General features: G+C 36.3%; 1 protein-coding gene across 7 annotated transcripts; it reads left to right on the forward strand.

Moving 5' to 3' along the window:
* Positions 1-17,540: 17,540 nt before the first annotated feature.
* On the forward strand, positions 17,541-44,589 carry LOC106881157 (uncharacterized). 7 transcript variants are annotated; one of them, XM_089355901.1, is made up of 6 exons: positions 17,541-17,678; positions 33,943-34,037; positions 38,000-38,045; positions 41,430-41,468; positions 42,409-42,657; positions 44,121-44,589. In XM_089355901.1, the coding sequence occupies exons 3-6, from the start codon at positions 38,003-38,005 to the stop codon at positions 44,231-44,233; spliced, it is 444 nt and encodes a 147-aa protein (XP_089212027.1). In that variant the 5' UTR covers positions 17,541-17,678; positions 33,943-34,037; positions 38,000-38,002; the 3' UTR covers positions 44,234-44,589. The 7 variants fall into 7 exon arrangements, with proteins under 7 accessions (XP_089212027.1, XP_014786929.1, XP_052825108.1 ...); XM_014931443.3 differs by having other exon boundaries at positions 33,943-34,033; XM_052969148.2 differs by lacking the exon at positions 17,541-17,678 and adding an exon at positions 33,612-33,857 and having other exon boundaries at positions 33,943-34,033.
* Positions 44,590-72,089: the final 27,500 nt, after the last annotated feature.

Raw genomic sequence — 72,089 nt, forward strand, 5'->3', positions numbered from 1 at the left:
ACTTACCTCTATTCTTTCCTAACATTTTATACAACAGCACATTTTAATTTTGTTCCTTGAAACCCTTTTTAAAGTTCTCTATAATTAACAATCTAAACATTATGAAAAATAATTACAATTATCTAGATAATACTTTTCCCTCCTGGTATGGTTCACACATCTGATGACAGATTTTTCTCTTTGAAGAAAAACCATAAGTATGTAGGCATGGTATGATGGACCTGGAGATTATTAGAGAATGAAAGGGACAACTTAATATTACTCATTTTCAAGAAACCTTCAAGATTTATAGTCTTTTTATTGTTATATTGTTTTTTAAAAAAATACTTTATTTTATCCAACCCTTTTTTTTTTTCTTTTTTTTTGCCAGTGAGAAAATTCTTTGCATTTCGTTTATTTTGGCATAGTCTTTTTTAATGTAATAGTTCACAAAATTAATAAACAAATCTTGCCAATCTATACAATTGGATTTCATTTCAATATCTGTTTAGTACTTTAAAGAAATGAGTTTCCTATAAGTTATTCATCATAAATAAAGTTGTTTGACACTTGCAGCTTAGATTTTTAAGAGCATCCTTACATGTATTAATTAATTTTTTTCAATCAAATTACATTTAGTAAGCAATTAAAGGGAATCAAAAAAATGTCTTAATACAAATTTTTCCCACAAGTTTGTGACAACCCTACTATTTGAAAAAATTTAGATTGTTGAAAGACAAAATGTGTTGAGAGAGATAATATAAGTTAAAGCTCTCCTTTTTTTTTTTTTTTTATATAATTCTCCCATGGTAATTATAATTTAATAAATGTTCTCACAGTCATGTTATGTTATGAAATTTCAAATAAAAAAATATTTCAGTTTATGTATCAATATTTTTATCTTTTTTTCTCTGAAGGAAGAAATTTTCAAGTACTCTAAAGAAGTATATATAATTTTATATCTGTTTATATATGTATTACTAAATTTTTCACCTTAAATTCTTGAATGATATTTAATATTTTCACATTCTCTTTTTCTGTCACAAGTTTTCATTTTGCATATTATTAGTTGAATAATCTTTTTTTCTTTTAATTTTTGCATTTAAAGATATATGTTGTAAATTACTTTTAGTTAAATTTCAGTTCTGGCTGCTTATTTCTTAAAAAATTATTTACAAAATCTTTTATTAGAATGAATTATAAATCAGCCATAACTTTGCAGTGCTGGTTATATATTTGTTTCAAAGTACTTTGAGAAACATAGTACAAACAGGTCTGCTGGCTTAAGTATGTCCTGGAGCAATATAATTTTTGTTTTGAACCAAAAATGTAAGAGTATATTAATTAACATGTCATAAGAGCTCAGTTTGGACCTATTTTATGAGTTTGACATCTTGTCTTCTTGGTACCATATTTATTCCTTCTTATGAGGTTAACCAATCTTTTTAAGGTGACATGTATTACACTGTCTTTTATTTTAAAATGATACATTACACCGTAATATATATAAGTCCTGTTTCAGTATTATGTTTTACACATGATTTATTTGTGCATTACTATTTGTTTCACATTTTTTTCTAAGAGGCACAAATTTTAAGTACACAAGTGTATTATAATACATTTAAAACATATTGTGTTGAATATAGCTTGGAACAAAATTATTCACACCATTGATTTAAGTTTTGATTATCAAAGATGTATTTTTTACAGCTTTAAACATAGTCTCTAATTTGTTCAATTTATAAAGGCAGTTTTGCTGTCTACTGCCTGCATCTGGTTTATGACTTTCACCCACTAGATGTTATCTTTATTAATTGAAAAATTGCATGCCTGTATTTATAACCTTAATATCAAAGCTATAAACACATCTTTGGTAATTGTAAATAATTTTGTTTCAAAGCTTTCTCTTCTTATATATGTCATTTCTTTAGCTAGGCACAAAGGTGAATTTGGGGGTTTAGCCGAGTTTATAGTCTGTTGAGTTTATTGTAATTTACTACTGGTTCTTATTTTGACTTTGGAGTGATTACTAAAGTTGAAGGTTTTTAAATTTGGAATCGAAAAGAAATTTAATATTGTAAAGCACTTAGTTTGGTGCATGATTATCTCGATCATATCCATTAAATTTTACACATATACATATTACTTTTAATATGGCTTTATTTTTTACCCATAGCGCCAATGATAAGTTCCTAGCAAGGTGAGACTGTGACAATACTGATATTTGGTTGAAACGATTTTGCTTCAACTTATATTACTGATACTCTTAGAAGAGACAGGACCTCGCAACTTCTTATTTCTTATAAATGGCCTTTGTGCCTTCTGTAAAAGCCAACCAATCTTAAATCTTATTGCGTTATCTTCATTAAAATAACTATAGTAGAAAGTCATACAGAAAATGCTTTGTTTTCAATGAGACAGCTCATAACTAAACTCTCTTGCCACACATTCCACATTAAAATAAAAAGATATTACCAGTGAAATTCTTTCACTCAAAAGTTGGTTTCAAGTTTTCATAGAATTTATTCTTCTCTGCTTGCATGGATTCTAATAATGGATTTGGTAACAAATGATTTCCGTCTGTCTAAATTCTTTTTTTAACATTTGATTTGTAGCTCACTGGAGCTCAAAATAAGGCTGGGTGACTTAATATTTCATTTCTATAGTGTCAATAAAAATAAATACAGGAAGCAACTCAGTTTCTATCTATTAAAATTGATCCTGTGCCTTGTCAAAGTAAATTAATGTTATCAGACTTGTTGGCGGTAAGGGAGTTTATTTAAACAATAATTTTCTAAATACAATATCAAATCATTTGACATTTATCCAGATTTGAGTATACCACATGTAACACGTTATTGAAATTAACTTTTCTTAGGTCATTAATTGCCACTGAAATCTTCATGTTGTGTATTGATGACATGTAAGCATGGTAGATAGAATTCCTCTCTGCAAGCCTGATATTAGTCAGAAATCACAGGAATAAGAGATTAAGGAATGAAAAAACTCCACTAGGAATCAAACAAATATTGCAGACTTAGTATACAAGGTGTTTACAATTATTCTGCAGTGTTTGCCTAATTGTTATAGAATCAATAATTTTACTAGTTAATCTCCAGTTTCTTGAAAGCTTTCAAAAGTTTGTGAAGAAAAAAAACTTAAGTCCTTAAGTTTTTTCTTTCTTTAATTAGAAGTTATTTAAAAAAAAAAAGCCTGTGAGAACTATCTTATTGTGGTTATTGCCAGTTAAAAAGCTATTCTTTGTTATATAAATTGTATTTCACAAAAATTTCAACACTTTATTGTATGTATGCTTTCAATGGTGTTTGGTTATATATAAGCAGTAAACACTGAAACTGTTTTTTATTTTTCTTCCTGTGAGAAAATTGTAGTTTTTTCCCCCTCTTTTTGATGCTGTAATGCAAATCTTTCAAATGTACACATTTTAAAACAAAGAAAATAAACTTGCAAATTTATTTTTTCTAAAACATACATTTTTCACTTTTACATTATTTCATTTAGTAGTGGTGGTGGTGGTGATGGTACAAAATTCAAATGTTTAAAATTACTGCATACTTTAATCATTTGGAATGTGTTGGCATATTCAATGGTATTTAATTAGTATTCCTTTGATACATTTTTCTCTCTTACTAGTGGTAGGTACATGAGAACTGACAATTTCATTAATGATCAAAATCATGACCTGAAATGCCAGTCATATCCTCTCCTTGGAAATTTGAGTTTTAGAGATTCTCAAAACATTCTCCAATGGCAACTTGACAGTTTTGTTTCCTTCAAAAGTAGATACATAATTATTGTACATACTCTCCCTAGTCTTGGTCTGGTGATCCCACTTAACCTAGAAAAAAAGGTGGCAAGCTGGCAGAGTCATTAGCACACTGGACAGAATGATTCTGCTACGGTTGACTTTGTCTTTTATTATTTTGAGGTTGATAAAATAAGTACTAGCATTGGAGTTGATTTAATCAACTACTCCCACCTTCCACTAAAATTTCAGGCCTTGTGCCTATAGTAGAAAGGATTATTATATGGCAAAAACTGCATTCTAAAGATTGGCCTTTCTGATTCAGAAACTAGTTCAGCCTAAAATAACTGTTGACTTCTATAAAAGCACAAGAAAAATCCACATTGTAATACTTCTCTCATATCCAGGACAATGCTACTGCTATACAAAACATCCAAGGCTGCATCAAAAGAATATAATTTATAGATATAAGCAAATATTGTATTTACATACTCGTATATATAATGGATATCTATTTTATTGAAACTAACGAATGAAAGGTCAATTCACTTAGACAGGAATCTAAATAGTTTACTTAATTCAACACTTTAATGTTTTGCTTATTTTTTTCTACCTATGCTGATAGTGAAGGTGAAGTATTTTAGTTTGAGAAGTAATGGTTGAGTACTCTCCCTTGGGTTCTAGAACAGGAAAATTCCTAATTACATTTTCTGTAATTGTTTATTTTGCATTTCTTCAGATTTCTTTTCCTCTTTAAATGGAATTTTGACCGGGTTTTATTACTAATCGTTCAATTATTTCCATAGTCACTACCTATACACTAGCTTAGCATGATATCTGCAATTCACTTTTTTTGTTAAAATCTAATATGTCTGCTTTATTATATGAGTTTAAAATGCTTCTACATTTGCTGAAAAACAAAACAGATATTTAATTTTTTGAATACCTTCAAATATTAGAAGTTAAGCAATTTTTCAAGTCCTTTTGGCTGTTGCAATATCTATTTTCCTTATTAGTTACTTGCTAATGACAAACAATAAGGTTTTCTGGTCAACCTAAAGTCATAACATTCACACAGCTGTTTCATTTCATATTCAAATCACATTTAAATCTACAAATTTTTGCTAATGAGTCAATACTATATCAGTTGTTATCTAGAAACAGATGAGCCCATATTTAGTAAACCCATGATCAAAAGGCATTCTAACTTTTTTCAGACATAGTATATCTAAGATTACATTATCCGATGTGTCCCATTTTTAGAATGGTTAGGTGTGATTTGTAGGAGATTTGGCTGTTATTTTACCAAGTTTAAAAACTCCAATCTATAACTCTGCATTTCAGCAGTTGGCTTAATTCAGAAGAAATAAAATAGCAAAATATTGGATAATGTTTGTGCTTTGAGAGAGAACACCGAACATTACAGTCAGATACTTTCATCTCTCTGCATTAATATATTTAATTCTTTGTTTTGTAATTAATCACCTATGGGCAACAAGCAACTAGAACCCTCAAAGTCATTATAAATGTTAGGCCTTGCAATCACTGATGATCTTTTCTGACAATCTTACATTCATAACATATCAAAATCTCTGAAGACTAGCCTTCCTCATTGGGTCCAGAAGGGTCTTCAGTTCTGAACAGTGGCTGAATTTTTATAAATCCCACGAAAGACTCTACAACAAAATACTGTTCTACAACTTGGCTAGTGTTGCAGATACTTGAACTTTTCTGAACATATCCAAAAAAAAATCTATCCGATTGATTGAAGATGAGTCGTACACCAACACAATTCAACTACTCATCCAGACACACTGTTTCCTAACTCTACCCCTTCTACAGCTACTTAAATGCTGTCTACTTTTCACAATTATATACCCAACTCATCTATTTCATCTCTCATGTTTCATTCCCAGAACAGTAACCCTCTTGATGAATTCCCTTTCTGCAGTCATCAACTTATAGATGTAAGAGCTTAAGTCTAATATTAGCTACATCAGTCTAACTGGTCTAAGAGTATTTATAAAATTACTTTAAAAATAAGTTTGTACAATGGATAACCATGGTAATTGGTCAGAAATGCATGATAATGAGTATGCTTTTTGTATCTTATCAATCTGTCCACCAAACTTTTACATATATTTTCATAGTCATTTCAATGCTGAAAAGTAGGTACCAATGTCACTGGAAGGTTTATCCCATATGATCTCAGCCATGTAGAACATTATTAAATATGTTCACCTCTTTAACAGAATTTGATATTTACTCGTAGCATGTGCGAAGTCTATAGTCAACAGCTTTAGTTCTTAACCTGAAATTCCGAACCACTATATTGTATATGTATTCATGTAGGATCTCCATTGAATAATGTTGTTCATGCATCTGCACATGTGTATGCAGACCTGAGCATGATATTTTGAGGAAGACAACAGCTGCCCATACATGCAAGTTTGTGTTCTACTTGCCATTCATGCTTATCCAAGGAAAAAGGCTGTTGACTTGGACTTGATACAGCCTGACACCCATGTCATTACAAACTGTCAGAATGCAAAGAGCAGAGGCAGACACTGTAAAGCATCTTGCCCAAACCTCTAACAGTTTTACAAATACAATAACTAAAATAGCAACAGCATGGCCACATGGTTAGGGTTGTTTAAGATGCTGGCTTTGTAACCATATTGCTCTGGGTTCTGCATTTGATCTCTATATGGATTTACTAGCTCCAACTACTTGCTGTATATTGAATTTTGTCATTAAAACCACTAAGTGTCATAATAAATACTAGGTGATTTATTGAATGAGGTTATATCTAAAGAATTGTTTGACGGTTGCAAAAAAAATGTTTTGACAAAGTTTCCTAAGAATGATGGATGGAATGATTGCAATTGATTTCGATGTACTGTATTTTGTTCCTGAAGTTTCTTTAAGGGTAAATTGTGCTATTTTCAAAGATTAAAGTGATGTATAGGATGTTTAAAGTGCTATTATTGTTTTAACTAAGTTTATGAATGCTTTCCTTAATCTCATTGCAAGAAATATATATACATGTGTACGTGTCCAGAAATCATATTCAATATGTTTTGCTGTAAAATATAACAAATGGATAAACTAGAGGAGCTTCAATACTTTCAACTACTGCAATTTCTGTGCTTTATCCAAAGGTTACATTTTTACAGGGACACTGCATAATATGTGTACACACTTATGTATATTAGTGTATGTTTGTGTATATATGTCTACAATGTGACACTGGTGATGATTTAGAAGTACATATATATTATCATTATGTGTGTGTGGTATTGCTGAAAAATAATTGTAACCTTAATAATAATAATGAAAAATTCTAATTTATATGCTCCCTTCCTTCCCATTGTTGAGTATCCATGAAGGCTTTACAAGACTGAAGGAAATTGTAATTGTAATCTATGCTACAACCTGTACCTGTAACTGCTTACACCAAGCTTAAGGACCCATTGCCTTTAGGCAAGAGACCATTAAAATCTTTCCGAGTGCTGAAAACATCCCCAACAACTTGCCTCCAAAGCATCTCAGGTTCACAAGCATGGAGCTGCCACAATCAATGTCGGCATAATGAAAGGTAGGTCTGGTGAGATTGTTGAAATGCTTGAGTGGAGGTGTGTGCAAGAGGTATGATGGAAAGAAGACTCAGCAAGATGGCTCATGGGCAAGAGACATAGATACAAGTTCTGGGTGGAAAGCAATGATGGGTTAGGTGGTGTAGGTATTCTTTTGGCAGAGAAATGGGTGGATAAGGTGATTGAGGTAGTCAGGTTGTGTGATAGGATTATTATGCTAATATTAGTCCTGTTTAATGTAACAATGTCATTTATTCCTGCATACACACCACATGTCAGACTTGCAGATATTCAGAAGGACCATTTCTATAAATCCCTTCAGCAGGTGAGACTTCAATGGTCATGTTGGAAAAGAATGTGTTGGTTTTCATGGCATGTATGGAGGTTATGGGTTTGGATCCAGAATCGAGGAGGGAACAAGACTGCTGGAATTTTGGGATGCAAATGACTTAATGGTATGCAACACCAACTTCAGGAAACCTACCAGCCATCTGATCACCCATCAATCTGGTGGGCACACGAGCCAGATGGACTACATCCTCACCAGAAACAGAGACAGGCATATTCTCAATGCAAAGTCTTTCCCAGGTGAAGAATGTACAACTCATCATAGGTTAGAGGTTAATGACTTTGGACTAAAGCTTGAAGGATGCTGAGACACGAACCAATATGGGAAAGGAGGCTCTGGAAGCTTAAATGGACACAGATATAGAGATATCCTTAACCCCTTGCAGACGGATTTAGTACTGACAGTCTGTGCTGTATACAAGTATTAGGCTGTTCAGGGTGGTATATTTGAAAACACAGTGCCACACAGAGCAAGACATGGCACTGCTCACACACAGTGTTTCAATGTGGTCAGTACCACTTCCCATCTGCAAGGGGTTAATGAAGCCTTTGATGAAGAGGTAGAGATAGAGACATATGGCAGAGGACAACTGGAAGTTCTTATGGGACAATCAACTAAGGGGAAACAAAACAAATTTGTGGTTGAAGCAAAGCTTCCGCCAGACCAAAGGTGACATAGTGGTGGAACAGTGAGGTAGACAGGGCTTTAAAAGAGAAGAGAAGGGCCTGGAAGAGTGGGGATTGTAGAGAACCATAGCCTAAAGAGAAACTAGATGTCAGGTATATCTAGCAAGGGCAGAAGTAGAAAGGAAGAGATTTGCCTAAGTCTTACAGCATGAAGATCAGAGACTTGCAGTGTTCTGGATGCCAGATAGTCTGTTAGAGAGAATCAAGAGAGAAGTGTGTACGGACAGATAATGGTATGCTTGCTCTTAGTGATCCTGAAAAGGAACACATGCAAGAACTACTATGAGACTATTAAATGTAGAGAATGAACCCAACAGAGGGACCAGCTATCCTAGTTGACAGCAGCATGATAGATAGGCAATTAAAGATATGAAGACAAGGAAGGCCTCTGGCCCATCAGGAGTCACTACCGAGATGCTCAAGATATCGGGTTGAATTGGATACAGTATAGTCATCTGTATAGTTAATCAGGAAGATGTAATCTCTAGTGACTGTTGCAGCAGCATTATAGTCAGCTGCTACAAGGACAAGACAGATGCCTTAGATAGAAGTAATTATAGAGGTATCAAATTGCTAGACCAAGTGATGAAAGATGTGGAGAGAGTTATAAGCCCAATTAATTAGGAACAGAATTAGACAAGATGAAATGTAGTTCAGCTTTGCATCGCGAAGAAGCACCACTGATGCTATTTTCATAGTCAAGCAACTGCAAGAGAAGTATTTAGTTAAGAACAAGTTGTTGTACTTGGCATCTGTTGATCTAGAGAAAGCCTTCAACTGAGTATCCTGCTCTGTAATATGGTGGTCCCTGAGGAAGCAAGGGATAGATGAATAGCTTGTGAAAGCAGTACAGGCCATGTACAGGGGTGCTGTTAATAAAGTAAGAGTTGGCCATGGGTACACTGATGATAGTAGTGATGGTAGGTGTACAAGGTTGGTCCTCAGCCCCTCCTATTTATCATTGTCCTCCAGGCCACAAGAGAGGAATTTAAGACTAGAAGCCCATGAGAATTCCTATATGTTGCTGATCTTGCCCTCATAGCAGTATCTCTAATAGAATTAGAAAAGAAATTCCAGATGTGGAAACAGAACCTGGAATCTAAGGGTCTTAAAGTAAACTTAGCAAAGACCAAGGTCCTAGTCACCAAGAAATTAAACAGGACCCTTCACCCATCAGGTAAGTGACCCTGCTCCATATGTAGGATGGGTGTAGGCAGAAATTCCATCTGGTGTACCCAGTGCAAGCTATGGACACACAAGAGGTGCAGTGAAATAGTTGGAAGATTAACAGAGAAGATGTAAGGGAACCATAAAGACCACAAATACACAAGAAACTGATTTCCTTAAATGTCCTGGTGGATCTCTGGAAGTTGTAGATAATTTTTGCTATCTAGGTGACCTAATTAGCAGTAGAGGAGCTTGTACAGAAAGTGTAACTGCTAGAATAAAAATAGGATGGAGAATGTTCAGAGAGCTTTTACCTCTTTGGCAACCAAAGGTCTCTCTCACTCTGAGTGAAGGAAAGATTATATGAACTGCGATGCTGCATGGTAGTGAAATGTGGGCCCTGAATGCAGAGGACATGCAAAGATTAGAAAGGAATGAAGCTGGTATGCTCTACTAGATGCGTGATGTCAGTGTGCATGTGTGACAGAGCATTGGTGTATTGAGGGAGAGGTTGGGAACAAGAGGAATTATATGCAGTGTGCAAGAGAGAAGACTGCACTGGTTTGGTCATGTGAAGCATATGGATGAGGACAGTTACATAAAGAAGTGCTGATCACTTAAAGTAGAGGTAAGTTATGGACAAGGGAGACTCAAGAATACATAGGATGAAGTTTTGAAGGTCGATCTCAAAACGCTGAACTTTGCAGAGGAGATGACAAAGGACCAAGATAATTGAGGTCCGAAAACCAAGATGCTACATTAAAGTGTTGGTGTGGGTGCTGGTGCCATGTAAAAAGCACTGGTGCCACATAAAAAGCACTCAGTATACTGTGGAGTGGTTGGCATTGGGAAGGGTATCCAGCCAAAGAAACCAAGTCAAAACAGACTATGGAATCTGGTGCAGCCTCTGGCTTTACCAGTTCCTGTCAAGCTGTCGAACCCATGTCAGCATGGAAAAAGGACATTCAATGTTGATGACAATGATTATTCATAACCATGCTGTGTTGCATGTTTGACTTAGTATTTTGATGGCTTAGATACAATTATGCCACAGCAGTTAGACTGTAAGACATCTACATTACCCTAGGAGGATATGTCTTGTTTTTATGTTTTATTGTGTAGAAATGATCAAAGCCTTGAAGGCACTTCAAGACCGGTCAGATAATTACAGTTGATGTTCAGTTTGAAAATTTGTATATCAAGGACTTCAAAAGAGACATTTCAATTGCCTGACATTATGGAAGAGAAGAAAGTGGGGTAGAGAGTAGGATTAATATAAGGAAAGAGATGGGGGTAGGGGTTAAAAGGATTGGGTTAGCACCTAACAAATTAAGTAGAGGCTGTTGTAGAAGTGATTGAATAGGCTGAATGAGAAGGCAATGTATCTGTAGGCCAGAGGTTGCCGTGAGTTGATGCAAGGGCCTTTGCTAATCAAGTGGATGGTATGCAGACTTAAGTATTTCCCGAGAGAAGAATACTAGAATTTATGGTTGCTTTTTGAAGATTTAAAAAGAATTGTGATGTTTATATCTTCTCTATGTTACGAAATTATAAGATGGGATTGGACCATTGAGAATTCAGTGCCGTTACCATGGGTAGAGAGCAACAACAACTGATTGCAGCCAACATCATTGAATTAGGCAACATTAACCCATGGAGAAACATAAAAATGGCCAACTTTATAAGGCCACTCAGTTGACCAGTATTTTCTGGATAAAAAGAAATCCTAAGAATTCAGTTTTTGAGAATGAGAAAGAATACTGACCACAAACAGGATTCGAGTAAAAAAAAACAGTCAGCAGTCAAAAATGTCACATGCAACTTAGAAATCTATTGCTTCAGATATACTATAACTGCACTTGGATAAGAACCATGCTATATGTTAAAACATGCAGCTATGAATTTGCACGAAGTACATTCTGTTCTCCACTGTCTGGACATTTCTTGTATGCTTGTCCATTACATTGCAGAATCTTGTGCATGTGTGTTGAGAGATAAATAGATACAAGCTAGATACCAGACTGATCCTTTTGATTAATTTAATAATTTTCAGCCTTGTGAACATTTAAACCTCTAGAGCAGGGGTTCTCAACTGGTATCCATATGGCCCTTTGAGGTCCATAGAGTTTGTTGTTAAAATTTATGTGCAATATACAAAATGTATATATATTTTTTATACAATTCCTAATGTTTATTTATAAAAATACAGTGAGATTTCTTTTTATTACACATCAAACGACTATGGGGGCCCAGTACTGTAAAATAGGAATCAAAGAATACTGGCAAAAAAAGGCTGAGAATCACTGCTCTAGAATGTCATTTTAAACTCTGGTGGTGGCTACAGTGTAAGTGGGTGAAGTCAGTACTGTTTCTCTACATTTATTATTGGTCTTGCAACAATATTGATGTTGGTTGCAAGTGTAATCTGTGTTTATTTTCAGACAAGTTATTCCTTATTGAATGCTTGTTGGAATGATGTACTTTAACAAAAAGTACTTACAATATGTCAACAATGTGCAAATATAGTAAACATAAAAATATTTATATGTTTGTAATAGCTATATTTGCCAGCTTTATCATAGATGTCAAAATGGAAATTGAAATTATAAGACTACAATTTCAAATCTTAGTATTGCTTCAATACTTAAAGCAAGCAAGCTGGCAGAATCATTTGTATGCTGGACAAGATGCTTAGCAACATTTCTTCTGGCTTTATGTATTGAGTTCAAATTCTACAAAGGTCAGCTTTTATCCTTTCAAAGTTAATAAAATACATGCTAGTTGAACACTGGCATCAATGTAATCTACTAGTTCCTTCTCCTAAATTTCAGGCCTTGTGCCTTTAGTAGAAAGAATATTTCTTCAATATTCAATGTAGTTTATATAGCTTTATTGCAGAATATCTGAGAAAACAATGAAACTAAAATGTATTCAATAGTGGCAGTATTAGCATTGTACTTTCACAAGATTTTCAATTCCAAACTCTTTTCCATGGCAAGTGCAAGAATTAGTCTTCAGATTCTTCCTCGTTTTGAATTGAAGACAATTTCAAATCTATTTTGTATAGTATTAAATATTCTTTTATTCTGGTGTCGTATAAATGTTATTTCTATACAGAATGATATATTTGTCCTTGAAAAAAAAAATGTTTTTAAATTATACAATAAAAAAACAAAAACACACGACGCTCCTTTAGAAACGCACCTCTCCAAGAAAATGAAATGCAATTTTAAAAAGTTATGAAAATGGAAAATATATACAAAATAAATGATGTATGCAAAAAAAGAAAAAGAAAAAAAGAAAGATTCATCTATTAGTTTATACTAAAATATAAAACAGAAACGGGCACCCGTGGAATATAAACATATCGGACGATACAAGGGGCGGTAATTTACTTTTACCAGTCGGGTATTATTAATGATGCGAAGAGCCCGACAATATCGTTTGCAAATTCTTGATTGTTTTTAATCAGATTTTTTTTTACTGTACACACTCGTTAGGGTTAGGTGGTGTGCAACTCGCATTACCGTCGCCCATTTTATGATGTAATATACGACAGAAATAAAATAGAGTAAATATGTTTAAGACGTATGCAAGTTTTGTAATTTTTATTTTCAGTTTACAGAGAAAATAAATTATACATCATATAATTACTATTAGGCCCCTCTTATCATTAATAATACCTGATTAGTAAAAGCAAATTACCGCCCCTTGTATCGTCCTGTTTTCGGTTTGTTTTATTTTTTAGTATAAAATATTTTTAAATGGATGAATCTTTCTAATTTTTTGCATACTTCATTTATTTTGTATATATTTTCTATAACTTTTTTTTTTAAATTGCATTTTAATTTCTTGGGTACTAAAAGAAGTCTTGCAGGCAATGATAACCAAGTACATAAATTTTGTTGGCATTTGTAAGCATTTCAAATTATCAGAAATTTAAATTCCCTAAGGTGACGGAGCTGGCAGAATGCTTACCGGCATTTCTTCCAGCTTTTCGTTCCGATTTCAAATGCTATCAAAGTTGACTTTCGAGGTCGATAAAACAAGTACCAGCCAAGTACTAGGATCGATTACATCGACTTCTCCCTCCCTCCAAAAACTGCTCGCCCAGTGTCAAAATTTGAAACAATCATTATTTTAGAGAAATGGTAAATGCATCTGGACACACAATTGTGTACAAGCCACATCTATGATTTATCGAGGATTCCCTTAAAACCAATAGAATTCCGGTATTTTAATTTCCAAACTGTTAAATCTTTTGCAATCGTCTCGCAAATATTAGAATTTTAAGGATTTCATAGTCTACTTCTGCATATCACCAAAATATTTCAAATCTACCTCAACTTACTGCTTTAACAAAAAAAAAACAAATAAAATAAGACAGAAGGGTGGAGCTGGACGACAGTCATCCATCCACAAAAACCGAGCTTTCGGAATTTTTTTTTTTTCATCGGATTCCTAGGTTTTTGATGACGGAGATTCCGAATATACAAACAAAATGGTATTATTTGATTCTTTCACCCGCACCATTTTCACTAAGAAGAAGAAGAAAGAAAAAAAGAAAACTCGGATTTTTTACGTGGAATCAAGTACCCTGACCTAATATGCTGCAATCTCCTTATTTTTGTTCGGAAAGAAAGGTGGGGAAACCGGACCCCGGATATAATATATATAATAATCCCGAACAGATTTACCTGGCTTGCCAGTCCTCAGTCAAACCGTCCAACCCATGCCAGCATGGAAAGCAGACGTTAAACGACGGTGATGATGTATAATGGGATCTTTTCCATTTGAACAGTTAGGGTTAAGGTTTTAGGGTTAGGGTTAGAATTACGGAAAAATGTGAAAAATGAAGAAATTGGAGGAGGAGGGGGGCAAAAATGTCTTTCCTAAAATAGTAGCTGAAAAACAGGGGAAAAAAACTATAAGCAGCAGAAATGAACGAACAATTGTGGCGGTGCCATGAAGTAAACATGTTTCAGATACACTCGTTTATTCATACAAACGTAACTGATATGAAATATGTCATAAATAACAATGACAAACGAAATATACACCGCCGGAAGTTATTGTTGACAAACAACAGCAGTAATTGTTTTCACCTCAATAAACGTCATTGATTGGTTGAAATTACCGAAATACAACTTTAACACGAAATAACTTCGAAAATACACAATTTTCTCAAAAACGCTAAGAGTAAATGATGTTTTATGTGACACATTCTACCAGTATACGAATTTTGAAAGTGTTTAGTTACAAAAAATTATTTTTTAAATGTGCCGGCCAAAGGGAAAAGATCCGTATAATGATATATATATATATATATATATATATATATATATATGTATATATATATATATCATTATGATAAATTGTTACCCATTCAATGTTCAGGTAAACTTCGTCATCCACACAAAAATGTAACACATTTCGGCGCCAAAAAATAGATATTCCCTTTGCAATTTTTGGCGCCGAAATTTGTTTCGTTTTTGATCTTTTCACCTGCACGATTTTCACTAAGGAAAAAAAAAAAAATTCCAATGAATCCGGGACGGATTTCCCTAACCCTGATCCTCTAACCGTAACCCTAACCCTGAAAAGATCAATGGGGGTGGGGTGGGTGAAATTTCCGAGGCTTCCACCTCACCCCACTCAGTTTTTCCGACCTCGAAAAAGGTTTTGTAGTGTAGTGACGACTTATAGCAGACGACTGTTATATGTTCAATGTCCGGAGTTTTATCCACGCATGCGCAGGGACTAGTTCCGGAAGGAATACAGGAAGAGTCTCATGCGCATGCGTAGAGTTCGACACCCAGCTTTGGCGCCTTTTCTCAGTCTCTTCGTTGACTGATCTCCGTCGAGCCAAGACGCCCAACAGAGCTCTCTCACATGTCAGCACCAGAGCTTCACAAATAACCACGGAAATCATTCAGAAGGCGTCTCAGTAACCGAGGGCGACGAGCTACCGAATTCCCTCCAAGCGTGAACTGAATTCCACTGTAAATAAATATTGTTATGTTGTTCAGAATCTGCGTTCCGTTGTTTCTTCTAGAAATTTAATGTACGGAAGCGGTGTACACCTAATGGTGTATAACCACTTCCCTACAGTAGCATATTAGGTCACAGGAATTAATTCAACGAAAAAAATTTTCCAATGATTCCAGGGGGGGGGGAGTCCTTTTTTTCCGAATCAAAATAAGGGATTTACAGCATATTAGGAGGTCAAGGTACTTGATTCCACGCAAAAAAATCCGAGTTTTTTTTAGCGAAAATCGTGCGGCTGAAAGAAAGAATCAAATACCATGTTTTTTCGCTTTAAGTGTATCCAACGTAGGTGCACTAAAGGAGAGTTAGCAGTTATTTCTAGCAGGTCGAGCAATTGCGTACAGGTTTCCCTCATTGGTTCGAGACAAAATAGTATTTAGTAAATTTCAAAAACTGAAAGCTGCTGAGAGACCTCAGAATGGCGAAAAGTAATATAGAACAAGACTTAAATTTTAAATGTGGGTCATGGAAAGAATCCAAAGACGCAGCTAGGAATAGCGAAAGACGGTAACTGTCACAGCAAAAACCACTTCAAAGATGGCAATACTGACGAGTAACGCGGAGGATCAGGTTAAATGTTATACTTGACTAACATCGAAGTCATAGCAATTAATGGAAAATTACAAATGCGAGGTTCTTTCGATACTGGTGTGGATTAAACATGAAAACTTAAAAATTTATTAAACAAGTCAGGGTTTTATTAAACTTGTGCTCAAACTTTTTAGCTCGCCTCTTATTTGTGGCGAAGGAAGCAAATGAAGGATCTTGTTCCAAAATCACTGGCTATCTGGCTTTTTAACGTACCTTTCACTTATGTGTAAGTTATACAGATTAAAACAACTGTCGCCATGGAACAATTAACTCATTTAAAAAAAAAAAAACCCCAATATTTTCATGAGCACAGCAAGAGTGCAAACCAATAAAATTACTTTTCAGAAAATTCCATAAAAAAGGTGAAATCGAAACGCTATGCTACTTAAGCTACATATTTAAAAAGGTTGCCCAGTCTTAGGAAAGAAGTGGCAGAATAACAATTGATTTAAGTTTACCGGTTTTAAAGATTGAAGTGGCTGAAGTTTTTACAGATGAACTTAAATGTCATGGATACAAACGGATGAATTTATGTCGGCCAAGTACAGACTAAATAATTAAACAGAGAAAAAAACTGAAAAATTAAAATCAGAAGCTTATAAGCCTTTTGAAGGCCTGTGACAAAAATGAAAAAAATTTAGTATGGAACTCAAGACCAGTTTTATAATATAGTAAATACAAATACAAACCTTTAGGGCTAGGCTGAAGACATTTTTATGGCAAAAGTACTTTCCAATAATTAGGTACCTTGATAGATAAATCAGTTGTACCTAAATCAAATGACGGAGTTTTGGAATAGCAATCACAAATATTAAATAAAAAAGTCTCTATTCCATTCTTTTCCCCTTTTCGTTTCCCACGAAGCAGTGCTAGCTGTTGCAAAACTCCGCCGAAGCAACACCTTTTTATATTGATTTGCAATGAAAATAGAATAGCAATGGAATTATAAATCTAAAACTACAGCACTTCTATTAAAAAAGAATCTATCTTATGCGGAACGATAACAAAATTTGGCGTGGAAAGGTTTAGGACACAAAACCCAGATACAGTTAAATTACAAAATTTTATGTAAGACAACTTGAACAAACACCATTACAGTTAAAACAATATTCAGTGACCATTATTAAAGTCAGGTATAAATTATTGGAGTAAATTCCTTCAAGACGGGTTTGTATATCTGAGGTGCATGCTTGACCGGAGGTTTCTTTTTCACAGTTTTGAGAAGTTCCCGGCGGCGAATATTCTTTCGCTGTCTTCTAGATCGCTTAATTTGATCAGAATCTGCCGACTGGTTAACTTCACTGGACTCTGGATTTTCTGCAGACATATTGGAGCTGCTTTTTGTATCGATATTGTCCTCGGAATCAGATGTTGTAACAGGCATATTGTCTGGTACTTCTCTCAACAATAACTGTCAAAAGATTCATTACGCTGCGTTTCTTTGAAAGAGTTCTGGACGAGTCTATTGTTATCAGGAAATGTTTGGTGTTGTACAGGTAAAAACAATCATATATTCCAAATCTAACTAGCGTTGTTAGGATTTCTTTTATCAATTTTATATTTTCTAATAATTTTTTTGATACTTGTTTTAGTTTTGTGGTTGCTCTGAGATGCCGATAATTGAGCCGTCAGCGCTCATTAGCAACAGATCAACAGATTTTATCTCATTGTTTTATTAATTTAAATGTTTTTGTTTTCTCTTCGGTATTCTTACGTAATGCTTGTCTTTGATTACAGTTTATAAGCGGAATATTTTATAACATTCCCTTGTTACAAATTATTAGAAATATTAATTGTAAACCTCACTTAATCTGTATTGTTTGTAGTGATTTCTCTATTTATATCGGTTAGATTCTTAACAAAAACCATGAATGACCAAACATCTCAATTTCATCAATTATTAATCTGTTGTCTTAAGTCTTTGCAAGAAATCCAAGACCTTGTTAGGCGTTTGTTGTCATCGTGTGTTGTGACTGTGTCAGTATTATTAAGAAATATGGAACAAACACACATGTTTATCGTATTAGTTGAGTGGTGTTGTTGCTGTTGCTGTGATGATGATCGTTGTTGTTGCTATATTTAGGGTGATTTCTGAGGATAAAATCTGTGTACACGGTCATTTGGGGGCATTTTACATTTAAGTAAAACCGACGTAGATACTGGAACATCAAGCCTCCTCACCCAGTCGTATAATTTATTAAAATATACAAATTCTACATTTTGTTTTACCAAGGCCTCATGAATAGAATGGCGAAAGCGTTGAGCCAAGAGCAGCCAGCGATATCCACTCATCATTAGCAAATCTACTTTATGGGATTCTTTGTTCAAGCGCGACACCATCATTCCAGCTTCATGGGGCAGAACAGCAACCAGCAAATAAAGGAACATGTCCGTCATTAACTCAGTCTTCTGCTTCTCTGCCACACCTCCCTGATCTATGGCTGATCCTTCATATTACAGCTCCAAACCCAAGAAAATAGAAACAGAAACCAAAATAGCAATACGCTATAAACACAAACATCAATAAATCTCGGATCTTTCTGATTTGATGGGCGCCACTTGTTTTCTTAATGAAACACTTTCAAATTTGGGATACTGGTAGAATGTGTCATATAAAACATCTTTTTCTCTTAGCCTTCGTAACAAAACTTTCTATCTTGCAAGTTATTTCATGTTAAAAGTTGTCGTATTTCGGTAATTTCAACCAATCACTGACGTCTATTCAGCTGAATACAGTTACTGCTGTTTTTGTCGACAATAATTTTTGCCGGTGTCAAAATTGTTATTCTCTGGTAATTATGACATATTTCATCTGCTTTTTTGGTTTGTTTTCTTTTGAAGCAGACAAAATTACAGAAAAATGGTAATCTATACGCATATATTGTTTATATAATAAATTACGCTGTGCGTATCTGTGTTTGTATTAATGTATGTTTGAAGATAATCTCGTTTCAAACCACTCACCCAATGATTATTTTTGCCAAATTTGGTGCAATTCTTTTCAAAAAATTTTCGGTAATTTTCTATGTACTGTGTACTCAGTAACACATTTTCTAAATGATGGTAGAGTTTGATTTGAGGAAGATTTGGCTGCTATTTCTAGGAAATGAAGCAACTATTTGAAAGCCCTTTTTTTTTTCAACTATTTTGTTAGCTTTTTCCCCTTATTAGCTATTATCCAATCAACTGAAACAAGTAGAATAGTGTAATTCAAGCATATTGGCAGGAGCCTGGTTTTTGAGGGAATGAGTAAGTCAATTATATTAATCTCAGTGCATAACTGGTGCTTAATTTTATATGAACAATTTGGCTGGATAAAGGGGTCTGTATCCTTGGCTTTTGCATTCCTTCTGAGACAAAAGGCAAGAGCTGTGTCGTTAAAACTTGTAAGATTGAAGTAGTTAATCTTGACTAATATATGGATGGCTGCAGAAGAAAATACATGGGCAAGAGAATTTCATAAGGATGACAATCAGGTAGGAAAGAATTTAATGCTTGGTTTGCAGGTGAATTACAACCTATGTGAGCTTCAAACCTGTTGTCGCCAAATGCTGTAACATGGTTTGTATCCATTATAGTAGTACCACCACTATTGGGATAATGGCATACAATATGCAGTACCAGTGCGATAAAATTAGATAATGCAGTAGCAATAAGAACATAACTATCTCTCAAGAGCCAACAATAAATATTCCAAATGAACAAACCGACCCACATTTTCCAACTTCATAGCCATTCTTTGAGGTTTGATTAAAGTCACCTCTGGAAACATGGGTGTTTCATTCATTTAAGTTGTTAGGTCCGAAGTTTTGCCAACAGAACAAAATTATTTATTTTTATCTTTGATATTTAGTGCTCATTGTTACATTGCTGGACTTTTTTTGATTATCTGTCCCATATAAGTTGGAATTTCTCCCATTTGACCTGGATCTTTCGTTGCTTTGTTGATTTATAAAGATTATTTTCTGTGTTATTCAAATTAGCTTTCAATTCAGATACACAGACACACACACGTGCACATAATTCTTTTATAAAATCTTTTGAACTTTCGAAATATTAGTCTAAATGACTGAAATGTGCGTTATAGAAGAACCTTTGTAAAATAGTTTTAAAAAAAACTTTGAAAGGAAACAATTAACTCTTAATGATTGCAGACCAGCTCCGAAATTACCTAATTTGCGAAGTTCCAACAAGAAATGTATTCAACAATTTCAAACTAATCTATATGAAAGAAAAAAAATATAAGCATTACCTACCGTCCTCCTGACGTGGTTAACCATAGAGATCACTTCAGAGATGCTTTGTCGCTCATAAGTCTAACCCTAGCTGAGGCCATCACACAGGCTAATATACTTTTAACACGGGTCTTTAATTTTCCTAGTCTTAGCTGCTCTGAGGGTTATGTCAACCTGGAACTAAGCAACTGAATAGGAAAGGATACAAACGCTCTCCTCGATAGCACTAAAGACTTTCTCATACAACAAATCATTATCCGTCCAATTAGGGAAAATAACATACTCGGCCTAGTCTTCATTCACAATGTTCAGGTCATTCTCACCACTATTTCCGAGCAAAGCATTATAGAATTATCTGTATATGGTACAAAGAGGGCAACATACTCAAATAACCTTAAACATAACTCACTCCTCATGAACTTAAGTTTCAGGAAGGCCAACTGGAGAGATATTGAAGCCGAAATCTTCAAAAGAAATTGGTTTCAGAGTATTAGCAACCTCAATATTAACGTGGGAATGAAGTTTTTGTATGAAGAGATAATCAAGATCTGTCAAAAGCATGTCCCAAATAAACGCCTACTCCCACAAGAAATTAATTCCACAAGATAGATAGAAACTAATACATAACAGAACTAAACACATAACCAGATTGATTCTGTAATGGATCAGAATGCATCATATGCTAATGATCCTGCACAAATAACCACATTCTTAAGTGAAGAATATAACAATGCATTTTCCCAACTTATAGTTAACAAAATGATACATAATCCAAACGAATTTTTTAATCCCCACAACTCAACTGCAGAAACACATCGAAAAATTAATGATAACATAGAAGATGATATACTTGCAGGTATTAATAACTCAGATTCAAACTCAGCATCTATACCAGATGGTCTCCCAGCCATATTGCAAAAATTACCTCATGAAATCATTAAAGGTACTATTTCAAATGCCGACATATTCCCAGGACTATCACGGAGGGATGGTCCAAACTTCGGCATTGGAAAGAATTTTAATGCACAAACTCTTATACACAGTCAGCTTCCAAATATACTACCTTCGAAATCATGAGCAAAAATACCCAATTGTACCTGTCTGATATTTAGAGGTCCCCAATTGTTCAACTAGCTATCTAAATTAATCAGAAATATAAAAGGGACTTCTACTGAAACATTTAAATATCCATTCAAGGATGCACTCAGGGGAAATCATCTGCTAGAAAACTCAATCATAGACCACCTTCCAGTCAAAAAGCAACAACAAAACTAATAGAAAATAAATTAAGGTGGTGCTCCAGCATGGCCACAGTACTATCATTAAAAGAATACAAGTACACACACTCATGCATGTGCGTGCATGCGTTCGGGCATGTGTGTGAGTTGTCTTGTTTCAATATTGTACCAGACGGCAGTCTTCAGTAGTATTCCCAATGGTACCGCTGACCACAATCTTTTATACCAATGCCAAATATGTGTATATATAAATCAGACTGGAACCGAGTATAGCTTTCCGGTTTACCAATTCCAGTCAAACAAGGTAACCCATGCCAGCATGGAAGCCGGACACTAAATGATGATGATGATGATATATATTTATGTATTATTTTATTCTTTTACTTGTTTCAGTCATTTGACTCTGGCTATGCTAGAGCCCTGCCTTTAGTAAAGCAAATCGACCCCAGGACTTATTCTTTGTAAGCCTAGTACTTATTCTATCGGTCTCTTTTGGTGAACGCACTATCATCGGTTGTCAAGCGATGTTGGAGTGACAAACACTGCCACACAAACATACACACACACACATATACACATGACAGGCTTCTTTCAGTTTCCATCTACCAAATCCACTCACAAGGCTTTGGTCGGCTCAAGTCTTTAGTAGAAGACACTTGCCCAAGGTGCCACATAAAAGGACTGAATCCGGAACCATGTGGCTGGTAAGCAAGCTACATACCACACAGCCACTCATATGCTATATCAAGTAAAATCTGAAGACAAGTTAATAAACAAGAGTACAAAATAGTATAGCATTGCTAGAAATAAGAGTCAAAATAAAAGCCACAAAAAAGCACTAACCCAGTGAGTTGATGAAAGAGAGCACCTTGCCGTGGTGAGACGAACTCACAAATGAAGTAACAGTTATATCCATATCATGTGATTTCGAACTCTGATTAATTTAATCCTAGTTCTCGTCAGTTGTGGATCTTACTGTACTCAAGGTTAAAGGGTAATTCGCCTTATTAAATATATCATAATATGGGTGGCCCATTAGCAATTAAAGCCTAATGGCAAATTAATAAATAAGGGTACAAAATGATACCAGCATTACTATATATATATATATATATATATATATATATATATATATATATATATATATACATACAGACGAAAAGAAAATGGAGGAAAAAAGCAATAAGAAGTGTGTCTTTTGTACTAGGAAGCCATTGTTTAATTAGTTAAGAAAGGTAAGAGTAAGAGTGAGTTTACGATTGTTTCTGTGTACCGTGGTGAGGAAAATATATATTTACTAGCAGAGATGCCTGGCGTTGCCCATGTTACATGCAATGGAAGAATTAGACTTTTCCGTTCTATTTTCTATAATGAATTGGAAAACCTATGATTTGGTTTTCATCAAAATTACAGATGAAGGTTCTTTCCCTCTTTACACACTGTAAAAAATTCTATTCATGACACATGTATCCCATACTACTGATTTTTATATGCAGATTCCAAAATTCCAGTCTTATGGAACTTGTTAAAAGGATTTTGCTCCTGAAAAATGGAGGTTATGGAGCTCTAAAATGTGGGAATTAAGGCCCCTATTGGGGGTGGGTGTCTTAATGTCAACCAGAGAAGTTGAATTGTTGAGAATCTTTTTGACTTGGGTGTTATATCTATTGTTTGAATTTCTTTGAAGTGGGAAATATATATGTATGTTCACTGGGTTTATAAAAGAGAGCAAAGCTACAGGAAACCAAAAGACAAATGATCACAATAAGCAGTCAGCTACCCTACCCTAGTCATTGCTACTCCCCAATCTAGAATTCCTCACCATACAGGTGACAGGCACAGCTTTAAGATGCATTAAGGATCTGTAGCAATTGGAAGGGTGAGACACAACTGAAATAAACATTAACAACTGTGTGATGTGAGGGCTAAGGGGAAATGAAAGTGTCACCTCTGGAGTTTGCAACTGACCACTATACTGACAGGTAACTGGACAGAATATATTTCCAATCTATAAATGTCTTTGAATAACCAGTCACTCATCTGTGAAGGCCTTGAAATCAATGTTACCACCTGGGGATTATGTGTTACCCAGTGATGATAAAAAGACTCAAAGGAGGTCTGCAAGGAAATAAATTTAGTCAACACTTTGCAACTGAATCAGTGGAGGCAAAAATGCCTCTCATTTATTTGACAATTTATGCACCACATTGCAGAAATCACAATGTAAGTATATCTCAAAGCAAACTCTTACACTGTTGTACCATTGAATTACAAATAACGCTCATCTTTTGTGCTCGGGTGACCCTACAGCTTCCAAGAGTACAACTGTATTCGTCTTCGCTTAGGAAAAATGACTAAATTGCGGGTGTTAAGTCCACATGAAGAGGTCTTTCTAACTTCTAAGAAGATGAAATTTTAGAAATATTACTTCATTTGTGTCTAATATCTATGATTAAAATTTCATCAACAGCAAAAATATATGAATTTTCATGGGGGTTATGGCCCTTATGCATAGAATATAATTACCAAATTTCGTAAAGATCCATTCAGTACTTTTGACCTAGTTTTGGTTAATAAAAAATGACTAAAATTTGGGAGTTAAGGCCCCCACTAGGGAGTCTTTTGTGAGACTCCCTAGTGGGAGAAGTGGAAAGTTTGAGAATACATCTTGATGTGTGTTAATTACCCATAGTTGAAATTTCATCAACATCAAAAATTTATGAATTTCCATGAGGGTTCTGCCTCCTTTAAGCCATCTCAAATTCAAACCAAACATACTGCATTATACCTGCCCTTATGCATTGAATCTAAGTTCCAAAAATCATAAGGATCCATTCAGTAATTTTGGCCCATGAAATTGTATGAAACACACAGCATTACCCTTCTCCCTAGGCTTGGATTTTGTGTTCCAAATTTCATTAGGATCGGTGCAGTAGTTTTTGAATGTATAAGTAACACACGAACACACATAAAGACATTAACTTTTATATAATAGATATGAATATCCACATATACATACACGTATGTGTGTGTGTATTATATACACACACACACACACACAGACACACACACACACACACAAAGATAGATTGATAGATACCACTGAGTGGGCAAAGAAAAATATGAGACACTGCCTAGTGCTTTCTTTTATTTTGATAAGCCTGGTACTTATTCTATCAGTTTCTTCTTGTGAAACCAGTATGTTATGGGAATGTAAATAAACAGCAGATGTGAAGCAGTGATGAGGGAGAAACACAGAGAGAAAGACATGCACTTACATATATATATAATACAAAAAATATATATGCATGTATACACACATATATGTATATACTTTCATCTACATGTGTATATAGATGCATATCAGGGTACAGGACGTTAGAACAATGAACTAGAGACAACGGAACGAACACATAGGAAAACAGAAAGCCACTTGGAATTATTCATCAGCTGCTTCTATTCTAACTCGACGTTTCGAAGATAAGGCAGGACGTACTCTAGAATAGTCTCTTCCTGAGTAGTGGACCAACCAACTAAACAGAGGATTCCAAGGTGGCAAACGTAAACTAAGACAGGAAAAATTGGACAGTGAAAACAACATAAAAAAGCCGTACGGCCAAACGCGAATCTGATGTAGAACGCTAGTAGTTCGTCTTGCCTTCACAGCGGCTGGAGTGAAAAGAAAGTTGACCACAGGTCACACGAGAGCAGAGAGGATGGTGGAGGGAGGAAGTGGAACAAGGAGGAAGAAACAGGAGTGTATAGCAGTGAAGTAGAAGTTAGAATAACAGAAAGAAGCAGAGCGAGACGGGGAGATGGGTAAGAAGAAAGATAGATAGGTAGATAGAGGGATAGATAGAAAGATAGAGGAAGACAGATAGATAGATAGATAGATAGATAGATAGATAGATAGATAGATAGATAGACTCACGTCAGAATAATAAAGTACAGTCTTACTTGCAAAATGGACGTGTGCGTTCAATGATGTATAATACAAAAAATATATATGCATGTATACACACATATATGTATATACTTTCATCTACATGTGTATATAGATGCATATCAGGGTACAGGACGTTACCAACTCCAACTCCAAACTCCATCTTCTATCAGCATGCTGTAGACTGCCACAAGGGCTCCTTAGGGAGACTTAAATTAAATATCTTGTCCAAACATCCCACTGATGCAATGTTGAGACAGGTCACTGAAGTTGTCTGTATACAGGAGTACAAACCCTCTCTCAACCGTAAATCCGAGTGGGGTAACATCCAGATTCCACACGGGAGTACACCTCTATAGTCACCCTTCTTTCTCTTTTTTCATGTGGAATTCCTTTCCATACATACATGTTGAGATGCATAATACATACATATATGTTATTATATATAACCGTATGAGCGTATATAGTTTGATATGTATGTGCGTGTCTGTAGATGCATGTGTGTGTGCACATGTGTTGTGCGTTGTGTATGTGACTATGAGTGTGTGCATGCATGGGCGTATGAGTATGTGTAGATATGAGTGTGTGTAGATATATCTATGTGTGGTATGTTTATGGAGAAAAAAATGCATATTTGAATTTTAACCGTTATCCTTGTATTAGTGTCATACATATTTGTATATATGTATGTGTGTATGTGTGTGTGTGTATATGTATAGGTGTAGTGATGGTTAAGCGTATATGCGTGTATACTTTAAGATAATATGTATATTTGTGAGCGTGTGTGAGTGTCAATATGATTGTGTATACTTGTTTATATATGTATAAGTAAGGTTATATATGTACATATATGTATCTAAGACGTTGTATCAATTCACCGTTAGACGATGGTGAGAGGGGCAAACGCACACACACACATATATGTGTGTGTGTGTTTACATATGTGTATATGCATATGTATATATGTGCGTATATACAACCTTCAACAAAGTAACTGTCATGTATACAACTTGAACTGACGCACATATCAGTACATAAACATACATTCACATGTACATACATATGCACACACACACACACAAACACGTCTACACACTTACCCTATTACTCACGTACATCCATAAGTACATACGTGCATACTCACATACATACATATATACATACATGTGTATAGGCATGCACACATGCATACGCATGTACACAGATGCATACGTGCACACATGTACACGCACATACATACATACATACATACATACATACATACATACATACATACATGCACATGTACATATATATCATGAACTAACTATTACTTTCTCAGATGCAGCACAGAATTTTGTCAGTGAACAGGTTGCGGTCTCAAAGCGACGAAAATATTTTGACAAATTAAATTTAAATGTTGAAGTGAATCTAACGGATTTTGTGTGTTATTTTAAATGGCTTATAAACACCTTCCACGCTGCAATTGTTTATATATATATTTAGTTTTAGGGAAAAGAACCAAGGTTCATGAACTCATCGATGAAAATCCAGTCACATATAGAAAAAATGAATAATTAAAAGCATAATAAATAACGATGCATCGTTTAAATATGTGCTAATAATATCTTTATTATTTTAACCTTAAACTTCGTTCAAATTGTATTTTAAACGAAAAAAAATTGTTTAGTTGGTTTTTGTATATAATATACCTGTTAGATTATTTCATAATGGATGTAGGGTTGATTATGGAATGTTTATTATTTTGATATTTTAATAATATTTTTCTATCTTTATATAATAAGTATTTTATATACATTCATTTGTTATTTATTGTTGGTTGATATATACATTCATTTATTATTATTGTTGTATTTTGACCTGAAGATTAGCTATAGTTTTGAATAGAATTGATTTTCGATAGTTTTAATCAATTTTAATCGATTTAAATTTCTTTCTTTTTGAAAATTGGTTATGAAACACGTGTAGTCATTTTATTATCTTGATCTTATGATATTTACTTTGTATTATATTATACTTATTTATTGTGCTTTTAATTATTAATTTTTTCTATATGTGACAGTGGATTTTCATCGATGAGTTCGTGAACCTTGGTTCTTTTCCCTAAAAACTATATATTTATATATATTTGATACTGTGAAGCTTAATTTAATTTTAATTTTTAATAAATTGACTTTAATTGAGTTTTTACCTGTAATTTTGGATTTAACCCTAATATTATGATTATTATTATTATTATATATATATATACTCTTACTCTCTCACCCTTACTCTCTTACTCTCTCACCCTTACTCTCTCACTCTCTTCCCCTCTCTCTCACTCTCTTTCTCTTCCTCTCTTTCTCCCCCCATACCCCTCTTCTCTCTCTCTCACTCTCTTTCTCTTCCTCTCTTTCTCCCCCCCATACCCACCTTCCCCTCTTTCTCTCCCCCATACCCACCTTCCCCCTCTCTTAATCCACCTTCCCTCTCTTATACCCACCCTCTCTCCTCTCCCCTCCCATACCCATCTTCCTCCTCTCTTACATCCACCTTCCCCTTCTCCCTCCTCGTCAACACCCTCTCATAAGCTCATCCCACCACACCCCAACACACTCCTACTCTACCTTCCCACTCCACCCCATCCAATTCCTTACACCCACCACCCACCCCTACCCACAGACCCCTACCTCTACCCCACCCTCAGCCTAACCCACACTCCACCCATGCCTTCCCCACCTCCCAACACCCTCACATCACACCACACCAATACCCTCGCATCACACCACGCACACCACACCAATACCCTCGCATCACACCACGCACACACTACAACTGACCAACTACTTTCTCCCTTTCTCCCTTCCCCATTTTCACACTACATACGTCAAGATCACCAGCATTCTACCTCCCACACACAGCCCCTCGTTCCCGATCACCGTTTGTTATCTCCCCCTTTCTTAGCTCTCCTGAAATAAGAATTTCTAACTTCCGGTCAGCCATTGTTATGATCGGCCATTATTATGATTGACCGTTGACTGAACACTATTCAATTTTTTTTCTCCGTGTTTTTCTCCTTGTCTCCGTATTCTTTCTGTTGAAGAGCGTAGCTCGAAACGTCAAAGACTTTCCGTATTCCCGAGCGTCATACTAATATATACTTTTGTTATTTACACCACCTGTCCTCGTCTGTTGTTATTATTTGTATATTCTCCCATATATATATATATATATATATATATATATATATATATATATATATATATATATACGATTGATTTCTTTCAGTTTTTGTCTACAAAATCCACTCACAAAGCTTTGGTTGGTCTGAGGCTATAGCAGAAGACACATGCCAAGTCACCACACAGTGGGACTGAACTGAGGATCATGTGTTTTGGAACCAAGTTTCTTACCACACAGCCATATCTGCACCTATGTATGTGCGTGTGTGTGCATGTAGGTATATGTATGTATGTATGAGTGTATATATGTATGCATGTACATATGTGTATATATATGTGTACATATTACATGTACATCTATATATATACATCTACATATATACATCTATATCTATATATATATATACATCTATATATATATACATCTATACATATACAGCTATACATATACATGTATATATATATATATGGGAGAATTTACGAAAAAAACAACAGACGAGGACAAGTGGTGTAAACAACAAAAGGATGTATTAGTTTAATGCTCAGGAATAGAGAAAGTCTTTAACATTTCGAGCTACGCTCTTCAACAGAAAGAATACGGAGAAAACAAGGAGAAAAACACGGAGAAAAAACATTGAATGTTTTGGTCAGTGATCTATCATGGCGACTGCCGGACAGAAAGTTCACGCAGGAGAGCTAAGAAAAAGGGGAGATAACAAAAGGGGAAAGAAACGGTGACCCAAATACGAGGAGCTGTGTGTGTGTGAGAGAGAATGCTGGTGATCTTGATGTATGTATGTGTGTATGTAGGTGTGAAAAAATGGAAAGGGGAGAAAGGAGTTGGTCAGTTGTAGTGTGTGTGTGGTGTGTGTTGTGAAGTGATGTGTGGTGTGATGTGAGGGTGTTGGGAGGTGGGGGAGGCGAGAGTGGGGAAAGCATGGGTGGATTGTGGGTTAGGCTGAGGGTGGGGGTAGAGGTAGGGGGTATGTGGGTAGGCAGAGGTTGGGGTGGGTGTAAGGAATTGGATGGGGTGGGGTGGGAAGGTAGAGTAGGAGTGTGTTGGGTGGGATGAGCTTATGAGGGAGGGTTTACGATGAAGGGGGAAGGGGAATGTGGATATAAGATAGGGGGAAGGTGGGTATGGGAGGAGGGAGAAAGCAAGGAGGAAGAGAGAGAGAAGAGAGAAAGAGTAGGGGTGAAGAGAAGTAGGAGTCCGAGCAGGAAGGGAGAGGTGGGTGGTAGGAGGGAGGGGGGGGTTAGATGAAGAGGGGAGGGGAGTTGAGCCCATGTGGTGCAAAGGTGCGAAGAGAGATGATTAATCCCTGTTCATGGCGCAAACGGGGGTCTGGATGGCCCCTGTGCATGGACAATCCAAACACGGACAGGTGTTGCTGCAAGGAGTGACCAGCAGAGCGGAAATGGCGTGACACCGGGGTGTCATTGCAAACGTTGATGTCTTGGAGGTGTTCCACGAATCGGTCGGCACTCCATTTGTCCAATGTACAGAGAATGGCAGAGAGAGCAGGAGATGCAATAGATGATGTTGGTATATATAGTTTTAGAGAAAAGAACCAAGGTTCATGAACTCATTGATGAAAATCCACAGTCACATACAGAAAATTAATAAGTAAAAGCACAATAAATAAGTATAATATAATACAAAGTAAATATCATAAGATAATGATAATAAAACGACTACACGTGTTTCATAACCAAATTTTCAAATAGAAAAAATATTTAAATCGATTAAAACTATTGAAAATCAATTCTATTCAAAAATATAGCTAATCTTGATATTGCTGCACCTCCTATGTGTCCATAGCTTGCATTGGGTACATCTTATAGAGTTTCTACCTACACCTTTTCTACAGATCGAGCAGGGCCATCTACCTGAAGGGGTCTGTGTTTTATCTACCTTCCTACTTATTAGAACTTTAGTTTTAGCTAGGTTGACTCTAAGGCCCTTCGATTCTAGTGGCATCTCCAAACCTCTTTCTTTGCAGCCTCATTTAGTGCAAGCGTACCATCATCCATGCGAACACATTTCTCACCTACGACATCACGATTCTCTCTCACACACTGTCTTGCAACATGAAATACCTCAAGTCTTTGGTCCTCACGGCGCAGAACATTGGCAAATTTTTTCATATCTGCTTCCCCTCTGGCTATATATATGTATATGTTTGTGTGTATGTGTGTGTCCCACCACCATCGCTTGACAATCAATGTTGCTGTGTTTACGTCCCCATAACTTAGCAGTTTGGCAAAAGTTACTGATAGAATAAGTACTAGGCTTACAAAAGAATGAGTCCTGGGGTTGACTTGTTTGACTAACGGTGGTGCTCCAGCATGGCTGCAATCAAATGACTAAAACAAATAAAAGAATAAAAGGATGCCCTCGTATGTGTGTGTGTTTACTCTAATTATGAACATCTATATATGCACGTGTGTATCTGTTTATATATAAATCGCCCCAGGTACTTACTCTTTACTCTTTTACTCTTTTACTTGTTTCAGTCATTTGACTATGGCCATGCTGAAGCACCGCCTTTAGTCGAGAAAATCGACCCCAGGACTTATTCTTTGTAAGCCTAGTACTCACCCTACCGGTCTCTTTTCACCGAACTGCTAAGTTACGGGGACGTAAACACACCAGCATCGGTTGTTAAGCGATGGTGGGGGGACAAACACACATACATATATATATACATATATACGACGGGCTTCTTTTAGTTTCCGTCTACCAGCATGGGAGCCAGTCAAGGTGACACTGGCATCAGCCATGTTCGGATGGTGCTTTTTACATACCACCGGCACATTACGAGAAGTTTCTTTCAGTTTCTGTCTACCAAATCCACTCACAAGGCTTTGGTCAGCCCGAGACTATAGTAGAAGACACTTGCCCAAGATGCCATGCAGTGGGACTGAACCCAGAACCGTGTGGTTGGGAAGCAAGCTATTTACCACACAGCCACTCTTGCATGTATAAATGCATATATTTTTGTGTCTGTGTTTGTCCTCCTACCCACCATCGGTTGACACCTGATGTTGGTGTGCTTATGTCACCATAACTTAGCAGTTTGTCAAAAAAAGACCCATAGAATAAGTACTAGGGTTACAAAGAATAAGTTCTGCAGGTCGATTTTTTCGACTAAAGACGGTGCTCTAGCATGGCCACAGTCAAATGATTGAATAAAATAACACACACATATATATATATATATATGTCTGTGTTTGCCCCCCACCACCCCTTGACAATCGGTGTTGGTGTGTTTTCGTCCCTGTAACTTAGCGGCACAGCGAAAGAGGACACTAGAATTAGTACTAACTAGGCTTCAAAATACGAGTCCTGGGATTGATTTATTTGACTAAACCCCCACAGAGCGGTGCCCCAACATGACCGCAATCGTCTGAAACAAATAAAAGGTAGATAGATAGATAGATAGATAGATAGATAGATAACTAGTTAGATGAGATAGATAGATAGATAGATAGATAGATAGATAGATAGACAGACAGACAGACAGACAGACAGACATACAGATAGATAAGTTTCTTTATAAGCCACACAGGGCCAAACACAGAGGGGACAAAATACAATGCAGAGCTTTGCTTTTCGAAAATAGAAAAAAAACGTAAAAAGCAGAAAAATAAAATTCCAATCAAAAGGATCATGAGAAGAATAAAAATAAAAAAAGAGGTGGGAGGGTCATGTATCACAGAAAAATTTTAAAAGTGTAAAAAGCAAGATTAGGTTTATCCGTGGAAAGAAAAGCCTACGGAAAAGACCACGGTAACCTCAGGCAGGGAGTGCTCTCTTTCTCTCTCTCTTTCTTCAACTTACAGGATCATGCTCAAAGTGGTTTCGTTACTTGCACGCATCATCTTTGCTACATTCACCCGCCTTTTATTGAAACTTTTATGTGACAAAACTTACCTCTCTATTCTCACCTTCCTTTTCAAGTGATACTTGAAAAAGTTGATGAGCGATTGCCCAGAGAGGTAAGTGTTTGTCTCTAAACCTTTTGCTCAAGTCCACCACACACATTCTTTCACCATGGCGACCACTACAATGAAGACTGCCTTGTCTTCTCAGTTAAGGGAAGGTGGTGGAGCAACTTTCATGATAGACTCGGCTAACAGGCGGGCTCGTCCCACATGTGACAGCAGCCGTTTGGCACAAGCCCACACGTCCGAAATGGTTGGACACCCTAAAAGGTCGAGTGGAGGTGGTGAATGCATACATCGCATCCATCATCAAGGAGGTGACTCCAAGATACCTCAATATTTAGTGACCTGTAGAGGGCACATTGAAAGATACAAGGAGGATATTACACTTTGGAAAGCAAATGTAACATTCATTCCATAGAAGTACTGAGTTCAGGCAGAGGTTGGAATTATTTAACAGTTGTGCAATAAATTTTAAAGCAGAATACATTGAAGGATACAGGCAGGATATTACACTTTGGAAAGCAAATGTAACATTCATTGCATGGAAGTACACATACAGTTCTGACAGAGGTTGAAATTATGTAAGTCGTGCAGGTGTGCAACAAATTTCAAAGCAAGTTTCATTGAAAGATACAGTGATTAAATCAATTTTAATTTTTTTTTTTTTTTTTTTTTGTCTAGGCACAAGTTCCGAAATTTTGGAGGAGAGGGCCAGTCGATGAGAGGTGTATTTTGGTCAGAAATATAGTAACGAAAGGGTTAATTATCGTTTGAAAAATTCCTAATGCTTGCCAGCAATTTCTCACAATGGTCACTTGATAAAAACAGAACTGGCACAGACACACACGCACACACACAGAGACAAGAACAAGCACACACACACAGAGGCAAGAACAAGCACATACACACACACAAAGCACACATGCACACACACACAGAGACAAGAACAAGCGCGCACGCACACACAACCCTTTAGCTTTCTTCAACTCCTCTTATTTCAGCAACTGTTACGGAGATATCCTAAGTGAATTGTTAAGTTGTTACGGAAACAACTGAGTTATATCGAAGGAACACCGATAAATTAAAATTGTAAACGAAGTAAGATATAAGATCATAAGAAACTTTTGAAAATCTCATGGGAAGTGAGGTACATAAAGAAGTTTTTAACAGATTTATATATATGTTTCACTGTGTAATGTGTGAATGAAAGCCACACCTTTTTTTCTTTACAGATATGAATTACATTCTTCTAGATTTATGCAGTCCGCTAGTATTTGTTTGGCTGCCGAACATCTGTTTCAAGGAAACCTTGCCATATAATATGTAAGTAAGTTTATCTTATATATATTATTGTTCACATAACATTTATATATACGTTAATATTTCATTTATATCATCATCATCGTTTAACGTCCGCTTTCCATGCTAGCATGGGTTGGACGATTTGACTGAGGACTGGTGAAACCGGATGGCAACACCAGGCTCCAGTCTGATTTGGCAGAGTTTCTACAGCTGGATGCCCTTCCTAACGCCAACCACTCAGAGAGTGTAGTGGGTGCTTTTACGTGTCACCCGCACGAAAACGGCCACGCTCGAAATGGTGTCTTTTATGTGCCACCCGCACAAGCCAGTCCAGGGGCACTGGCAACGATCTCGCTCGAAAATCCTACAGGAGCCAGTCAGGCGGTACTGGCAACGGCCACGCTCAAGATGGTGCATCTCATGTGCCACCCGCACAAGAACCAGTCCAGGGGCACTGGCAACGATCTTACTTGGCTTGCCGGGTCTTCTCACGCACAGCCCATTTCCAAAGGTCTCGGTCCGTAGTCATCGCCTCGGTGAGGCCCAATGTACGAAGGTCTTGCCTCACCACCTCAGCCCAGGTCTTCCTGGGCCTACCTCTTCCACGGGTTCCCTCAACTGTTAGGGTGTGGCACTTTTTCACGCAGCTATCCTCCTCCATTCTCACCACATGTCCATACCAGCGCAATCGTCTCTCTTGCACGCCACAACTGATGCTTCTAATGTTCAGCTTTTCTCTCAAGATACTTACACTCTGACGGGTATTCACATTGACATTACACATCCAACGGAGCATACTGGCTTCATTCCTTGCGAGCTTACGTATGTCCTCAGCAGTTACAGCCCATGTTTCACTGCCATGTAGCATGGTTGTTCGTACGCATGCGTCATACAGTCTGCCTTTTACTCTGAGTGAGAGTCCCTTTGTCGCCAGCAGGGGTAAGAGCTCTCTAAACTTTGCCCAGGCTATTCTTATTCTAGCAGCTACACTTTCAGCGCACCCACCCCCACTACTACTACTATACGTTAATTTCATTTATATATACGCCATTCTCTTCAACTAATCATCTTAGTGTAGTATTATACTCTACTCTACTCCCATTACTTTTCACTCCATCTCTCATGTAAGGCACTTCTAATGCTTTAAGTGAATGAAGTATATTGGTTGAACAAACATATTCAGACTAAATCAGAGAAGCTGACTAGAAGACACATACTGATTTCCAAATTCAATTCATTCCAAAAACATTAGAGCTGTTACTTAACTTGTTGTGGCGCCTGATACCAGTCGCCATTTTGGAGAGTTTGTCCATGCATGCACAGGGACATGTCTTCCAGAAGGAATGTGGAAAGTCTCTTATGCACATGTGTAGTTATCCAGTATCCAAGCATTTCCACCTTTTCTCGACCTCTTAGCTGCTAAACGTTTGAGGGAACCAGACATCTCTAAGAGCCGCTCTGTCAACTCTACCTTGAGTCAAAACAGTCTACTACGGAGACAGTGAAGAATAACTTAACCAACCACACAACTACACCGACGCCATCTTCACACCAACCATAAAGGGTTACCTGGCAAATCCGTTACCCCAAGATGTAAGGCTGAGTAACTTGTAATAGATATCTGTTATGCTGTTTTTCAATTCATTCAGTGTTTTTGTTTTCTTCGTTAAAGAAAATTGATTGTACAGGATAGGGTTACCCAAGGATGGTGGCCCTATCACCTACAAACTCTTTTAAAGTAAGGGGATTTTTTTAACCAACTTGTTAAACTATTAATAAAAAAAAGGTATCGGTGGTGCGATACATATCCTTCAGGCAGACAATCGGTGGTTGTCGTCCTAGCAGTCGTATATGGAACCCTTCGCTTCTTAATTTTTTTTTGTTTTTTGTTTTTAGGGAATCCCACGTTTTAGGCTATGGAGATTTCAATTCTGAAAAAAATGAATTTGCAAAAATCGCAACTTCACAATTTCAATTTCAGAAAACCAAAATGTGTAATAGTTGTAATGCACTGTGTTTTAAAGCAATATGAGGAAGAAAGTGCGCGCTGACAAATGGGGAAGAGGGCTCAGAAAATAACCAATGCGTTTAAATTAAAGTGTTTGACCCGAGCACAAAAACAAAAGAAAAATAGTGTAATAGGTGTAAAACAACTTGCTCTAAATGAATATGAAAAAAAAAAGCTTGACTTGTCTAGCATAAAAAAGTGTTTTGCTGAGAATTAATCCATTTTTTTGACGTACCAGTTTGTCTGAATTTTTACCTGTCTACATACATGCTATTATATATATGTATATATATACACCAAATATACACGATATATATATATATATTTAATAATGAACCATGTAATTCACTCTGGAAATTTTATTTCTGTAAAATGTTGGCAGTGGGTGAAACTTCCTAGGCTTAAACCTCACTAATCTCTCTCTCTCTTTTTTTTCTCTGTCAATCACTCACACATTCACTCACTACAAGTGAATAAAAAAAATTTCAGTTCTCTCTCTTTCTGTCTCTCTGTCTCTCTCTCTCTCTCTCTCTCTCTCACACACACACACACCAGCACATTGCTCTCTCTGTCTCTTCACACACACTAACAAAACAATTTTACATACACACCACACTTTCTGTCTCGCACAATGCCATAAAACACACACACGCACACACACACACACAGACATCAATTCTTTCCCATCACGCCGACTTCAAAAGATAACTTCCCTAGGCTGAGGAGATGATGTTCCCTATCGTAAGATAAAAATGTCATGTGCTTATTATAAGCAGTGAAAACTAAGACGAAATAATTGCTATTCCATCGTGTATTCACCCACGACTCACTCTCAGTTTGATAACAACACCCTTCGCCTTGGTATTTATCTGTAGGCTTGGCCTCCAGACCTGTGAGACCCACACATGCCACTGTTAGGACTGGATTAACACCCAATGCGCAATGGCAGTTAAATCGATTGCAGCAGGAGATGAAAGATAACATACAGGGATACGAGAGAGTGTATCAGCAGGCACATTCTCTGTTTCAGGTATATGCCGAATGTCACTTGTGAACTGGAAAATGTAGTCCAGGTGACAAAGAGCACGAGGTGAGTGTTTGTCCGATTTGGATGACAGAGCAAACGTAAGAGGCTTGTGATCAGTATAAATAACAAAATCCTGGACCTCGAGTTGATGTTGAAAGTGACGAATTGACAGGTAGATCGCTAAGAGGTCACGATCAAGCGTACTGTAACAACAATCAGCTGGCTGTAATTGATGAGAAAAAATTCCAAAGGCTGAGTTTGATTGTTGGCAGTATGTTGCAAAACAGCACCAACCGCAGAATCCAATGCATCAACTATTAAAGAGAGATGAGTATCAGGAGCCGGATGTGCAAGCAAGGGAACAGAAGCTATTTCCTTCTTAATTGCCTCAAAAGAAGATAATGCTTTGGCAGATAGAGTGATAGGAACATCTCTTTTAGTATTTGCTTTCAGTAGGTGAGATGCGTTGAACTGCATCGACTTTGGAGGAGAGAGGTCGGATACTGTTAGAGTCACAAAACTGGCACATAAAATGCAAATTTTTTTTTTTCTTAGTCACTAAACCTGTGTTGCAGTCCGCTGAAAAATTTTCTTTTTTCTTGTTTAAGAAGGTATCCAAAAATGGCAGGTGAATTGGTAAGTTTCTTTCTCATGTGAGGAATCCAAACATGGCGGTAGACAGTAACAATGGCTGGAAGCTGATTGCTGGCTTGCTTGAAGTGTTCTTCCGTAGCTGCATTTGGATTTTATTTTGCACCATGAACTTCAAAATAGTTAGGGGGAAGCCTTTTGTAAAAAAAAAAATAATAATTTTTAAAAACGCCTTATATTTCCACAAGTCATAGGCATTTTGTCTGGCATGCTAACAATATTGTGAAAATAGATATTTAAAGTTTCTTATATCAGTCATGATCTGGCTGTCAGTTTTCATGCTTTCAAAATTATTTTTCAGATCATGGACCTTCGAAATTTGCTCTCTTGGTTTGCATTGTGTTTTTGTAAGTTTTATTTTGTTTTTGTTTAAGTTTTGTTTTTTAAATCATTTTTCCTTAACATTTAGTTTTTTAAAAATAATTGTTTCAAATATCATTTACATTAACTTGGAGAATAATATTTTTTCTGCAAGTTTTTAATGTTTGTTTTTACAAATATGTTATCTATTTGGTTTTAATCAATATAGTTACAATAATTTTACAACAGTGCTTGTATCATCATCATCATCATTGTTTTTTCGTTTTTTGACATCTGATCCATTTTCATATGGCATACATGACAGCAACACAATTTACGAAATATCTATGTGGTACATTTTGAACGTTTTCAAAAATTGTATTGATTCAATTTTCACAATAACAATATTTCAAAAACAAAAATTTTTAACAAAAATGTTTGCTGAAGTTTTTGAAGATGATCCCAAAAGTATGATGTATGCGTATCAGGAGAACTTGACAATCCCAAAACACATAGGAAGGAATGGGTTCTGACAACCAAGATTTTGTTAGAGGTCGGTTTTCTCAGTGCATGACCAACCAGTCAAGATTTCTGAATGCGTTCACTGTATCAACACAAATGTGATTTGCTCAATTATTGATGTCATCAACTAAACACTGACCACTCACACATCTGGTGAAATAGGATTCCATCAGAAAGTTGTTTGTCACAATTCTTTTCGATTGATAGAAAGAAAGTATACAATGCCTGTCATGCTGCTAGACAGACCATTCACCCTATGGTCATTCTCAAAATGAAAATTACTTCATAAACTGTTGAACTGTATCATTGTAGTGAAAACATTTTTATGTCATGGATAACAATACATAGATTTATTAACCGAAACGTGATCTATCAGTTCTGACACCCATGCCAGACAATTGTTACCTGTAAAAGATGTATGTCCTTTTAAGCACTACAGTAATGCCTAGACATACGAGTTAATTTGTTCCCGAAGACAGCTTGTAAAGCGAAAACTCGTAAAGCAGAGCAATAATTTCTGATAGTTGCAATGTTATAAATCGTAATTCATTCCCAGAAAAAATATTTTACCTATAAAATTTATAATACTCGTAAATAAATGACAATAAAACAGCACTAGAATGTAAAGAATATTTTAAGTAAAGTAAAAAGAATGTCAAGATCATTTATAATAAAAAATATTATTATTATAGTTGTTTTCTGAATCACTTTCATTCACGCTAGACTCATGTGCTCCATTACTCATAGATGCTATTACCGATTCACAAGCACTCGTAGATAACCTTGTAGTTTCACAAGCACACGTAGAAGAATTTGGAGATTTCTTTTTAAAAACAAGTTTGGTGTTGTTTGCTTAGATGAAGCTTGTTTTTTGCTCTCTATAAATTTCTTAGTAACAAAAGCATCTGTTATGATAGTAGAAACTTTTGCATGTCATTCAAAATTTGGATGTTGTGCTTGAAAAATGAAACTTCTAAACTCACAGTCTTGTAAAATGGATCCTCATAAAGTGAGGTATTACTGTATACATCTATATGAGAGCATCTCCCAAGATGTTTTAAAATACATCCAGATTAAGTAAGATATGAAGATTGCCATTTTGTATCGATATTGCTTCCATCACTAATATTCATTTTGTAAAGAGTTTGCCAGTTATTTGCAACATCTGTGACTGAACGGTCACTGTTTTTCTATAAATTATTGACAGTGGAATGTTTTGTTTTGTATTTAAAACCTCAAACAAAATCTGTGTTCTTCTATTCATTAATATCAATTTAATTTACTGGTAACAATCCCAAAAGTATTTTATCGTTGCTTATGTGACATTGTACAAAATAATTTTTTTGACTTGTAAATATTAAAAGCTAATTCCTCTGAATGTTGTTACAGCAGCATATAAAGCCTCCTGATATTCATTTGCATTGACTTTGTAATAAAAGAAAATGATTATGAGTTTCCTGGACAACCATGTCTGTGGTCACAATTCTCATTTACCAATGCATGACAAAAGTGACATTTTCAAGATAAATATTTTCTATATCTTCCAAACAGTGTAGATCTGGAAAAAATTGTAACAATATTTATACCTGGCTAAATATGACCCATTTGAACATACCTTTACAGGTATATAATGGTTTCTCCAGGCAATCTGAAAAATCTTGAAAGCCTGTTCTGGTTTAACTTTCATGAGAATGGCCTGTCTACTTTTCCATGTTTGCATCAGACAGAGTCTTTTTTCTATGATCATAATCCAATAGTAGTCTTAATTTACAAATAAAGAAATATATATATATATATCATCAATGTCGTCATCATTGTCATCATCATCATCATTTAGCGACTGCTTTTCTCTCTTGGCATGAGTCAGACGGTTTGAGTGGAACTGATAAGCAGGAGAGCTGCAGTTTCTTTTGGCCTGGTTTTCTAATGCCAACCACTCCATAAATTTTACCGGGTGTTTTTAAAGAGGCATGGGTACCTCTTATGTGTCACTAGCAGGGGTGTCTTTTACATGTCACCAACACTGGCCACATCCACAATTTCACTTAGGTTGTCATGTCTTCTCAAGTACAGCAGATTGTCAGAAGTCTCGGTCACTTGTCATCGCTTCTGTGAAATTCAACATTTAAAGATCATATTTCACCACCCCATCCCAGGTCTTACCAAGTCAACCTCTTCCATGGGTTGCTTCCACAGTTAGAAACCAGTACTTCTTTACGCAACTGGTTTTGTACATTTAATTTTAGAATGACATTATAGGATAGTTGAGAAATTTGAATATGGGCCAGATATGGTTGGTTTAATCATTCAAGGTTCAGATCACTCTGTCAAGTGTAATGTTCATTTATTCACACTGTTTTGAATTAATCATTCATTATCTTCTTACAACATTTTGATAATGTGATTGTTTATCTTTAGACTGACATTATAGGGTAGGAGTGATAGGCTGGATCTGGCCAATTTGAACATAAAACAGGTAGAATATTTGGGGTAGATATGGCAAGTTTAAATACTAAAGAATTAACAATTTGGCAATCAGATTAATCTATCAAATATAATGCTTATTAATTCAACAGGTTTTGAATTAATCATTCATTATCTTGTAGATAATTTTGATGATTGTTTAGTTTTAGAATGACATTGTAAGGTAGGTGTGAGAGGACCAGTTTGGACATAAAAAACGTGAAACGTTTAGGCCAGACAAGGCCAGTTTAAATGCTAAATGGTTAATGCTTGAACCGAGAACCACATGTTCAATGCCTTCTCTCAATCTGCCACTGTATATAATGTGTAATTAGATCTACGAGAATTAATTATCATTTAATCATTGTAACACAAATAGTAAACAATCCTGTTGATCAAATGTAAAACCTGAAAATCAAAAATATTTCTTTTCATCTTTTTTTCAGGTTTCTCAAGAGCAAAACGTTATGAAATTATCCAAAGTGGTAAATGGATTTACAAATTTTTTTCTCCCTTGAAACTAAACTGTCTTTTCAAATTTGTCTTCTATCTCTTTCTCTTAACTCACAAGTTTTAGTCACTGTTTTGGGTTTTTTTTTTTTTTTTGGCTTTTTAAAAATATTTTTATTCTGACCAGGCAGTTCACTAGCACAACTCAACCACTGATATTGTTCTTTAGATAAAGCTACAGCTTTGAATCTGTCCATGGTTATCTCCCTTTGGCGTTTCCCATTGATGAAGGTTAAAGAGCGAGAAACATGCATTGGGGAGTCCACTGAGCAGTGGTTTTCATCTGGGGTCGAGATGGCTGTTGGGGGTCCATATAGGATTTTGCTAAAATTTAGCATTTCACCCGACATGATAACGATTCTCCCAGCTCACCGCCTTAACAAATATATATATGTATACATCATAACATACATACATACATAGACATAAGAGCTAAAGTGCTCTGGTGCTGCAGTCAATGCACACACTTGTATACATACATACTGGCAGCAACTGTAAACGGCTGAGAGTGGCAGTCATGATATCCCTGGATCATCAACGGTTTCGGTTTTAACACCAAAGACTCATCAGCAGCGTCAGCACAACACGCCGACCCTGCTGATGAGTGCTTATTTTATGCCTGGTACTTATTCTATTGGTCTCTTTTGCAGAACCACTAAGTTATAGGGATGTGAACCCACCAACACCGGTTGCCAAACAGTGGTGGGGCACAAACACTGACACAATGACACATACACACACACACACACACACATATGATGGGCTTCTTATAGTTTCCGTCTACCAAATCCACTAACTAGGCTTTGGTTAACCCCAGGGTTATAGTAGAAGCTTGCCCAGGGTGCTATGCAGTGGGACTGAACCCAGAACCATGTGGTTGCACAGTAATCTTCTTATGTGATTTCTTTATTTCAGAAAATGTTGTACTTGGAAGAGATGTCACCCTCTCTATAAACATTCCAAACATGATGAGACCCTTGGGGTGGAAATGTAAAACAGCTAAATACGAATGTGACTTGACATGCGCTGAAGACAAAAATATAAAAGTTACGCATAATGGAAATATGTCCACTATTTTCATCCGAAATGTGACTAAGCAATGTTTGACTTGGGACTTCGAGGACAATAACGTCAACGGTGGAAGAATTCATTTGGAGAGAAACAGTAAGGAAATGATTTATAATAATAATAATAATGATGATGATAATGATAATAATAATGGTTTCAAATTTTGCCACAATGGCAGCAATTTGTGGGGAGGGGATGAGTCAATTACATTGACTCCAGTACTCAACTGGTACTTATTTTATTAACCCTGAAGGGATGAAAGGCAAAGTTGACCTCGGTGGAATTTGAACTCAGAACAGAGAGACGGGCGAAATTTTGCTAAGCTTTCCGTCTGGCACACTAACAATTCTGCCAGCTCACCACCCTAATAATAATAATGATGATGATGATGATGATGATGATGATGATGATGATGATGATGATGATGGTGGTGGTGGTAGTGGTGGTGATGATGGTGGTGGTGGTGGTGATGATGGTGGTGGTGGTGGTGATGATGATGATGATGATGATGATGATGATGATGATGATTGTGCAAAAGCTACCTTTATCAAAGGAAAAAATGATAGAAATATCCAATGTTAAACAATGATGATGATGATCATGGTTTCCTTTATTTGCTACACAGGCTAAGGATGAGGGGACAATACAATGATAGACATAAAGTGTAGGGAGTTTACATGTTATGGAATGATAATAAAATATATACACGGTTTACAATAAACAAAGAAGGGAAGTATACAACAATACAAGAAAAAAGAAAGAGATGACAGTGTTGTATCTAGGGATAACCAAGGAATTTCACCATCCAAGATCTCCTTGAACACCAAGGGCATCTGTCCCCTTCAATTCCTACTCTCCAACTCACAGGTCTACACTCAGAGTGAGATCATCCACTCTTGCCATGTTCATAACTTTCACCCAACTTGGAATTAATAATAATGGTTTCAGATTTTGGCACAACGCCAGCAATTTCGGGGAAGGGAGTTAAATCAATTACATCGACTCTAGTGCTCAACTAGTCCTTATTTCATTGACCGCAGAAGGATGACAAGTGAAGGTGTCACCAACGGAATTTGAACTCAGATCGTAAACATGGGTGAAATGCCTCTTAGCATTTTGCTTGACAAGCTAATGGTTCAGCCAGCTTGTCACCTAATTGATAATAATAATAATAATAATAATAATAATAATAATAATAATAATAATAATAATAATATCGTTCACTTGATAACAATGGCACTCTTCTTTTTTTATGCTTCTGTATACCTACTGGAGAAGTTTCCTCAATCCTATAAAATATTACCAAAAATGAAGTAGATTGACAAGTTATAAAGAATTTAGAGAAATAACCTTGTCATTATTAAGTTAGTGTTTGGAACACAAGTTTATTTGAAGCTTTGATGGAAGGTTTTACTTTAGATCTCTTTAGAACAGGGAATTTGTACAATAGAAACAAAAGTAGTTTTGAGCAGGCTGGTATCAAAATGGTTCAGCCTGGTTGATATAAATATCTTTTATTAAAAACAAAAAGTATATGTTTTCTTGTTCATCTTTTGCAGATGAAGAACCAACAACAGTTTTCGAAGCTAATGGATCAGGAACCAGCATACCCATAGTCATTCTTTCCATACTCGAATTTGTAGCCATCCTTTTCATAATCTTTGTCATATAGCATCATTACATTCGAATACCCATCTATCACTGTGTCATCCAGTGGATATCTCATGAGAAATACCAGAATCCACCAGTTATGGTATAAGAATGCTATGTTTTGGGATTTTTTTCTTGTTTTTCTTAGAGAAATATTGAATAAATTTTTTTAAATTATATATAACCAGCATACCCATCTATCCCATAGTAATCCCTTCCATACTTGGCCTTGTAGTCATCCTTTTCATAACCTTCTTTGTCAGTTTGATCAAAACTTGTGTTAACCACAATCCACTGGATGTAGTATAAGAATGTTACCTTTCTCTTAAAATATTTGTTGTGAATAATAAATGATCAGTTTTCACAATTTAGTGCAAATGATTCTGGTTTGCATTGTATTTTTTCCTTTTTTTGCGGGGTTGGGGGTAGACTATGGTAAAGTTTCAATCCAGGGATTTGTTGGGAATATTTTCTTTTTGTTATCTTGTGTTATGGCCCTTCTTCAATTTCGGCAGAATCTGATCTTCCTAATCAGATTTTTACCCCCATAAAATAAGCTAAATACCCCCACCACAAAAAAATTGCATTTAAGATCAATTATTTCAAGAAATTTATTAGGTTTTGTGTCCATTTTATGTTTCCTGTTTTTATACTTGTTTAATTACATTGGGGGTTAATAACTATCGATTTTACCCAATTTTAGTTGGTTTTAATGTTTGGTACCCAAATTGGAATTATACTTTCTATGTGACTTTTTAACCCCTTTCACCTAATTTTTTTCCTCAGTTTACATAAAATGTTGAGGTTGTCAAATATGTTAGTCACTGATCTATAAATTAGAAAATTACTATTTTTTAAATCTCACAACGTGAGATATTCAGCAACAGTACTTTGTAGTAAAGATTGTTTGCCAACATAACATGGCAGTCCTGGTTTAGGACTAATGTTGCTGTAATTTAGCCCCAGGAGACATCATCTCCAGCTGGCGAATAATCTTTACTCCAAAGTACTGTTGCTGAATATCTCACGTTGTGAGATTTTAAAAGTAGTAATTTTCTAATTTATAAATCAGTGACTAGTTGTCACTTTGAAAACTATATATTTCGAATGGGAATTTGGCAGCGCCACCTCTAGCTGAACAATTATTCTGTGCTGATGAAGAGAAATAACCCAGGAATCATGATACACAGATATTGTTTTGAGCTGAGTGGAGATGCTAGATTCCCTTGTTTGAAAATATAAGGACACAGATCATGTCGTATAGCCAGCTGGAGATGATGTCTCCTGGGGCTAAATTACAGCAACATTCATCCTAAACCAGGACTGCCATGTTATGTTGGCAAACAATCTTTACTACAAAGTACTGTTGCTGAATATCTCATGTTGTGAGATTTTAAAAATAGTAATTTTCTAATTTCAATGATTGCATTAGCATATTTGGTTTCTGCTAAATTCCCTCCATATTATAAGTACCATCATCATCATTGGTTTAGCATCATCTTTTCAAAAACCCTACTCAAGTGGTGTTGGGGGGAACAAACACAAAGACCCACACACAGAGACACATATATTTAGACCAGGGGTTTCCACACAGTTTCCACCTTCCAAATCCACTCACAAGGCATGTAAACAAGTTGTCATATTGATTCTCAGTTCTCCATGCATACAATGATGTATTACATATCCTAGCAGAAAGATCACCCTCCGGGCAGTTTCTTGTTTGTTGCTAATTTCTATTTACACATTTCATTCCCAATTTGTGTATCCAAAACTGGTTTAGTGTGGCACAATGGTGTGCCATGAGATGATGCTTGGTGTCCCGTAGTGTAACCTGAATATAATTTTTTTTCCCCTATACTAATAGTCCTGTCGAACTCCTGTTTTTACTTCGAATTTGTCCGTAGCTCCGTTTTCATGCAAGACTTGACATGACATTCCTTGGTAAGTTGCTCTTATTATAGATATATACTTGTCTGGTATGCCGTAGTGCTGCATAATTTTCCATAAGCCTTTCCTATCTACACTATCGAATGCTTTTTCGAAGTCAATAAAATTAATATAAAGCGGTGCATTCCACTCTGCGCTTTGCTCTAAGACGATGCGAGTGTAATTTCAATAAAGAACAAAATAAGAATTTTTAACACTTACGTAAAAGTGGTGTTATTGTATGGGGCTGAGACATGGCGAACAACTGTTAAGTCAAATAAGCAAATACAATCATTCATCAACAGATGCTTATGTAGTATACTTAAAATTAGATGGCCCGAACACATAAGCAATATGGAACTATGGCAAAGAACAAATCAAGTTTCGATTAGGGAGCAAATATTTAAGAAAATGTGGAAGTAGATTGGTAGCACTATTATAAAAGACACACCAAATGTAGGGAAAAGTGCTTTACAGTGGAATCCGGATGGATATAGAAAGAGGGGTAGGCCTAAGAACTCGTGGCGTAAATCAACACAAAAAGTGCTAGAGAAAGGGGAACATTCACGGAAGAGTATAAGTACAGAAGTGAAAAATTATGTGACATGGAATTCAATTATAAGTGGCCTATACTCCGCGTTGGGGGGTTAAAGGCATATGAAATAATGAAATAAATATACTATTAGTCATATTTCTAGTTCAGGTGTGCCACCGAATTTTGCAAAGAATATAAGTGAAAAAAGGTTGTGGAGCACTGATCTAAACATTTGGGAATTATGTTTTAGCTTTTACTTATTCAGTTGGCAGAATTCTGCTTTAAGAATCCCATATAACTCCTCATATCTTACTTTATTCTTTGGAATATTCAGAAATATCTTTGCAAATTTGTATTCTACACACTGGAATTCATACAATTATGGAAAAACAAAACATAAATAAAATTTTGTGTGATTCTGTGCTGATATTTTCAGCGCATCTCACGACCACCAAATACTGTCCTCATTTATTTATCATTCTGTTTAATATCTTTCTTCCCATAAACACATTTAATGATCCATTGCTGGGATTTAAGTTGAAAAATCAGTCTCTATTTTAAACTATGATTTTTGTAAAACTTCAAAAAAATTAAAAAAAAAAAAATTTTTTTTAAATATTGAAAAATTACAAAAATTTTTTTCATTGTCATATAACTTCCCATGTGTAGAGAGAAAATTTGTAAACATTTTCTGAAAATTCCAAAAGAAAGCTATGAGAAGTTATATGGGATTCTTGAAACAGAATTCAACCATTCAGTGTACTTGTGCAAGGGAGACAACTGTGCACTATAGCCACTCTGGAGACCAGTACCAAAGTACCACCAAGTTTACATCTGTGGAGATTGATTTAAATGTTATTAACAGCACTCAACAAGAGGAATGCACTTGGGCCTTCCTTAAGCCTGGAAATAAATGGTGCTGTGGCACAATGTTTCATCCATTTTGTTGTGGGCTTTTGAATATTTGTTATGGAAGGTAGTGGAATGAAGATTTGGCTGCTATTTCTAACAAGCCAAGAGGCCACATAAAAGTTATGTGTGTGTTAATCTCCATGACAATAGCAATAAGCATAGATGATATGTGAACAATGGATGATTTCGATTGGCTAAAATTACTTAACTTTAAGTGCATGTAGCTTTTTAATTATTTGTTTTTAGAAATAATGAGTGTGATTTTCATTATCAGTATCCAAAACTACATCAGAACTATATGTTTTTAAAGTAATCAGGTGAAAATTTGAAAAACTAAGTGGTTGGAAGAAACTTTATTAATGAAGCCAACATTGTTGAGAGAAAAATCTTATTGCTGTGTAAACAATCGTAAATCTCTGTCAAAAACAGTACCCTATCAGGCTCGACCATTACTTGTGATGTAAACTAAATTCCTGTGAAATTAGACTGAAGTCATTTAATTAATTAGTAAAACTAGATCACAATCTATTGCAAGATCTTTTCTGCTTGGCTTTCACTTTTCAATATCTACAATTTTTGTTCCAATTGAGTTCATATTTGGTGTATCGATACAGTTTTGTTCAGTAATCAATGTCATGAAATTCATTTTCACCATAGATCAATACATAAATAGTTAATAGCATTTAAAATTTGGGAATTTTGGATAATTTTAGCCAATCAAAAGCCAGACATGTAGGTGCCTGTTTCCATTATAACAAGCCAAGTTGCTTACCACGTGATCTTTTTCTCACTTTTTAAGTGCTTAAAACACATGCAGTATGAAGTGACCATCAGATGTGCTAAAAATAACAGCTAAATAGATCTCAAATCATACAAGGACAATTTTTTTTTTGTGTGTTTGCATAATTGTATGAATTCCTGTGTGTAGAATGCAAATTCACAAAAATTTTCTGAAGATTCCAAAAAATAAAGTCATAAGGGGTTTCATAGGATGCATAAAGCAGAATTCCAATAATATTTAATTTGTTTACAGTTCACAACACGTACAGTCATGCACAAAATGACAGCTTCCAAATCTTGTTTTCTGACTGCGTAAAAATGATAAAACATTAAAGCCCTGAAGCTTCTTTTAATATTTTTCTGGAAAAAGCGAATTATCTCCTGAGATTCAGCTTGGAAAATTATATCATCATCATTGTTTAACGTCCGCTTTCCATGCTAGCATGGGTTGGACGATTTGACTGAGGACTGGTGAAACCGGATGGCAACAACAGGCTCAGGTGCAGCCAAAAAGAAAAGATTCCAATTTTGTTCTCATTGATTTTGAATTTGGTGTATTGATGTAGTTTTGTATGCTAATATTTTAACTTGTTTCAGTCATTTGACTGGCCATGCTGGGGCACAACCTTGCAGGGATATTAGCTGAACAAATCAACCCTAGGACTTATTTTTTTAAAGCCTAGTACATATGCTATCAGTCATTTTTGCAGAACCATTAAGTAATGGGGATATAACACACCAACACTGGGTGTCAAGCAGTGATATAGGGGACTACCACAGAGAGAAAGAAAGACACACACACACACACACACATGATGGGCTTCTTTTAGTTTCTGTCTATCAAATCCACTCACAAGGCTTTGTGGAAAATGGATATTTTGTAATGAAATATGTTCTGAAAATATTTGACTTGATGTAGACAACGATGATGTCAGAAAAGCGTAGAGGGAGAAGTTTCAGACAACTGACTTAGTTATCGCAAAAATTTTGCTGAAGTGTGTTACCTCTCCAACAACTTCCCCCAGGTTTTTTTCCTCACAATGAATTCTGATTTAAAATGTGAATTTTTCTAAAAGTCATGAAGAAACAAATTCAGAAGTGGAGGTCACATCTGAATATGACACTGGTGTCCCCTGTTATCATCATCATCATCGTTTAACATCTGTTCTCCATGCTAGCATGGTTTGGACAGTTCGACTGGGGTTCCAGTCTGATCTGGCAGTGTTTCTACAGCTGGATACCCTTCCTAATGCCAACTTCTCCAAGAGTGTAGTGGGTTAGGGTTAGGGTGCTTTTTTTACAGCATAGGGGTCAGATGGAGCTGGCATCGACCACAATCAGATTGTGCTTTTTACGTGCGACGGAAGCCAGTCAAGGCAGCACTAGCATCATAATGTACATAATTCCTCATCTCTCAAATATAGAACTGTAAGATGACTCAAATACAGCATTTTTAAAAGCAGACCACACTGATTCAATATCTATTTTGTCTGAGATGCTTGACACAGGTTGTTTGAAATGAGGTTAAATTGTCATTATTCTTCAGCTTTGTCTCTTCCACTTTTCCAAATGGTTGAGTGTAATTGTTATGAGTAGGATTGCAGATAGTAAAATTCACTTTTGATAATATCAGTCTTTGGTCAGACCAGCATTCTTGCCAAGGAATGTGGTGCAGAAGTAAGTCAGCAGCTTCCTATCTGATACCATACAAAATGAACTCTTAGAGGCATATGTTCATAACATCCTGCAGGATATCAGGAAAAAAAGGTTGAAAATTCCATGTTTATTGGTATTATATGTGATTGCTCTGGAATAGAACACGAATCAGTTATTGTTATGTTTCTGAAAACCAGGATGTCCACGAAGATTTTCTCCTGACCACACTTTGGAGACACTAACTAAGGTTATTCAGGATGTTTTTTGCCAAAACACTGAGCTGGGCTCAAAATTATGCCGCAACATTGTCTGACACAATGTGCTGTAATGCATTTACATAAAATCTTGTGCAATGAAAAAACTTTAGACATCCTCTTGGAAAACTTCACCGCCAAAACGAATGAGTAAAGAAAAATTGGCAAAACTACAGATATATTACTCCCACCACCACACACACACACTGACTTTGTTGCCTCATAATTTCCAGAAAAAACGGACACTTTTTAACGAAAAATGAAAGTTATATGGAAGGAAAATGTTGAGTTATGAGAATCCTCTCCTCAACCCCTTGGAAACATTTTTTTTTCCAGCAAATCTTTACATACACTCTATTTACAAGATCTAAGCGGTTATTTTTTGAAAGTTTTGTTAAAAGGTGTCCATTTTTCCGGAAGTTATGAGGCAACAAAGTCGGTGGGGTATACATCTGTAGTTATACCGAAAAATTTTGGGAACGATTTGAAGCATTACTTTTTGATGAATAATAATAATAAATATTATTATACCTGTGTTGGATCTTTCTGATTTGGCGGGCGCCACTTGTTTTCTTAACGAAACACTTTCAAACTTGGGACACTGGTAGAATGTGTCATATAAAACATCTTTTACTCTTAGTGTTATTGAGAAAATATTATCTTTTTAAAGTTATTTCGTGTTAAAATTGTCGTATTTTGGTAATTTCAACCAATCACTGATGTCTATTGAGGTGAAAACAATTACTGCTGTGAATTGTCAACAAAACGTTATGCGGTGTAATAAAATTAGTGCTGTTGTTTGTCAATAACAACTATCGGTGGTACTGTTATTTATGACATCGTTCATGCGTTTGTACTGGTTTTAGCTTTAGGGTTTTAGGGTTAGGGTTCAGCTTTTAGAGTTAGGGTTATGAGTATTTTTGCCAAATTTTGTGAAAAATTTGTGGCGGTGTATTGAACAGATTTTCACCAAATTTGGCGAAAACTGGAATTATATAGCAAAATGGGAAAATGGAAGTCTTTTGATATTATTTATTCACCATTATGCACGTTTCATTTGCTAATAGGAATAACGAAGTTGTACATGTTGGATAAACGTAAGAAATTACGGTCAATATGATGATGATGATGATGAATATAAAGTGAGACCTGTTAACGCCAAAAAAAATAATAAAGCCAGCCTGCTAGGTGTTAAAAGCTGTAGAGAATGAATATGAAAAAAACAATTGCGCAAACGAACATGGAGGGTGTGGTGAGAGAGGACTTATGGAAAATTCACAAGATCTGATTTTCTCCCCATGACTTTCAGGAAAATGGATATATATATTGGTGAAATTTTATAGAAATACCGGGAAAGACTTCGCCCCCCCCCCCATTTTCTCCCAAATTTGTTTATTTAAAAAAAGTTTTTGCTAAAAACTCCCGTTTTCGGATACGGAGGTTCCGGGAAATTGCCAAAAATCGGCATTGTTAAATTCCACCCCTTTCCCCCCAAATTCTTCAATTTAGGTCTTTTTCCCAACACTAACCCTAACGCTAACCTTAACCCTAAAATCCTAACCCTAACCCTAAAACCCTAACCCTAACCCTAACCGTAACTACAGTAATGTTTTGAAATTTTTGTCCGAATCATAATATCCGTATTTTTCTGCATATTTAGAAAAAAAAAAAATTCTTGAAAAAAATTTTACAGAAGTTTTTGGAAATTTTTTCAGACTCATAATCTCCATATTTTAAAGCATAAAGTAAAAAAATGAAGGAAATGGGGATGGGGCTGGTAATTTAAAAATGCCGATTTTTGCCAATTTTTTTTGCAGATTCATATTCCCTGTAGTCGAAAAGGGGTGGGTGGGGTAGGGGGTTGTGTCGGAAAAAAAAATTTTTTTTAAACGGGTGGTTTTTTTGGGGGTGACAGGCTGAAGTCTTGCCAAATACCATTCAAGTGGCACAAATTACAATTATAAAGACATTTCTGGGGAAAATTTTTTCCAAAGGGATGGGTAGAGGACTGTTGGAAAATTCACACCATCCATTTTTTCCCCCTCATAACTTCCAGGATCTAGTTTAGCACCCAGTCACAAAAGCGATTTTTTTTTTTTCACCAGATTCCTATTCTTTTGATGACAGAGATTCAGAATGTGTAAAAAACCATGTTTTCAAAAATTTAATTCCATTCTCCCAAGTTTCAATTTTTCAATTTTTCAAATTTTTTTTTTTTTTTTCAATTTACGATGAAAAAATACAGAAATTAAGAATATGGGTTGGGAGACAAATTTAAATTTCAAAATTTTTATGCAAAACTCCAGAATTAAATCACTCTTGCCACCCCATCTTGCTATCTAAAAGTGAAAATGAACGACTGTTTTGTCTGTTTCTGCATGCATAGATTTATAGTGAAACAGCAAAAGGATCACGCCATGTGAAGCTCTTGATATGGTAAAAATAACAGCTAAATGGCTGGAGAATTTTCGTGTTTGTGTGTGCGCGCATGCAACAATTTCCACAGCTAAACCGCATGAACAGAGAAAGAAGCATACAGGAATATATTTTACATATCTGTCCTATACGTCAGTTTTATTTTTTTCATTTTAAAGGCAAACGATTCTGATAGAAGCAATTACCTTGCTTAATTCATTGGCTTAATCCCATCAAAATACTACAAGTTTAGTTACTCAGCATCCATATTTATGTTCTTCATTCCGAAATAATAAAAAACATTAACATAATAGGCACAGGAGTGGCTGTGTGGTAAGAAGCTTACTTCCCAACCACATGGTTCCAGGTTCAGTCCCACTGTGTGGCACCTTGGGCAAGAATCCTCCACTGTAACCTTGGGCCGACCAAAGCCTTGTGAGTGGATATGGTAGACAGAAACTGAAAGAAGCCCGTTGTATCTATCTATCTATCTATATACATTATTTACATTTGACGGATATTTGTCCTCATCTTGTTTGTTGTTAACACAACGTTTCGGCTGATATACCCTCCAGCCTTCATCAGGTGTCTTGGAGAAATTTCGAACCTGGGTTCTCATTTCTAAGGTATTTTTTGATGTTGTTGTTGTTGTTGTTGTTATTATTATTATTATTATTATTATTATTATTATTATTATTATTATTATTATTATTATTCAGATCACTGCCTGGAATCGAACTCAGAATCTTGGAGTTAGTAGCCCGCACTCTTAACCACTACGCCATATGCCCACAGGATCATGTGAATTTTCCAACAGTCTTTTCCCCCTCCCTTTCGGAAAAAAATTTCCCCCAGAAATGTCTTTATAATCGTAATTTGTGCCACTTGAATGGTATTTCTATAAAATTTCATCAATATCCATTTTCCTGAAAGTTATGAGTGAAAAATCAGATCTTGTGAATTTTCTGAAAGTCCTCTCCCCCTCCTCCCTACTCCACGTTCGTTTGTACAAATTTTTTTTTGCATATTTGTTTTCTACACAGTTTTTAACACCTAGCAGGCTGAGTTTCTTTTTGTTTTCGTTAACTGGTCTTAAATTTTATATTGACCAAAATTACCTGTTAGAAATTCTTCTTTGTGATTCCTTTTAGCAAATGAAATGTGTAATGGTCAATAAATAATACCAAAAAGTTTTCCAACTTCCTGTTTTGTTATATATGTGAACAAAATAATATTACGTTTTCATGTACGAAACTACAAACGCTAATACTATCAAAATATTTGGAAATGAAATTATAAAACTCACTTAAAGGAAGAAAAATGTATTCACGGGTCCCAAATATATTTCTCTTGAGTTGCTTGCTAAATTTATTTCTATGTAGATGATACTCTTTACTCTTTTACTTGTTTCAGTCATTTGACTGTAGCCATGCTGGAGCACTGCCTTTAGTCAAGCAAATCGACCCCAGGACTTATTCTTTGTAAGCCTAGCACTTATTCTATCGATCTCTTTTGCCGAACCGCTAAGTTACGGGGACGTAAACACACCAGCATCAGTTGTCAAGCGATGCTGGGGGGACAAACACAGACACACAAACATATACATGCACACACACATATATATATACATATATACGACGGGCTTCTTTCAGTTTCCGTCTACCAAATCCACTCACAAGGCTTTGGTTGGCCCGAGGCTATGGTAGAAGACACTTGCCCAAGGTGCCACGCAGTGGGACTGAACCCGGAACCATGTAGTTCGTATGCAAGCTACTTTATTTCAATAAATTTCGCCATTAACAGCGTTACATAGAAGGGAGTGTGAAACTACACGTTTTATTTACATCTTATTTGTATGAACGCATATGAAGAAATAAATTTGGCACTCGAACTACATTTTTCGCAAAGCCTCTTTTATGTACGTTTTTGAATTGTATTTGTTTGGCAAGAGATCTGATTGAGATCGTAGTGTACATGAAAATAATGAAAATTGTAAGCAAATGTTTTTATTTTTACTTATTGTTTTTAGCAACGTTAAAATGAGAAACAAGAGATCTCTCACCACCAAGGGCTACTGATTCACTCAAACTTTTCTGGCCTTCTACCAGAGTTGTTCTCCATTTATCTACTCACATCTACGTGATATATAAGACAGGTGTTAAATGGCCCAAATCACAACACTATAATAAAAGATATAAACTGATCAAGAACCCTACACTTCTTAGCTTCTGAAACTTCCGAAATTAACCTGTTGATTTAAAAAATTTTTTTTTTTTACTTGTTTCAGTCATTTGACTGCGGCCATGCTGGAGTACTGCCTTTAGTTGAACAAATCAACCCCAGGACTTATTCTTTGCCGAACCCACTAACATCGTAAACACACCAACATTGGTTGTCAAGTCATGGTGGGGGTACAAACACAGACACACAAATCATCATCATCGTCGTTTAACATCCGCTTTCCATCCTGGCATGGGTTGGATGGTTTGATTGCAAGCTGGCAAGCCAGAAGGCTGCACCAGGCTCCAATCTGATCTGGAAAAGTTTCTACAGCTGGATGCCCTTCCTAACACCAACCACTCTGAGAGTATAGTGGGTACTTTTTACGTCCAACCAGCATGAGGGCCGGTAAGGTGGTACTGGCATCAACCACGCTTGAATGGTGCTTTTTATATGCCACCTGCATGGGAGCCAGTCAGGCAGCACTGGTAATGACCAGGTTTGAATGGTGCTTTTTACGTGCCACCAGGACAGGCATCGACCACACTCAAATGGTACTTTTTACATGCCACCGGCATGGGAGCTAGTCGGATGGCACTGGCAACAATCATGCTTGAATGGTGCTTTTTACATGCCACCAGCACTGGCATCGACCATGCCTGAATAGCGCTTTTTACATGCCATCGGTACGGGTACCAATCAGGCGGTACTGCCATCGTCCACCACAATGACTTCACTTGACTCAACAGGGCTTTGCAAACGCAATTTATTGCCCAATGATTGAAAGGTACTCTTAAATGGGCCAGTTATGGTCTCATTTGGCTTGCCAAGTCTTCTCAAGCACAGCATATCTCCAAAGGTCTTGGTTCCTTTATATTGCCTCAGTGAGGCCCAACGTTCAAAGGTTGTGTTTCACAACCTCATCATATGTCTTCCTGGGACTACCTCTTCCACAGGTTCCCTCTACTGCTAGGATGTGACACTTTTTCACACAGCTGTCCTCATCCATACACAACACATGACCATACCAGCGCAGTTGTCTCTCTTGCACACCACATCTGATGCTTCTTTAATCCAACTTTTCTTTCAAGGTACTTACACTCTGTCGGGTATGCACACTGACATCACACATCCAGCGGAGCATACTGGCTTCATTCCTTGCATGCTTACGCATGTCCTCAGCAGTCATGGCCCATGTTTCGTTGCCATGTAGCATGGCTGTTTGCACACATGCGTTATACAGTCTACCTTTTACTCTGAGCAAGAGGCCCTTTGTCACCAGCAGATGTAGGAGCTCTGTGAACTTTGCCCAGGCTATTATTATTCTGGCAGCTACACTTTCAGCGCATCCACCCCTGCTACTGACTTGGTCCCCTTGGTAACAGAAGCTATCAACTACTACTAGTTTTTCTCCCTGGAATGTGACAAGCTGTTCACTGCACATTTTCTGTGTTTATAGCGCCTGAGCATTTGCCACATACAAAAACTATCTTCCCAGTTAGCCTCCCTTTGATATTGCTGCCCCTCTTATGTGTCCATAGCTTACATCTTATGGAGTTTCTACCTACGCCTTTTCTACAGATTGAGCAGAGCCATCTACCGGAAGGGATTTGTGATTTGTCTGTCTTCCTACTTATTAAGACTTTGGTTTTCGCTAGATTGACTCTAAGGCCCTTTGATTCTAGACCTTGCTCCCACACCTGAAACTTCTCCTCTAGTTCTGGTAGTAGGGCTGTTCAGAAAAGGTACAATTTTAAGTGATTATATTTTATATTATTTTTAATTTTAATTTTAAATTTATTAGCAATGAAGCCATTTATATGCTTTAATAAATTATATGTCATTGACCATTGTTAATTAAATTTATTACATAACAAAAGTGTTTATTTTCATTTCACTGAGCGACAGTTATTATTATTTTCATCAACTCAAAATCTACGTGACTTAAGGTGAGCCTAATCACTGAAAATCTTGGGTCTTGCAATTTGTTATTGTTTGGTGAGCCATGTTGCAAATTCAAAACGATGATTATATTGTAGTTGTTGTTCCTTGTTATGAAATCAATAATTTTTTGCTTATAAAAATGCATATAACTTATTAATAATTGCAAGAAAATAAATTTGAATAAACAAATAGCTTTATTTTATCTTTATTTTCTTTAAAAAATTCCAAATTCACTTGATAGAATATAAACATTTCTAGCTGTGTGTCTATGGGCAGTACTGAAGTCATGTAGTAAGGCTGTTCAGAAAAGGCATTGCACTTAAGTAATTTTAACTTTTATTATTTTCTCTTTCAGCCTTACTTGATTTCTGCTTTTTTTTTTTTTTTTTTGCTAATTTCTTTTTAGTTGCTTTCCTTTTGCTTTTTAGCTAATTATTTAATCAGGCTAGTTCATTTTTTAATGTGTTATATGCTTCAGATATACACATCTAATTTTATTGGGGAAAGAATAAAGTCATTTTTGGCTGTGTCTCTATGTGCAGACCTGAAGGCATGTAGTAAGGCTGTCCAGAAAAGGCATTGTTATAAAGTGATTATATTCTAAACTTATTATTTAATATATCGAAATTAAATTAAAGGGATTTTCATATATCTATTTTTGTATTATGGGAATGTAGGTAATTTTCACTTGTGTATATCTGATATGCTTTCATAATTACTGTTGTATTGAATCATTATTGATAGATCTAGATCAGCAACAGTCATTGCTATTATCACCAACTCAAAATCTAGATTACTTAAGGTGAGTCTGGTAACTGGGTTTTGGGGTCTTGTTTGTAACCGATAGGTGAGCCATAGTGCAACCTTCAAGATGGTAAAATTCTCTGCCATTAATTTGGTGTGGATAGGTAACATCAGTAGCTGTTGCTCTTTGAAAGTTTATCAAGTTCAATTTTCAATAAGGTAAAATCTTAAATTATTAATTGATGCATTATTAATTAGCATAATAGCGTAGCCTGGAAAAAACATGGATTACATGGAAAAAATGTGAGCAAGAGAAATAATATTCTTAAGATTATAAACCTGGAAAAGCACAGAACAAATTATTACCCTTGGAAAAGTTCAGGACAAGTTATTATGTCTGGTAAAGTACAGAACAAGAAAATTTTTACTTAAAATATTGCAGCTAAGGATAAAATTTGAGTATTAAAAATCATTTGATTTTAATTTACAAAGTAACATTATTATTAAAAAGGTACCGTCATTTTGGTAAAATATTGACCCACTAGAATACTTAAAAAATGAGAGCCAGAAGTACCAATATAGTTTTATGCAAAGTAGAATAGTATAAGGCAAATTCATTATATAAAAAATAGGCATTGGGTCAAGACTAAAAATGTGAAGATTTGGTAATAACTTAGGCAATAACTCAAGCAAATTTTACTGTGAATTTGTTGTTATAGGTAGGTTTTACTGTAATATATAACTAATTTTTGTATTATTCTATTTATTGTACTAACTAATTATGCACTACTATTATTTTTTTATAACTTATTTTCAAATTTCTAATTATTGATTACGGAGATGTACTTGCATAACAAGTGACCTGATCTGAGATTGTGTGGTGGAACGAAAACAATTGCAGCATGGAAGGTGTTTATAAGCCATTTAAGAAACACACAAAAACCATTAGATTAACTTCAACATTTAAATTTAATTTGTCAAAATATTTTCGTCACTTTGAGACTGTGACCTGTTCACTGACAAAATTGATGCATTAAATTGCAAATTGATGCAGCACAGAATTTTGTCAGTGAACAGGTCACAGTCTCACAGTGATGAAAATATTTTGGCAAATTAAGTTTAAATGTTGAAGTGAATCTAATGGTTTCGTGTGTTTCTTAAATGGCTTATAAACACCTTTCATGCTGTAATTATTAATTAATAATAAAAAAAAAAACGAATTTTTTTAAAGTGCAGAAAATATCTTAACTGAGTTATTTTTAATAGAAGTAAAAAGTAATAACAAATAGAAGTAATAACCTGTAATAAAATTTTTAGTTTTAATAAAAGCTAATATTTTCTAAACCTGAATATTTTATTTGAAATTTTATCCTTAGCTGCAATACTTTAAGTAAGAATTTTCTTGTTCTGTACTTTACCAGATGTAATAACTTGTCCTGAACGTTTCCAAGTGTAATAACTTGTCTTGTACAGGTTTATAATCTTAAGAATATTATTTCTCTTGCTCACATTTTTCCATGTAATACATGTGTGTGTGTGTGTGTAAAGTAAAGAATGGAACTGGTATAATACAGACTATGAGCCAGTAGTGTATATTTATTAAGCTTATTGTGCCATTTTTACCTGTTTTTTTCACTTGTGGCATTTTTACCAAAACTCTACTGTAAATAGAAATAGAAATAAGTCACAAATACCACAAAAATACATTTTTTATTTTTGGTTTTTGTGCAAAGCATTTTAGCAAAGAACTCGATAAAGATGAAATGAATTTACGTTTAGAACAATAATTTTGGTGAAATTCTTTTAACACTTTATAGTATAAAACTAGTATATCCATGTTGTCAAAAATACCAACAGTTTTATTAACATTCAAAAATGGCATTATCAAAACAATAAGAGGAACAATTGATAAATGTCATCAATCAGGTAAATATATGTATATACACAGAATTGAAAGCACTTGAACAATTAGATATGGTGGTAACGCCTTGGATGAAAATATCAGTTGCATAGTGTGTGTGTGTGTGTGTGTGTACACACGCACACACACATTAAGTGGAATATATAAATATATGAAATGTCCACTTTTCCATGCTTGCATGGATCAGACAGTTTATATGGTTGGATGCCTTTCCTGTCACCAATCCTCACCAATTTTCAAGTAATATTTCACCATACTCATACATGTTTACATGGTAGGTTGGAAACAAAGAACACCTCTTGCATGACAGTGACACTTACTCACTAACGTTGCCCAATGTCAAGGCAAGAAAACAGTAAAACACACATGCACACACACAGAGTCACATACATATACATACACTTAGGCATATATGCATACATGTGTGTGTGTGTGTGCATACATATATATATATATATAGATAGATTGCTTAATAAAGAGAATGAATGGGAGAAAGAGAGCCTGCCGTATGTCGACCCAATAGAGGGACCAGCTATCCGAGTTGATAGTACCAGGGTAGATAAAGCAATTAAGAGTATGAAGACCGGGAGAGCCCCCGGCCCATCAGGAATCACTGCAGAGATGCTCAAAATATCTGGCAGTGTTGGCTACAGCCTAGTCACCCGTATTACGAACCAGGTGATACACGAAGGAGTCATACCCAATGACTGGTGTAGCAGCATCATAGTCAACTGCTACAAAGGTAAAGGTGACGCTTTAGATACAAATAATTACAGAGGCATCAAGCTGTTAGATCAGGTTATGAAAGTTACAGAGAGGGTCATAGCCCAACTAATTAGGGAGCGAATCAATTTAGATGAGATGCAGTTTGGGTTCGTGCCAGGTAAAAGCACTACTGATGCCTTATTTCTAGTGAGACAGTTGCAGGAGAAATACCTAGCTAAGGATAAACCTCTGTACCTGGCTTTCGTTGACATGGAGAAAGCCTTTGACAGGGTCCCCCGATCCCTTATCTGGTGGTCAATGAGGAAACTTGGGATAGAAGAATGGTTAGTGAGAGCTGTGCGAGCCATGTACAGAGATGCTGCCAGTAAGGTGAGGGTTGGAAATGAGTACAGCAATGAATTCCGGGTAGAGGTAGGGGTCCACCAAGGTTCCGTCCTCAGCCCCCTCTTATTTATCATAGTCCTCCAGGCAATCACAGAGGAGTTCAAGACAGGTTGCCCCTGGGAGCTCCTCTATGCTGATGACCTTGCCCTAATTGCGGAGTCACTATCAGAACTAGAGGAGAAGTTTCAGGTGTGGAAGCAAGGTCTAGAATTGAAGGGCCTTAGAGTCAACCTAGCTAAAACCAAAATCCTAATAAGTAGGAAGGTAGATAAAACACAAACCCCTTCAGGTAGATGGCCCTGCTCAGTATGTAGAAAAGGAGTAGGTAGTAACTCTATAAGATGTACCCGGTGCAAGCTATGGACACATAAGAGGTGCAGCAACATCAAAGGCAGGTTAACTAGCAAGTTAGTTTTTGTTTGTGGCAGATGTTCAGGTGCAATAAAGACTGTAAACAAACAGGAAACAACTTCTATCTCATTCCAGGGTGAAAAACTAGAGGTAGTCGATAGCTTCCGCTATCTGGGCGACCAAGTTAGTAGTGGGGGTGGGTGCGCTGAAAGTGTAGCTGCTAGAATAAGAATAGCCTGGGCAAAGTTTAGAGAGCGCTTACCCCTGCTGGCGACGAAGGGACTCTCACTCAGAGTAAAAGGCAGACTGTATGACGCATGTGTACGAACAGCCATGCTACATGGCAGTGAAACATGGGCTGTAACTGCTGAGGACATACGTAAGCTCGCAAGGAATGAAGCCAATATGCTCTGTTGGATGTGTAATGTCAATGTGAATACCCGTCAGAGTGTAAGTATCTTGAGAGAAAAGCTGAACATTAGAAGCATCAGTTGTGGTGTGCAAGAGAGACGATTGCGCTGGTATGGACATGTGGTGAGAATGGATGAGGATAGCTGCGTGAAAAAGTACCACACCCTAACAGTTGAGGGAACCCGTGGAAGAGGTAGGCCCAGGAAGACCTGGGCTGAGGTGGTGAGGCAAGACCTTCGTACATTGGGCCTCACCGAGGCGATGACTACTGACCGAGACCTTTGGAAATGTGCTGTGCGTGAGAAGACCCGGCAAGCCAAGTAAGGTCGTTGCCAGTGCCCCAGGACTGGTTCTTGTGCGGGTGGCACATGAGATGCACCATTTTGAGCGTGGCCGTTGCCAGTACCGCCTGACTGGCTCCCGTAGGATTTTCGAGCGAGATCGTTGCCAGTGCCCCTGGACTGGCTTGTGCGGGTGGCACATAAAAGACACCATTTCGAGCGTGGCCGTTTTCGTGCGGGTGACACGTAAAAGCACCCACTACACTCTCTGAGTGGTTGGCGTTAGGAAGGGCATCCAGCTGTAGAAACTCTGCCAAATTAGACTGGAGCCTGGTGTTGCCATCCGGTTTCATCAGTCCTCAGTCAAATCGTCCAACCCATGCTAGCATGGAAAGCGGATGTTAAACGATGATGATGATGATGATGATATATATATATATATGTATGTATATGTGTATATAAGTCAGTAAATAGTAGGGTTGTGTTAACTGCACATGGAGAAATAATAGGAAAATGAAAAATAATAATAAGGCAGAATGCTAAACTGAAAGCATATTTTAATATAGATTTCTAACCGGCTTTCATTGCATGGCAAATTTTCAAGAAGAGAGAGAATGAAAATGTTTTTTACAAAAAAGTAAAAAATGAAAAAAATAATATATAAAAAAAATGATATATAAAAAAATAAATATACCTATACATTATATTGTCTTTGAGCTTTTAAAGTTCAATGGTAATCCATGTAGATAATAGTTGGAAAAATAAGGATGCATGAAAATTGAGAGTTGTGTTAGGTCTAAAAAAGGAGCTAAAGGTTTGTGTTAAGCAGGAAGTGTGGTGTCAAAACAGGAAGTGTGTGTAAGGGGAGACAAATCTCTTTAATTGGAGTTATGAACTCTTTGACAACAGGAAGTTTATGTCTGTTCCTAGAGAAATAAGGTCACTGAGGGGTTTGTGTGTTATGAAATGGTTGGAATTTCTCTATGAAAAGATTCTCTTTGTTGATTCTTTCTTGTGTGGAGATTCTGTCTTTACATTGATAGAAAGGGAATATAAGGAATTTAGTGTTTTTGTTTCTGGCGCAAGAATCTATGTGGCCACTGAGTGGAATTTGGCGGTATTGAGGGAGATTTATTTGTTCTTTATGGACTGCTACTCTTCTATGCAACGGGAGGCTTGTCTGTCCGATATAGAAGTGTTGGCAACCTGCGCATGTGAGGACATAAATGAGGTTCCCAGAGGAACAAGAGAAATTGGCTTTGATTTTAAACTTTGTTCCTCATTTGAAGGTAAATTCAGAGCCTTCAAGTAGGAAGGGGCAGGTACCACAATTAGGGCGTGCACATTTTTTAACTGATGGGGGTGGAAGTGGTGTATGTAGTTTGGCATTGGTTAATAGTGTTTTCAAAGATCTGTGTTGTCTTTTGCATTTAAGGACTTAGTGTATATTGATGATATTGTTCATTTTCGGGTCTGTGGTGAGTAAGGGGAAGTTTTGTTTGATTGTGGTGTATGCTTCGATGTTTTTGGGGTTGTGGGTGGAGATGTATGGAAGTATTTGGGGGTTGGGTGGGTTATTGTGTTGGTAGGTTTTTAGTGTGTTTTTGTCAAGTTCCTTGGCACGTTTTATTCCAAAATCTATGAGTGTGGAGGGATATTGGCGTTGTAATAGTGTTTTCTTGAGGTCTTGTAAGCGTATTTCTCGAGTGGTTGGGTCAGAGACAATGGTGCAAATTCTTTTAGCTAAATTGAAGGGGATATTTATCTTGGTGTGTTTTGGGTGGCATGAGCTGAAAAGGAGGTATTGTTGTGAGTCTGTAGGTTTGTGGTAAATGTCGGTTGTGATTTGGTTATTAGGTGTTTTTATAATTAAGAGATCAAGAAAAGGGAGATGATGTTTGCTGAATTCCATAGTGAATTGAATGCTGGGATGTATGTTGTTAAGTTTGGATTTGAATTCTAGAAGTTTTTCATAGGATTCCTTCCATATGATGAAACAATCATCCAAGTATCTTTTCCAGTTATCCATTAAGTAGATGTGGAAAAGGTGTCCAAATTTCTGGCGTGAGATTTCATATAGTGATAATTAAAAAAAACCCATTATGAGGTTCGCAAGGACTGGTGCAGCTTTAGTACCCATCGCGATACCACACTTTTGGCGAAAGTATGTGTTTGCAAACAGGAAGTAATTATCGGTCAGAATGAACTTAAGGGATTCTATAATGAAGGTTGTGCTGATTCAATTAGGAAATGTTTCTGGGTGTTTGTGCAGCCAGAATTTAATTGCCTCAATAGCATATTCATGAGGGATATTTGTATAAAGGTTGATCACGTCAAAAGAAACCAAGAGTGACTCCGCGTTTGTTGTTTTCGGGAGGTGATTGAGCATGTCAAGATCATCTCTAATGAAACTTTTGATGTGACTTAGGAAAGGTTTCAAAAGAATGTCCAGGAATTTGCTTAAGTGGTGTGTTTCGCAGGAGGTGCCTGCTATAATGGGTCTTAGTTTTAAATCTTCCGGTGCCTTGATGTTGATGTAGATGTCAGAGGAGAGTTTGCAAGCTTCGGTGATGGATTTGTTCTTATGGATTTTAGGGAGGCGATAGAAGAGGCTGGGCTTGCATTTGAAATTAGTGATGTAATCCTTTTCTTTGTCCGTGAGTCCTTGACCTTGCTGGAGTATATATATATGTATATATATACATACATATATATATATATATATATATATATATGTATATATATATATGTATATAATGTATATATATGTATGTATATATATATATGTATATATATATATATATATATATATATATATATATATGTATGTATGTATATGTACTACATATGGTCTTCTTTTAGTTTCTGTCTACCAAATCTACTACTCATTAAGTTTTTGGTTGGCTATATGATATAGTAGAAGACTATACATATACACACACCCATACATACACACACATATATCCACATACTTATATATACATGCACACACACACACATATATATATATATATATATATATATATATATATATATATATATATATATATATATATGTAAGAACGACTGTGTCACTTGTCGTGATGTTGAGGCTTCGATGCCGAGCCGGATTCTTAATACAGATGGGTTCTCGCAGGTGTCGAATTCTGGCTGTTAATTTCGTGGTGAGCAAATCACACAAACAGGGTTGAGAAGCTGCGGTGGCTGTTTGGTAGCTTGTGTACGTAGAGTCGTGTTGACGTTGGCGATGGTGCTAGTAGTACGTAGTTGAAGTGGTTGTTGATGTCGTCGCTGGAACTGGCTGGTTGGTTGGTGCTGTGTTACGTGTGTGTGGTCAACGACCAGATCTGTGAGGATCTGAGCCGCGACGAACTGGCGCGGATAATTTAGGCTATTTGTAGGTGCAGATAGGCTCCAGAGAGCATCACTAAAGCACTCTCTCACATGACCTTATTAGTGGCTACGGTTGGTCGGTTTGCGTCCTGGGGCGAAAGGAGTGGAGACAATTGCCGCTCAAATAATAGTCAGTCAGGTGATGACACAGCAGGCGGGAAAGAGTTGTTTTCTGCTACGCTCGCATTTGTTAATATATAACCGTGAGAGAGGTAGTTTCACTACATATATATATATATACATATACACATATATATGGAGATGAACACCATTTCTCCATGTGATTGGCTTGAAAAATTGTTAAGATATTAAGATATTTTTTTAATATGAAACCTCTGATAGCCTTAATACACAAATAAAGAATTCTATCCACCAATGTTGTTTTGAGCACTCATTCTCATCATTTGACATTTATGTGTGTATATATATATGTGTATATACTCATAGATGATAGGCATTCGTTGGTCTCAACAGACCATGAAGATTTTTGTCAGCTGTGGTTGGCAGTGCAGCGTCTGCTGTGGCTGTACAGGTCCACACTGGAATGGCAATTTTGCATGCAATGACTGCATTTGATGATGCTCTTCATTGGTGCTACTGAGTTTTCTTTTCTTCAGGCATGCTTTTCTTTGGTGGTAAGTTTCAGTTTCTCTTACAGGAGGTCTTTTGAGATTCTCTCATCCAGCATATGATGCACCTGACTGAGCCGGTGCTGTTGGAGCAGGGTGAATATGTTGGGTATTTAGACATGGTTGAGGACGTCAGTGTTGGTGACTCACTCGGTCTACTTGTTATCCAAGATGGGTCTCAAGGCTATGAAAGTGGAAGACGTTGAGATGCCACTTACTGTCTGGAGTAAAGACTGCATGTCTCACTGCAGTAGTGTGCTGAGGACGCAGGCCTTGTAGACTGCAATATTGGTGTTTGTGGTCAGTTTTCTGTTCTCCCAGGCACTCTTCGTCAGCCTGGCAAATGTGGAGTTTTGTCTTTTGGGTTGGGAGAACATGTAGGTCACGAAGCACAGGGTTCATTATGGGGAACAACTGAGCATGTGTAACTTACAGTTTGAGCTTCTGATGTCTCTAGTGTCTGTGCTTGGATGAAGGCTTGATCAAGGTCTAAGTTATCCTGTTCCAATAACCATTGGTGTATGTTACTAGAATGCATATCACTGATGAAGGCATTTCATACCTTCACAGAGATTCAGCATGACACAAAAGGTAACAAGGCTGACCCTTGGAAATACAGGTGCTATCCATTTTTGTCAGCTGAGTGGACTGAAGCAACATGAAATAAAGTGTCTTGCTTAAGGCTACGTGCTGCCGGGAATTGAACTCACAGTCGTAACCTTACAATCATGAGCCGAATACCCTAGCCACTAAACCACACGCTTTCACATACATACATACATACATACTACATTACACTACACTACACTACACTATACTACCTATCCTTCATTCCTCTATACATCAGACCACAAAAACCACCTCACTCCCTCTATTACTCATAATTTTTGCAGCGTCTCATACCAACTACTTTTCTTTGTTCTTTTCCTCCGTGACTAACACATCACTCTCTACATCTCTCATTCATTGCAACCACATCCTGTTTATAAAGTGTTAAGTGAGGTGTTTACATACTGTGGGAATTTTAAGAGTAGAAGCTGATGCATCTGATGGATTTGAATGTAGGTGATATTCAGATTGCTAAGTCGAATGAACTTTTGCAGCAGTGAATCACTAAGCAAATAGTGATTGAGGGTTGGTTTATGAATGTTTGCCGATCAAAGAATGCCTATAAATTTATTAGCTTATCATTACTGTAACGCGCATCATAATTACGTTCTAGGATGGTGTCACTGTTACACAGACATTCCAGACTAAATTGATAAAAAAAAAGCCCTCTAATTCATTTGTATGAAATTGCTCGCCAGCACACTCTTATTTACAAGCTTAGTTTCTTCCCTTTGCCTTTTATATTGCTTCTTTTATGGCCTCAACCCCTTGGAACTGGCTGGCCTTGTGCCACCTTCATTTCGGAATTTCTAAGTCATTGATAATTTTCTTTCTCGCGTAACCCACATTGCATCTTCCCCTCAGTTCATTCTAACCACTTTGTGCCAACTCTCTTCAACATAACGTCAGCTCTCTAGAAATTTTTTTCTGTGGCCATCAACTTGTAGCTGCTCAGTGGAAATGCATTGATGAAGGCCAGCAAAGACTAAGGGTACGCTCGTTTCATTTAGGCCAACACAATAAAAAAGAAAGAAAAGAAAAGAAAAGGTAACAGTTCTCAGAGCTTGAATTTTGTTTTGCATCTGAGAAATCTAACCTCTTTGATACTGCCTTGATTATGTTACAAAATGTTTGGTCATCATGAATTGCCATCAGAGATCTATTAGTGTGTGTGACAGCCTTGTCAGGATGTTGTTTATATGAATAAGTGTTGAAATGTGTAGTGACAGTGTTTTGAAAATTTAGAATGAGGTTAAACTTGGGAATGTTATTAAAATATCTGTTGATAGAAATGTTTATGTGTGAATGACACCTGTATACCAAAAGTTATCAGGGAGTAGAGAATACACTAGGTGTCATAAGTAACAATAACTGAATCTTCAATGCTCAAAAGAAATAGTTTTGGAGACGTAACCGAACACTAGGATACATTTGAGTTGATAAACTGTAGAAAAGATATAACTTGCTAGGTCTGAAGGAAGGAGCAGTACCTCTAGTTTTCACAGGCCCACTTAGACTGGAAGACTGAGTCTGTTAATTTTCCTCTTGAGCTGTTGCAAGTCATTGCCTGTGGGAAAGACATGAGCAAGGAGGGAATTCTAGAAGGCCAATGTTCTTGGAAGAAAGGACTTGGCTTAGTGATTAAGTGTGGGTCTAGGTATGTTGGGCACAAGGGTGATAAGAGTAGGAATGATGAGTGGGTTAAGTAGAGACCATTACAGTTAAAGTAGAATAGACAGAGCGCTGATACCATGTCTGTGGGACAAGACTAGAGAATACCTGTGAATAAGTTTATACAAGTTGGATGGACACTGTGTTTCCAAAACATCAAGGTAATTCCTGTTGAGAGGGAGAGACTGAAGAGTCTTAAGAGTATGGGGAATATTTATAGAGTGAAATATTTGAGGCCTTGTTGATTTCAAGTGATTGAAGGTATTTTCACAAGTCATTTTCTGCAGTTTAGGTAAACACTACCCAGTTCAGTGTGGAGGCGCAATGGCCCAGTGGTTAGGGCGGCGGATTCGCCGTCATAGGATTGCGGTTTCGATTCCCAGACCGGGCGTTGTGAGTGTTTATTGAGTGAAAACACCTAAAGCTCCATGAGGCTCCGGCAGGGGATGGTGGCGAACCATGCTGTACTCTTTCACCACAACTTTCTCTCACTCTTTCTTCCTGTTTCTGTTGTACCTGTAATCCAAAGGGCCAGCCTTGTCACACTGTGTCACGCTGGATATCCCCGAGAACTACATTAAGGGTACACGTGTCTGTGGAGTGCTCAGCCACTTGCACGTTAATTTCACGAGCAGGCTGTTCTGTTGATCAGATCAACTGGAACCCTTGACGTCGTAAGCGATGGAGTGCCAACACCCAGTTCAGTGGGTAGGTGAGTTTCTCCAGGTGTTTCATGATTTGTTTTTTGTTTTTGCCTGAACAGTTTCAGTGCAGCTGGAAGTGAATCACTTAAGGACTTGGGATAATGGAATGTGTTGAAAAGAAACTTCTTGACCCCAAAAGGAGAGGTTTGAAGAGGCCGCTAGCTGAAGACTTTGTTGATTTGTCATTGCTCTCTGGTGTGTGATGTAGGAAAGCAAATAGACAGTGAATGAGGTTCCACAGAGGGCACACAGTATGAGAAGGGCTTTGATTAATTAATTTATATATTTTGCTAAAATATTTGTTGTTGTTCATCATCGTGAGAATCAGTTGAGTGATGAATGCCCTAGATAAGACTAGTTCCATTTCTGTGTGTATACAATGTATTAGATTTTTGAAAAGATAAGTGAATAATGAAACCTTTATTAAGCAAGATACAAAATGTGCTGGAAATATGATACTATGTCAATGCAGCTGTTGGCTTATTTCTAAGCATGTAAACGCTTTGTGAACAATAATGAAATTATACCAATAATGCAGTTATTCTACAAAAGATGAAAAGATAAACAGCCAGAAGATAGAGAAACTGTCTTCATAAACTTGGAATTTCCAACTTAAATCAGACTGAGATGCTTGTTTTGATTCTTGTCATATGTCAATTAAAAAAATATCTCTTGTACTCACTAAGCGAGCATGGGTTTTTCTGGTTCTAATAAATATTTAATATCCATATGGTCTTTTTCTTTGAACATTCCATGTAAAAACAAAATTTTCATCACTGGAATTTAGACAACAGCAACAATTTTTTTATTCTTTAACTTGTTTCAGTCATTTGATTGTGGCATTGCTGGAGCACCGCTTTGAAAGGTTTTAACCGAACACATCGACCCTAGAACTTAATTTTAAAGCTTACTACCTATTCTATCGGTCTCTTTTGCTGAACCACTAAGTTATGAGGGCATAAACACACCAACACTGGTTGTCAAGCAGTGAGAGGTGGGGGATAGATACAAAGACACACACACATAGATATATACATATATATATGACGGGTTTCTTTCAGTTTCCGTCTATCATTCACTCACAAGGCTTTGATCAACCTGAGGTTATTGTAGAAGACACTTGCCTAAGGTGTCACACAGTGACACTGAACCCAGAACCATATGTTACTTCCCGATAACATTGTTCTTTTTCAAAACACAAATGAAGTGTTGAACCTCTTACAACAATTACAAATTGAGGTGCTGAGCCTCTTACCAATCAAAAAAAAGTTCAGCAAATATATTCAACTTGAAGGCACTAAGCAGCCTCTTACCAAAATCACCAAATTCGAATCGAGGCACTAAGACCTCTTACCACACAACCATGCCTGCGCCTGAATTGTAGAAAGCTCTTGGATATTTTCAAAGCCCTCCATAGTGACTGAACTTACTAAGTTAGATGATCGCTTTCTTTATCTCAAGCCTTCAGTTTTCGAGTTAATTACTCGATGACTTACTGATATTGTGAATAACATTAATGAATATGTAGCAGAAGTATGTTCACAGTGTGCCTGTTTTCTGCAAGTGGTCACATGACATGGTTATACATCAGTTAAACCATTCTGGCTCTCATCTCATTACATGACAGACCAGCCAAGCACTGAGAGCTTACCCTTATCTATAGAAGGAATCCTTTCTTGAAATTCTTTCAGTGAAGTGGATTTACACATTCAAGTTCAGATCTGTGGTGGAGAACAAATTTATTTTGCATGTGGCCTCCTGTATTCTTTGACATGTACGTTTATACCTGTCCTCCATTTGTTTTCCTATTCTACATTGTATACACCATCATTATATACCAACTGCATGTGAAACCACTGTGTATATATTCTGACCATTCTTTCAAGACGTATCTCAACAGCTTTGCCATGTTAATGTTCTTTAATGGGTTGAATAAACTGTTGCATTTTAATCTCCTGGTTTTTCTGTTTTTTCCTTTATCTACATGCACACGTATATTGGAATTCAAACCAGCTTTATCTATCAACACTAAATCACACCATTAAAAATATGAGCATTAACTTAAATAATATAACCTGAATTGAGAAGTTGTAGGTTTCACTTTCTTTGGATGAGATTTATGTGCACTCAGTATCATTTTTTTAAATATCCTAAAGAAACTTTTCTATGAATAGCATTGTATATTGCTTTTAGAAACAATATCCTGCCGTATTAGAAGATAATACCTTTGGAACATACATGGAGTAGCTGATCATTTACATAACATCTTCCACAGAAATGTGACATAATCAATATCTTTTTTATCTTATCTTTGGGCCTTAAAGGCTTCAGTCTGTTTTTTATTCAACATCTATTTCATAGTTGTCTCTCATTCCTTATACTGGAATATAAAGGATAAGAGATTATTTATACTGGAATATAAAAAATAAGAGACGAATGAGAGAACGAACTCCCAAGAGAGAATATTTTATATATTACATCTTAGATTACATCTCCTATGGATGGCATTCTATGTCATTTATGTTGAAATAGGAGGCCAATATGTTGACATTTTTGGGCAGCTGTTGATCATATATGGAATGGGTTCCACAGATACATGACATTTTCAGTCGTAGCTTTGTTTAAAGGCTTTGCTCTCTCTCTCTCTCTCTCTCTCTCTCTCTCTCTCTCTCTCTCTTTATATATATATATATATATATATATATATATATATATATATATATACATGTATATATATATAATAATTCAGTTTTGGGGATTAATAGATATGTGGGTATTCTATTTGAGATTATGCCAAAAATAACATAACGAGTATATTTGATGGTAAACTCCTGGTATCTAGAGGCACTTCAAGAAATAATACTTTAAGGATAAAACCAGTACACCAGTAGAAATACAGCCCTATCTTGGTTTTGGATTGCAAAAGCATAAAATTCTTTTGAGTGAAATAACACTGGGCAACCAAAAAATTTTTCTGTCTGGTGCCTGGAATATTTCAATAAATTCCTAAGTGATTTTGCTCGTTAAATTCAAAATTAACTTCAGTTTTTCTCTACCAGGTCTAGTTTTCTGACTAGACCTGATAGAGTATTTTATTCATACAAGAGGCATATAACACTGGGCAACAAAAAAATTGTTTTTGTCTGGTGCCCTGAATATTTCAACGAGTGCATTTTCAATTTTGAATTTTTATTTGTATTTTGTTTTGTTTTGTGTTACACTCTCTTTGTTGATTCATACTATATACAAAAGGCATACTATATGCCTTTTGTATGAATAAAATACTTACTCTATCAGGTCTAGTTTTCTGACTAAACCTGATAGAGTATTTTATTCATGCAAAAGGCATATAGTATGAATCAATAGAGTGTAACTAAAAAAAAAATGAAATACAAATAAAAATTAAAAACTG

This window comes from Octopus bimaculoides, chromosome 1, assembly GCF_046866305.1.
Source record: "Octopus bimaculoides isolate indiv1 chromosome 1, ASM4686630v1, whole genome shotgun sequence".
NCBI lineage: Eukaryota > Metazoa > Mollusca > Cephalopoda > Octopoda > Octopodidae > Octopus > Octopus bimaculoides.

What these genes read in the sequence shown, in the direction of transcription:
- LOC106881157 (XM_014931442.3), top strand. An exon ending in TTGGTTTGCATTGTGTTTTT is followed by an intron (nt 38,046 to 41,429) that starts GTAAGTTTTATT and finishes TCTTTTTTTCAG; the next exon opens with GTTTCTCAAGAGCAAAACGT. An exon ending in TTATGAAATTATCCAAAGTG is followed by an intron (nt 41,469 to 42,408) that starts GTAAATGGATTT and finishes TCTTTATTTCAG; the next exon opens with AAAATGTTGTACTTGGAAGA.